The sequence below is a fragment of the Phacochoerus africanus genome, chromosome 14, assembly GCF_016906955.1.
Source record: "Phacochoerus africanus isolate WHEZ1 chromosome 14, ROS_Pafr_v1, whole genome shotgun sequence".
In the NCBI taxonomy this organism is placed as follows: domain Eukaryota; kingdom Metazoa; phylum Chordata; class Mammalia; order Artiodactyla; family Suidae; genus Phacochoerus; species Phacochoerus africanus.
The window spans coordinates 17766820-17824220 of NC_062557.1; the positions used below are offsets into that span (position 1 = coordinate 17766820).

The following is a 57401-nucleotide window of genomic DNA, read 5'->3' on the forward strand; positions in this document are numbered from 1 at the left end:
TTAACTGGGGCCAGGGATTTCAGAGTGGACGTGGAGGCGCCCCCATGCAGAATCTGACACTGACCTTCCGAGCCTTAGTCTGCAAACGCCACACATCGTACAACGTTTCCATTTGAAGTTTACCTTCTCTTTAATGACTTAACAGAAAAAAACTGCATGATGAAATATATTTTCTCCAAATATATATATATTTATATAATATATAATCTTAGTTAACTCAAAGGTATATACATTGTATAATAAATAATATTTATAAAAAGAGACTTTGAATATAAAATCAAAAAGATCAACAACTTCTACAACTTTTTACAAAACTTTGGATACAGCAGGTTGGTAGGAAATTTCCGTTGGATACTATTACCTGACTACTGCGAGAATAATTACAATGCACTCAATGTACTATTATTAAATAATTACTTGTCGTCTACTTGAATACGCCCCAGAAACATGACTTTATCACTTTTAATAGAGATAATACATAGATATGAAAAGACTGCTTTGAACATGTGTATCCATTCTGCAGAAGTCCTTCTCACATAAAGCAAGCATCACCTGGGCGACACGATTTAAAACGCTCCAGTCTCAGGTGAGATGGGGGGCACTTCAGACTCTCTAGAGGGGTGGGCAGTGTATCGTTAGCAGGGCTCCTTGCCAGCAGATTCAAGAGCGCAGGCCCGGCTTCTAGATGACCATCTTGGTGAACCTGCCTGAGCAGGTGGGAAGGTGGCCGGCCTGCCGTCTGGGGTCAGTGTCGGGCTGACCCAAGCGAGGAGGAGAGGGGAGGAAGACGGCGCCGTGCTCCCCCCGGGCCCGGCTGCCTCTCTCCTTTCTGATTCTCCTTAAGACAGAGCTGCCGTGTCGACTCAGTCTGTCAGATCTGTCTGCCTCCGCTCTGCTAGCTTCCTCTAGGCCACGGCAGAGGACCCGTGGGGATAAGGAGAACTCAGCGGTGGGATGCTTCACCCGAAAGAACGAGTGACTGCTTGCCCGCCTCTGAACACCTCATCCTGATCCTGGTGGCTGCACGAACTGAAGCTCTCAGTGGGCAGGTGAGGCCAGAGGTGTGTGGGAAAGATCTGCACTGGTTTCCTGGCACAGGCCAGACAGAAAGGGACGCAGGACGACGCGTCCCAACTGGGAAGGAAACGAACGACTCCTCTTTATCCTCCCCATCTACTGCTCACACAACTGGAATTTCAAGGACAGCCTGCTACTCTCTCTGACCCTTTGTCTAATTTATCCTAAGTGACCCAGAGTCCAACTGCTCAAGCTGGAGTTTGTTTTTATGCAGGATCTGCAGGTGAGCAGGGCTGGGAGGGACAGAATGGCCCCTTCTAAAGATGCTTCCTTCCTTGGGAAGCCATCTGAGCTGGCGAAAGGGTGCCCCCCACCACCCCACGTAACCTATTTACAATGTTCACTACAAAAAAAAAAAAAAAAGTACTGCATTCCTGGTGGAAACTGCAGAATGGCAGAGAAAGAGCTGGAGATCTGACTGCAGTTCACAAGAGCCTCTCGTGCAGAATGGGGTTACAGAGAAAATGGGACTGAGAAGAACATACGGCTGCTCTTCAAACAGCTTACCAGGTCGCCCGGAGCTCCGGCTCTTCAAAACTCAAACCGACTCTAACGATTGCCGTGGGCCTCCCTACCACTTTCTCCCAGCTCAACCTATGGCTTTTATCAGAATGTGAAAGTCTATCAGATTTGAATGGGAGTCGACAGAGAAGAGGAGACGGCAGGGCGCTGCCCCGCTTCCCGACTCCCCGCGCACAGGCATCTCGGGATGGCACCAGACGCAGCGGCTGGGAGACGATCTTGCCCACGCGGATGTCCTTCCCACCAGGCAGAGGCTCACGGCAGCCCAGCCTGTTCTGCTGGAGTAGAAGGTTGGCTGGTTGGGGTTTTTTGCCACTTTTATTTTCTTTAACATGTGCAAAGATAAGCCTCAGGTCTGTTCCTATCAGACCCCGGAGAACTAAAAAGAAAGCCCCTTCTTTGAAAACCACACACCATCCCGAGTAGGGTGAGAAACTGAAGATGAGAGAGGGAGGGAGGCCTCCCAGGCAGCAGGCGAGGTGGGTCCAGGTCATTACCACACGTGCATCTGGCAACAGTCCCGTTTCCGTGCCGTCTGATGCTGGGGCTGAGCCCGGCTCGGCCCTGCTCCCTGTAGGACTTCGGTGAATCTGCCCAGCCGCACATGTCACCTGTTCCCAGTGCCCTTGGGAAAGTAAAGAAGAATTAGGAATGTAACGGTTTGCCCAGAGAGACCTCCCACAGGGTGCAAAGGTCGGAGGCTGCTGGCGGACAGCTCAGCATCTCTCCTGAGCTCAGAGGTAACGGGGGTCTCAGGCGGAGCTTCTGTGCGCCCCCTCTACCACTGCGGAAGGACCTGGGAGCTACAGGACATCTACACACTGGGGTCCAGATCCTTCCTCCTCACCTTCTAGCTGGGGCTCCGGCAACCAGAAGCCCCGGAGCAGGTAGCCAGCCTGGTCTAGGAACCAACTTGCTCGGAGACGGGGAGAAACCCTGCAAATCTAGGGCCCAGTCCCCCACCACCTGACAGACTCCCAGACACTGCGTTTGTTTCGAGCTGTCCAAACGGAAGAAACTACGTTGAACTATGAATAATTCCTTCTCACGCGAAGCCCGAGGTCTCCGTGTTCATGTATTTCCATCTCTCAAGGGATCTGAAGCCCAAAGAGCTCCTTGGGGGGCTGACAGGGCCAGAAGACGACTCTTGCAGGGGGTGAACCAGACTCTGCAAGATCAAGGGGCCACGTCCAAAGTCTCACGGCAAGTTAGTGACACCTCCCGGGGTCCTCCAGGCCCCCTGCCCCCTCCAGCTGAGTGCGCTCACTGCATCTGAGTAACAAGGAATGAGTCTGGTTCACGTAAGGTGGGCAATCGGTGGGCAGCTGGAGACACTGGACGAAATCCACGAGCAGTGGAAGGAGGTTTTCCCCAGAGGAGAAGCCCGGGCCCCTGGCCCTGCTGTGGCCTAAAGCCGTCTTGACTGGGCTCTCCTGCCCTGAGGGTGTGGAGGGCACACGCCCGGCTCTCTCCCACCCGCACTGTCAAGACAGGCGGCCAAGAAAGGCCAGAGCCGGAGCTCTGTCCCACGCAGTCCCTGCCAGCCTCTCTCCACAGTTCCCAGCTTGCCTGCAGGGTGTCTATGCGGACGAAAGGACAGGAAAGGTAACCAGGTCTCGGCCTGGGGCTCCGGACCAGCAGCAAGCCTGGCGGAAGGCGGCTCCTGGAGGTCAGCCCCACGTGGCCTTGGAAAATGCGCTGGCTCCTTGGACCCTGTGTCAAGGCTCCTGTGTGCACGACCTCTAGTCCACACAGCAACCCTGCCAGGGTCACGGTTCCTACCCCCTGTGCACAGATGAGGAAACTGGGGCTCAGAGAGGAACAACAACTGGCCCCAATCAACAAATTTGAGTTTTTGTCAAAAGGGCAGCAGACCGAGAGACAATTTTCCACTCGCCCCAGGGCAAGGGCTCCAGGGTGTCCTCCCGGGCATGGCATCATCTCCCCTAAGACTGGGGGAAATGCCCTTCTGTCTCAGAAATGGGGAGCAGAAGGCGGACGGAGAACACGGATCTTACAGTCAGCGTCAGGTCACAGGCAGGGGTTTTCTGGACACTGAGGGTCAACCCAGCACTTCTTTCCCACTTGGCAGAAGGCTGCCCGAACCCGGGGGAGGGGAGGTGCCAAAGCCCAGCCGATACCCGGGAGCCCCCTAGAGTCGCTAACAGAGCCTGGGCTGCTACCACTGTGGACTCTGCAGGACCCACATTTGGGGGTTCTCTGGAGGCTGAGGCCTGGGCGCAGTGCCCCGTCTGTGCAGTGAGCAGGGCTAGACAAATGCCCTCTGTGCCCTCTCCAGTGTTCACGCTCTGAGACTCTGATTTCCCCACAACCTCCTCTTAGAATGGCCAGAGCTGTGTCCTGCCTGACAGGACACTGTTGCCTCTGGCCAGAGTGGGCACGAGAGGAGGGTGGCACTGTGGCTTGCAAACATTCCTTCCACCTGGCATGACAGTGAGCCTGGGAGTTCTCTCTTACTGACTTTTCCTCCATCGTTTTGAAAAGCAATAAATGAAATTGCCCAAGTGATGACACCATTGCCTTGCACTGTGCCTGCCCTCATGTCATAGCTCTGATGGCACTTTTCACACTTATTAGTACCATATTCAGACAAGCACTCACATCTGCCAACTCACTTGAACCTCGTAAAAATGCTGCTAGGCTCCCATCATCACCCCTACTTTCCAGCTGGTAAGTGATGGAGCTGGAACCATCTCTGTCCTCCTTCCACCACCCACACTACTATTCGGACACCAAGAAAAGCGGTGCCTCCTGCTGTCTTTCAGGACCCTGTAACCTGAGCTACACAGAGGGGCTTCCCAAACAGGCTGAATCTGCCCTCAGCCGAGCTCTCCCTGGCACGTGAGGTTCCTCCCTGCTGCAAAGAAGCCCACCCCACCCGAGTCCCACCCAGCCGGACGAGCATCACCAGCTCTGAGGCGCCCTGCATGGAACTGTGTCAGTGGGGTGCCCTCCCGGCTACAGCCCCAGGCGGGCAAGTGCCTCAGTGAACCAAGCACTGTCTCCAGTGTCCTTCCCTTTGCTCCTCAGAGGAGGATGACAGAGGAGGAGAAAATAAGTATTATTTGGGTCACATGGTTGGTAGGTGGTGGAAGCTGGACCAGAGCTTGAAATTCTATAGACCAGTCTCAGACAGAGAAAGGGGCGCAAGGGGACACAGGCCTTAGACACCCTCCGAGACCAGGACCACCACACGCCCATCTTGACCTGTCCTGGAGACCCATGGACCCAAGGGCCGGGCAACAGTGTCGCCCACACAGGACAACTCTTGGGAACATAATCCAGCAGCCTTTGATCCCTCGCTTACTCAGCACCGTCACTCTGAACCTGACTCCTTCCTCCTCCCCATCACTGTCCATAAACTCGGTGACAGCGCGCCCCGCTCCACCCAAGCTTCAGATCTGCCGGAATATGGGCTTAGACACCGCTTTCCCCACCCACCTCCTACACCTCGGAGGTGTGGGAGTTACGCCTGTGCAAAAACCTGCCCTCTGAGTTCAAGGTGCATGCAAAAGGACTCTGCCCCAGGGGTACAGGAGACTTTCTGGCCTGCTGGTTCAAATTATTTTACCCCCCTCACTTTACAGTAAGAAACTGGAGGCCCAGAGAAGTGAAAGGACAGGAAGTTAAGAGCAAAGTTGGACCAGAAGTCAGGCACCCCAGCTTCCACCTCCACAGTCCCTCCTCTGGCTTGGCAGATGCGCAACATGGACAGCGAGTGGCCGTGCGAAAAGCTGACCTGGCCTATGATTTACTAACTTACACATGAACTGAAACAACTGCTTGCAGCCTCGCGTGCACACACTTGGTTGCTATCATCTGTGCTTTGTGTAATCCACCAAGCCATAGCCCAAGGACCATTCGCACCGAAGCTTGGGAAATCCTGGCAACCAACCTCGGCTGTGGAAACGTGTGTGTCTTGGCTCACTCCGAAACAGACAGGGTCATCCGGAAAAGGAGGCAGCAACCCCAGTTCCCTGCACCGAGGCCCCCTAACCTCCCTGCCCAGCCGGCCTACCTGGCTCCCTACTTGCAGGTGTGCACATCGTAGATGCGGATACACTCCTGGCAGCTCACGTAGCAGCACCAGTGGAAGATGCAGTGGCATTTCTCCTTCCGCTTCTCCGTCCTTGTGTTGTGGCCACGGCCGCAGCAGAGCAGGTCACAGCCATCGATGCCGTGGGAGGTGACATTGCAAGTCCGGTCCCTGGTGCCAAAGGAGCCCGTCTCCGGGTTGGGCTCACAAAAGTTGGGGGAGTTCTCGTAGTAGACCAGGTCCCTCTCAGTGGGTGGCTTGAAGAGCGCGTACTTGGCGCGGAGGGTCTCCACCCAGCCGCGGGACTCCCGGTGCTTCTCCACCACCATCTCCGAGGCACTGTCATACTTGTCCTTAAGGAAGTCGCCGATGGCACGGAAATCGGGCTGGGCCCACCAGCAGGTCTTGACCTCGCAACTGCCCGACAGCCCATGGCACTTGCACTTGAGGTGCATGTGGTCCAGGATGGTCTGGGAAGAGGAGGCGCAGCTGGTTCCCCAGACTGACCCCCACCTGGGAGCATGCCCAGGCCCTCCCAATGCTGCCTGCACCCACCTCCATCCCTGAAGCCTTCTCTATTCCTACTCTACGCCTGGGTGAAAACCAAAGGGGTGCTGAGGCTCGGACCAGAAGAATGGTGCCCGCTGTCTCCCTCCCCTTCACCCCAAGAACTGGCAGTGGGGACTGACAGAAATTACATCCGTGTCTCCCATGCTTCCCATCTCAGGAAATAAGGATTGTTATTTCCAGCTAACAGGTGGGAAACTGAGGCTGGGAGCTTTAAGTGACTCGCCCAAGGTCTAACCCCCATAGGAAGGTACGGAGGCTGCACTCAAAGCCAGGCCCGTGAGTCTCAGAGCCCTACGGGCAGCTGAAGTGCACAGCATGGGCTGGCTGCCACCCGATCCGTGGGGCCGCCACACTCGTGGACGGATGCATCCCCAGGGCAGAGGTGCAGGTGGGGACCGGGAACAGTCCACCGAGGAAGGAAGGAAGGGGGAAGAGAGGGGGGACCGGGAAAGCACAAGGGCCATGGGCAGAGGCAGGGTGGAGCAGGGACAGAGTCTGGGAAGGAGTCTTGGGCAGGGTTGGGGTGAGGGCGGCCGCAGCTCACCGTGCGGCCAGCCTCGTTGTTGTGCTTGTTCATGGCCGAGCGCGCGTCTGGCCTATTCTCACGTGCGTCCGCGAACTCCCGGGACACAAGCACCCCGAAGTCGGCATCCTCGCTGCAGCCGCCCCACTTCCAGCCCTCGCCGGGCGGCCCCTTATGATGCGAATCACAGCCACAGATGGTGGAGGTGCCCTCCGCACAGGATCGCGTGACAGCAAAGGCCACACCAGCAGAGGCGATGGCGTGCACGAAGGCCGATTCGCGGGTGGCTGTGGGGAGGGCGTGGGGAGGCACTGCTCAGGCCAGGTCCCAGAGCGGGGCCACCCTGCCTTGACTTCTCCCCCAGCTGGGAAGAAGGGCTTGTCAGCCCCGAGGGAAATGAAAGGAACCGAGGTACCTTTCCCTCTTTGGCTGGCCCAGCCCCTAGTGGGTATCCCCACTTTACAGATGAGCAAACTGAGGCTCAGAGCCACTAACCAACTAACCCAGGGCTTTAACAGCTGGCAGAGCACAGCCAGTCAGAAACGGGGGTAGAAAGACAGCTCAGGCAGGTTGCTGCAGAGATGAGGTGGCCCCGATCTGTCGTCCTGGCCCCAGGCCCCTCCACCCTCTGCTTCCCCAAACTGGAGAATCCAGCACTCCTGATCTCTCGGGACCTCAGGATCTCGCAAAGACCTCCCTGGTCTTTGAGGAGGGAGGCCAGGAATCCCTCAGCCTACACCTACCCAAGCCCACCCATTCCCCACCTGGAAGCACTTGGACAGACTCTTTTTCTGAGTCTCAGTTACCCTCTTTGTAAACTGGTACAACTTCCCTCTGCCACCAGAGTTCCCCGAGCAGGAGAGCAGTGTAGGCGTCTCATCCTCCCTCTTATTCTGTCCTCCACCCAGACAAAGCCGAGGTTTTGGAGGGAGGATGGAGGGACAGGAGGCACCTCCCCACTGCTTCCGCCCCAGGGTCCAGCAAAGAAAAAGGTTCTCAGGGTGTCCCCCCAACCTCTTCATAATAACCACCTTGGAGTGCTGGGTCCACACCGGATTCTGCCCTTCGTGAGCTTTATCCCATTTAACCCTCTCACCCCTATGAGGAAGAAAGGCAGGCCCGTATTGCAGATATAGCCATTGATGACCTGGGAGACAAAGGCCTGAAAGACCTATAGACCAACCGTCTCTCTCCTGACAGGTGAGGAACCCAGAGCAGGAAGTGACCTGCCCAAGGCCGCGCAGGTAGCCAAACACCGAGCTGCCGGCCTGGCTGCCTCCTTGCCTGGACTCTGGCTCTGGTCCTGGGCGCTCAGGGAGATGGCAGCCCGGCAGCCTGGTCACCCCTCGTAGCCACCGCCGCCTCTTTAGAGGCCCCAGGGCCCTCATGGACCACCGGCAGAGAGGGTCCGACCCCCTTCCCGGGCAGGCTGGAGGCAAGTGGGAGCGGCCCCGCCAGGACTCTGGACCTGACTGCGATGGGGGCGACGGCCGAGGCCCGAGCCGCTGCGCCCCGGCTCCGACCCCGGCCTGGGCGGCCCCACCCGTGAGCGCCCGGGAGCAGGGGTCGCCCAGGGCGAGGGCCTCACTTCCGGCCGGCCGGCCGCCGGCCTCTCGCGGCGGCGGCGCCCGGGTCCCGGCCGCGCTCGGTTCCCAGCCCCGGGGACGCGGGGGCGGCGGGGGCGGGGCGGGGATTAGCCTGGGAGCGGCGCTGACAGCCCCGCTGTGCCGGTCCCCGTCCGGCGGGGCCCGCTGGGCCGCTCAATCCGCCTTTGTTCGCGCGGTGTCACACCGCATTACCCGCATAATGCGGCCGCCGGGCCCGGGCCGCCGGGCCGGCCGCCACCGCGTAGCAACGGGCGGCTCCCGCGGCCGGGCCGCGCCCCCGGCCCCGGCGCCGGCCCGCGAAATCCCCATTGAAGCGGCGCCCCCCGCCCCCGCGCCGCGCCGAATGGCCAGAGGGCGTGTGAATGGCACGGCGGCCGCAGCGGGCGCGGGCCGGGCTGCGCGGTGGGGGGCGGCGCTCGGGCCCCTTTCAAGCAGTCTAAGCCCCTCCGGGCCGCCCACCCCCACCCCGCCCGGGACCGCGATCCCCAGCGGCCCGCACCCCGCCGCCGTCTCGGCCTCGCGCCTTCCGGCCGCCGACCCCTGTGCCCCCCGCGCCCAGGCTCCGGGCGGCTAAGCCCTTGGGGAGTCGGTCCCCGGGGGCCGCTGAAGATACGCGCCCCGGGACAGACCACCTCCCTGCCACCCGGGGTCTCACAGCCGTGGGCAGAGGTCTACGCCGGTGGCCCGCACAGCGGGGGTGCGGGACTCGCCAAGGGGGGAGCCTAAAGCAGAGTTCACACCTGGCCCCTGGGGCAAGCGGGCAGGCCTTCCTCCCAGAGACCAATTAGCTTCCCTGAATTTCCCAGTGTCTCTGACATCTGACGCCCTCCTTCCCCAACACGAAACTGCCCTCTTGCAATTTCGAGATGAAGGCACGTCCTAGAACCTACAACGGTGATTTAAAACATTAAACACAGACGTGAAGGGATAATAAGCTCGGAGACCCGGTTTGAATTCACAGGCTAACGTCCGGCGGGTCAGAGCAATCAGGTGTCTTGCTTTGGGGAGCGCGTCTAGACGCCAGGCTGTTTGATTAAGCGCTACCTGGCCGGAGGTGGAGCACCGGAAGGCGGTGAGACTGACATGCTGGCAAGATCAGGTTTGAAATGCAAACCACCCCGCCGCTTGGCCCCAATTAGAGGCCAAACCTTTTATGTAAACAGGGAATAATTAGCTTTGGCAATAGAAGCGTAAACAGAATCATCATCCATTGATTTGCTAATTGCCCTACTGTCCCATGACAATAGCCTGTAGGTGCGGCTACCTGAGGCACAGATAAGGGGGACAGCACGCAAAAATGGGGCGTCGGCTTTCCCCAACTCTTTCCTCCACACTCCCTGCCAACCCTTCCCCAGGTCCAGCTGGCTCTCAGATCTTCTTTCCAGCTGTAAATGCAGCTCTTCTGAAAGGAGGGTGGACCAAGCTAATGCCTTTGGGTGCCAAAGCCCTGGCAGTGGCCAGGAGGGTTTGAGTTGCTGCAGAAAACGAATGGTAGCTCCTGGGAGGCCAGCTAAGATCATATTCCTAGACAGTGCAATTGCTCACAGAGTTGCGCTTCTTCAGCCTAGAACTCCCCAGCCCCAAAGTCCACTTCTTGGGAGTAGTCACACATACACCCAAATCCCTCTCTCCTTAGTGCCTTCATATTCAAAGTCAGGTTATGTGAATCCCATTCATTTGAGACAGCCAGTGAGACTCCCATGTTGCAAGATTATCTGGCCAGCACGCCCTCTAGCCCCACCACAATCCATGGGCATATCCAGCTTGCAGAGGCGTGGGAACCAGCAGGAACATCTCACCAAAGCACCTGGAGGTAATGCAATACTACCGGCACTAGACAGCCCCCTCGGCTCCAGAATTTTCTGTATGGGAAGGACCTAGGGGTAGCAAAGTTCTCACCCCACCCCAAAGCTAGATTTGTAGAGCACTTAACACTGGAAAAATATCACAAAAGTCCACATCAAAGCCTGGGGCCACCACTGTGCCAGCAGAAGGGAAGGCTGGTTGCAGCCTCCTAGCCTGCCCCAGGATTTCAGGATCCCAAGGCTCCCTATTCCCCAGCAGCACCTGGTAAGGTGTGGCAACCACGAGACGGCCTGTCAGGACATAGGCCCAGAGTGACATGGCCTACTTCCTGTGAAGGCCACAGGTCATGACCCACTTCATCATCCTCCCCCCTGGGGACCTGGGCTCAGGGCTGAGGCACCCTGATCTGGAAGAGTGACTACATATCCTGATGCTGTCCCCCAACTCAGCCCCTCTTCTACCTCCTGCCCAGTCCAGAGACAGTACCTTTGTCAAGAACGGGCCCGAAGATGGCGAGGCTGTCATCAATGGTGGTGCAGTTCCAGCGGCGGCCCCGGAACTGGTGTTGGCACTCCTGGATGCCCAGCTTCACACCTTCAGCCACACTGGGCATGATTTCAATGTAATTTCGGCAGAAGCGCAGTTGCTTGGGGACCAGGCCTGGGATGGAGCCGCAGAGCAGAGGCTGTGAGCCCAGGGATGTGTACTGCTGGCCCAGGGCCAGGGACCTGTGGGGAGACAGAAGGCAGTGGCACTGCAGGCACAAAGCATCATTTCTTCCCCATAAGCACTCGAGGTAGGTGGAGCCACAGAGCACCTGTGAGCCGTGAGAAACCTGGCACCTGAATGTGTTGCCCTTGACCTTGGGTATACACTGTCTCTTGAAGGGCAGAGCTCTGATGCAGGCAGTCAGCCCTCTGCCCCAGCTTGCAGGGGCATGGGGACCAGCAGAAACCTCTCATGGGAGCCCTTGGGGGTGACCCAACACTATGCAAAGAACCCTGGATGGAAAGAGAGTATTAGGGACCCAGTTCAAGTCCCTCCCAGGCTCTGGGCCCCTTTCCCTGATGGGGAGGGGTCAGCCTGGGAGTTCAGGTTTCTAGGGCCACATGGAGACTTCTGATGATCTACTGGAAGGAAACAAAGTCTACAGAGAGGAAGATGGAGGAAGCTGGCTTGACCCCCATCACATCTCAGAGAAAGCAGCAAGTAGAGAAGCCTCAGTCCCAGCAGGGGGTGTGCACATGCATGTGTGCATGCATTCACACCCACGTGCATACACACACTGTCACCTAGGCAATGCCCCTCAGCCTCTTTCCTGGGACGATACCTGCCCAGCCCAGTGCCTCCCAGGGTCTCTCCAGCTCCTCTCTCCTTTGTTCACCAGGGTCTCCTTGACCATCTCTGCAGAGCCCTAGACAATTCTGGGGCGCCATCTCTTTTCTCCCCTCTTTCTTGGCTTTAAGAAAGTTTAACTCAGGGTCAGGAGGAGTGTACTTCCCCTACACAACACTATGTGAGCTTGGTTGAATCTCATCACACTTCTGTCCCTAATTTTTCAATCAATATTCTATCAACCTCTCAGGTTTTACTAAGTTCCCTGGTGGTCTAGTGGTTAGGATCTGGTGCTTTCAATCACTGGCCTGGGAACTGATACCCCACATCAAACTGCTTCATGCTCCAGCAAAGGAAAAAAAAAAAAAAAAAGAGTCAACAGAGAAAAGATCTTATAGGAGCCAGAGGAGGAGGAGCAAGTGTTTAAAATACTAGAAAACCCGGAGTTCCTATGGTGGCTCAACCATAACAAACCTGACTACCATCCATGAGGATGCAGGTTTGATCCCAGGCCTCAGTGGGTTAAGGATCCGGCGTTGCCATGAGCTGTGGTGTAGGTCGCAGACGAGGCTCGGATCTGATGTTGCTGTGGCTGTGTCATAGGCCAGCAGCTGTAGCTCCAATTCGACCCCTAGTATGGGAACCTCTATATGCCGCAGGAGAGGACCTAAAAAGCAAAAAAAAAAAAAAAAATGAAATACTAGAGAACCATTCTCTCCCCCAGACATGAACAGCAGGACTGACATTTTTACAACAGAAGCTGAGAAAATGATCTGTGAGTCTCCGTAGACTTCAAGGCCAATTGCAATCAGCCCTGTGACCCGGGCCAGAGTGAACTGGAAGGAGGGAGGCATCAGGGCCCAGCTCCTCTCTCTTTATACTGCACTGACCAAGGCTCTGGGCCGACAGTGGTGTCCGCCATGCAAAGTGATGACAAAAGCCCTGGGGAAAAGGGTCCAGAAGACCTCAGGGGCCAACGGGAAAAAAAGCGCACAAAAGTCTTTTGAACGAAACACAGGGAGGATCCAACTATCTGCTATGTGTGGATGACGGGCACGGTGGAGGGCCGTGGTGCCCACCTGGGGCTGTCTCTGGGCCCTGTTGTCAGGGGGAGAGGCGGGCCCTCATCTTCCCACTAGGGAACCAGGTCTAGGAGTTGGGATGGTAACATTTATGAGGCATGTCCAGATCTTGAGCACTGAGCCCTTCTGAAGAGAAAGAAGGGCAACCTGCAGCCCTGCGTAGAGGCATAAAGTGGTCATCATCACGATGATAAATGATCAGCAAATACCTCTCTTTTGCGATGGGCTGGGCCACTTCTGAGACTTCATGTCTCTTCCCTTATGGAAACCTCAGAGCGAGACTGTCGAGTGGGAACTTCAGCATCGCTGTCATCATCCCATTTCATAGAAAAGGAAACTGAGGCCAGGGAGTAAAGGGAACTGCCCAGGTCTGCGGGTCTGCGCAGTGTCAGAGCTGAGCCTCCCCTCCCAGCCCAGGCGGCCGCTCCACATGCTCTTAGCCAGCACCTGCAGCCCTGCCCTGCCCTGCCGTGCGGAGGGCAGCCTGAGCCAGGGCTCCGTGCAGACGACTCAGCACCAGGCCGTCCTGAGGGGAGCGCTGGGGAGCGAGGCCCCTTGGAAGGGGGCCAGGCCTGTGTGAGACCCAAAGCCCCCTATGCAGACAGCTGGGGAGGAGAGCCGGGGCCCGATGGAGGCCGCTGCCACCCCAGGGCCCCACCTGGGTTTGGCCCTGAGTGTGGGGCCATGAGGCCCCCTCTAAAGGAATATGGTGAGTCTTTGCCTCCTTCTCAAACCCTGGCCTGTTCCCTGACTGTCCCAGAGCAGTAGGGGGAGACCCAGCCACCAGTGCCCAGCCGCAGTGTCCCTCCGGTCTCCCCCCTGCAGATGCCTCTGTCCACGTGGCCCCAGAGGTGCAGACTGCAGTGCCCACGCTCCCCTTCGGCCTGGCCTCCTGGCCCCACTGCAAACTCTAACCAGGCAGACCTGTCTCACCGTCACCTCTGGCACCAGGGGGCCCTGTCCCATGTTGTCCTCCATTGACTGGTCTGCTCACCAACCACGCCAGGGCCCCAAAGCTCCAGCCTCCCTCTGCCCAGAGGAATGGAAGTAAGGCCTGAGGGGCACTCAAGGACCCTTCCTTTACCCCCCTCTCCCACCCCCACTCCTCCCCTCCTTCTTCACCTTCTCCCAGCTTTTGCCTGACACCTGTCCACACCTCTGCAGGCCTGGGCACCCTCAAGCTAAGCTGGACCAAACGAGCCTACAAGAGGTGCCTTTAGAGGGCACAAAACCCATTATACAGATGAAAAAGCAGAGGCCCACAATGAGAAGTGGCTTGCCAGCTGGATCGAGAGAACCAGAGAGCCACTGCAGGGAAGGAAGACTGCAGTGTGGGGAAGCCCCACTGCCTCTTCATTTCCACTCAGTGAGGCCACAGCTTGTCCCAGGCCTCCCAGGGGCTCCCTGCTCACTGATTTTAGCAATCCCCCCACCCCAGGGGGTCCCAGGCGGGCCTGCCCAGCCCAGCAGAATGCCCAAGGCCTTGGCATTGGCTGGCAGGGCTCGGCTGCCTGCGAAGGCCAGAGCTGCTCCCAACAGGGAGATGCCATGCTCCCCTGCTCTCCCCTGACGAGCACCAAGCCCTTGATGGTTGAATCCTTCCTCCTGGACGGCTGCAACCTCTCCTCTGACCCAGCAGATTGCTTCTTTCCTCTCCAGTCACATCCAGCACTAGCAATGATGACAACCGTTTACTTAGCACTTAGATGCCAGGCACTCCACAGACATCGTGTCATTTAATCCTGAATGATGGCTCTGGGAGGTGAGTGCTGTTATGCCTCACAGATAAGGAAACTGAGGCAGAGGTACTGGGCAACTTACACAAGGAAGCAGCCAAGCCAGAGTCAAACCATGGGTTTTATCTGACTCCAGAAGCCCCAGCCTCAGAGATGATGAGTTATTTCTTTTTCCTCCTCCCACCAAGCCCTGCCTCCTTCCTGCTGTTCAGGTCCAACCCTGGACTTGGGGAGCACCCAGGAGCCAGGCTGCCTGCGTTCAAATCCAGCTCTGCTGTTTCCAAGCTGCTGATCTCGAGTAGTTTACTTCACCTCTCATGCCTGTTTCTTCATCTATAAAACACACATGAGGAGTTTCCATTGTGGTGCAGCGGAAGCCAATCTGACTAGGAACCATGAGGTTGCAGGTTTAATCGCTCAGTGCGTTAAGGATCCCACATCGCCATGAGCTGTGTTATAGGTGGCAGGCTTGGCTCTGATCTGGCGTTGCTGTAGCTCCGATTCAACCCCTAGCCTGGGAACCTCCACATGCCGCAGGTGTGGCCCTAAAAAGCAAAAAATAAAAATAAAAAACATGATGGGAGGGATGAAGGATACAAAGCTCCCAGAACATAGGAAGCCCGCAAGTCAAGGTGGTCGTGGTGGTTACGCGTATCTTGGGGCTGTCCCCAGACTTTCTGCCAGGTCATCAGCCTCTTTCCTCAGCCCTCCCATCCCTGACTTGACGAAACACATCAGAATTTCCTGAGCCCCTTCCCATCCATCACTGGAAAGGATGCCCTGGATCAGGGCAAAGCTGGCCCCTTCCCTGGCAGCTCCATCCACAGACATTTGTGACCTGGCCAAGTGTTAAAGGGAAGCCAAAGGCATAGGGACATTTCCAGGATGCTCCATTGGAGGGTTTGGGCTCAGATTCAGACATCCTGATGAGAATCAGCAAGGGCCTCTGGGGAGGCGGGTTTAGGTCTACGGGCTGGTATCAGGGCTAATGAGGCCGTGGCCACGGGTGGATTTCTCCAGGATGGCTGCCCTCCCTAAACATGCCCTGCCACCCTGACCCTGAGCCCCCAGCCACACATGCTCTTGTCAGAAATCCCACCACCACAGATGCGTTAACTTGACTCACAGCTCCTTGTCCCCATTACTGAAGTGCAAGTTCCCCTGGAGGAGGTCACACAGTAAGCCTCATTCTCCTTAATTCTTTGTACCAAAGTGTGAGTGGCCTTGAGTAGATTTGTTCAGCCTGCTGGATGACTAGCAGCCTGGCTGTTTCACATCTCCAGGCTTCTGCACAGGCCGGGCCCTCTCTCAGGGGGCCTTTCCACTGCCCAAGCCCCTGGTAAACATCTTACCCTCCTTCGACCTCTGATACCTGGTCGCCTGCATTCTGAAGACTTTTGTGGGCTCCCAGACTTCTCCCCGGGTTTTTCCTCTACCATATTCAAACCTTATCTCAAAGGGCTGAGCTGACTTGTTTTCTAATTCCATCTGGCCGTCCTAGTGTGAGTTCCCTACACACACACACGGCTTAACAAAGGGCAAGGCTATGACATGTCCTTGCTGATTCTCTAGCGAAGGAATGAGAGAACAACTCCTTCCCTGAAGGGCCAGGCTGATGCCCCCCATCTTACAGCCCCACTCCCCAGGCCTCCAGGCATCCGGAGGTTCCACCTACACACAGGACAAGACTCCTCAGTTCCGCTGAGGAAGTTCCTACGTTTAGGACCTGAGACAATAACTAGGCTCCCAAGGGAGGTAGGGACCCGCCTGGCACCAGCAGCTGGTGAGGGGGAGGGCAGGGGGCACTGCCAGGTCTTCCCAGCTGGGCAGGCACTATTTATAACCAGCTCCTGGCCCTGCCTGGCCCAAGGGCCCTGCCACCCTTCCCTGAGGACAGCTCATCCTCCACCCCAACCACCCACCACCCAGCTGAGCTGAGGACAGACACAGCCAGCCAGACTGATGGGCGGCAGGTGCCAATAAGCAGCAGGCTGCTCACGAGGTCTTGATGTTGACCTCTCAGGATGAAACGCCCTCTCCAAACAAGCAAGGCCTAAATGCTCTGCAGTCTCATCAGACTCCCACCTCCACCAAGCTATTCACTTCTACCTGTGGCACCTTCTGTCTCCAGAGGGCTGGAGGTGGGCCTGCATGACGAGCACAGAGCAGGGATGGAATGGGGTTTTTTTGGCCTCACCTGTGGCACATGGAAGTTCACTGGGCCAGGGATCAAACCCTCAGTACAGTTGCAACCTGTACCACAGCTGCAGCAACCCCAGATCCCTAATCTACTGTGCCACATGGGAACTTTTCTTTTTATGGCTGCAGCTCCTTGTCCCCATTATTGAATGTGGCATAGGGAAGCTCCTAGGCTAGGGGTTGAATCAGAGCTTCACCCGAGGTCCAGACCACAGCCACAGCAACACCGGACCCAAGCTGCATCTGTGACTTACCCTGTAGCTTACAGCAATGCCAGATCCTTAACCCACTGAGGGAGGCCAGGGATCCAACCCACATCCTCACAGAGACCATGCCAGGTTCTTAACTCACTGAGCCACAATGGGAACTCCCACACGGGAACTTCTGTTAGCTATTTTTTTTTTTCCCAAATATACACCCCCCATACATACAACAAATTAACAGAGGGACTGTTCCTCAAAAAGCTAATCAGACTCATCATCATGACCCAGCAACCCCACTGTAGATACAGACTCAAGAGAACAGAAAGCAGAGACTCAACCAGATACTTGTATACCAATGTTCACCGCAGCACCATCCCAAATAGCCAAAAGGTGGAAACGACCCGATGTCCATGAGCAGATGGATGGATAACAAAACGTGGTGAATCCATACAAGGGACTATTACTCAGCCACAAAAGGAATAATGCTCTGATACATGCTACAACATGGCTGCACCTTGACAACATTATGCTAAGTGAAATAAGCCAGACACAGAAAGACAGATCTAGTATAACTCTACTTACATGAGGTACCAAGAATAAGCAAATTCATAGTGACGGGAGTTCCCATTGTGGCTCAGTGGTTCACGAATCCGACTAGGAACCATGAGGTTGTGGGTTCGATCCCTGGCCTCGCTCAGTAGGTTAACGATCCGGCATTGCCGTGAGCTGTGGTGTAGGTCGCAGACGTGGCTCGGATCCTGTGTTGCTGTGGCTGTGGTGAGGCCGGCGGCTACAGCTCCGATTAGACCCCTAGCCTGGGAACTTCCATATGCCATGGGAGCGGCCCAAGAAAATGGCAAAAAGACCAAAAAATAAAATAAAATTCATAGTGATGGAAAGTAGATTAGAGGTAGTAAGGGGCCGGGAGGGGAAGTTATAGCTTAATGAGTATAGTTTCTGTTTGGGAGGATGAAAAGTTCTGGAAACAGTGGTGATGGCTGGACAACACTGCAAATCTACTTGATGCCACTGAACTATACACTTATTAAAAATGGAAAAGTTGGGGGGAAGAAAAGAGGCAAGGTCCTAGAGGCCCGCTTCTCAAGCCTCTTCCTGCCAACTGCACCTATGGCCTCTCTGCCGAAGGCACTATGAGAGCTCTATCTTTCCGTCTCTAATGGGGAGACTGAGGTCTGGAGAGGTTTGTTATTTTCCCAAGTCGCACAGGATGGGGCCGTGGAAGGTGGATCCAAGGGTGCAGCCCAAGGACAAAGCTCCAGGGTCCCACCACCTCCACCCTCCAGTCTCAGGGTGAGCTCTATGGCCAAAACTCCTCCAGGCATGCCTTTCTTTGAGTCACGGTCCCCTTGTCCTCCCCTGCTTCCCTGGTGAGGACTAACCAGCTCTGATAGCCCCAGACTGGGCATCTTAAGAGTCTGACCCAAAGGATCAATGTCTCTTAAACTGGGTTCTGGGAAGAAGGAAGGAGGGAGATGGAAAAGGGAGGAGTCCGAACCACCCTCTTGGCGGTCATGTGCCTCTCTCCTCCAGAGCAACCATCATGTTTTGGAAACCCTGCAATAGCCCAGTGCTGGCTCCTGGACAGGACTAGACAGATGTCCTTCCTGCTCCTGGGTCCAGAGGGAACCAGAAAACTTCCGGAAGATGGAAACTTCCAGAAGGGGAAAGAAAGTCTTAAAAATGGGCAGAAAGTAACGATCCAAGCATTGACCTTGAAACGCAAGGCCACTACCTATTTAGTTTAAGAGGCCACTCAGGCCTGGAGGACATCATGAAGGAAACCTGACAAGTTCAGGGGCACATGTGCCCAATGAGGCAGAGCAGAGGCAGGGGCTGGTGGGCCCTGAAGCACCCAACTCCTGGAACTTCCAAAGAGCTTAAACCCAAGTGGCAAGGGCACCTCACCCCAATGCTCTGGCAGGCAGTCTGTGAGAAAGTAAAAGGAGGAACCCAGGGCGAGCTTCACAAGCTACTGCTTTTCTTCATCTATCTACTCATCCTCCCCAGAGCATGTGTGGGCTCCACGGGTACTGAGCGCAGCTCTATACCCTCCCAACCCTGAACCCATCTCAGTGCAAGCCAAGGGGAGGGAGGTGCTCTGAGTCCGAAAGGCTCACGTGGTCCTGTGGGCCACAGAGTGGGCCTACATGCCCTTCCATCAAGATCTCCCTGGACCTTTCCCATCAGCAGCCACTTCATCCACTCAGTAGGCATGGATGGGTCATCTGGTTCTCGGATGTCTCCAGCAGGGCTAAGGGGCCACCCCTGTTTATCAGAGGAAGGGGAGGGTGAGGATGGAAGGGGTTCGCACTGTTTGAACCCAGAGTCCACAGAGGAATCAGTGAAGAAGCAACTGCAAGAGCTTGTGAGCCTGCAGAGGGGGGGGCTCCTGCAGGATTTCCCATCTTTATTCAGTCCCAGCCTGGGGTCCCATGAGGGCAATAAACATGTGGAGTATATGGAACTGTCTTCCCTTGGTAAACAAATTCATTCCCCACCTATTCACTCAACACACATTTAAATGATGACTGAACTGGGCAGAATGCCAAGCACTGGAAACATGGCGACGAACTGAGCCACACCTACAGGGCTCCTGGACCAGGAGGCATCTGTCATTTACAGACCAACAAGCATTTTTTCATCACCCACTAGGTCTGAGTGCTGTGCGTGCCATGAACAAGACCGAGGGTCCCCAGGCACCTGAGGCTTACCACCCACGTAACCACCATGCCAGGGAGCACGTGGTGAGAGAAAGGTGAACAAGTCCCAGACAGTGGTGACCCAGAAGGCACGATGGAGGAGAGGCCGAGCTATAAAGGATGGCTGGGGCTCCCTTGGGGGGCTGGGGTGGCGGGAATTAGCCCCAAGCAAGAGGTGGGAGAGGGAAGAGCAGCAGGTCCACCGCAGCTGGAACCTTATAAAGGAGCAGAGGAGGGGAAGGGGGCCCTGAGTGCCAAGCTTTACTCTGGCAACCTGTGCAGCCACTGAAGGTTCCTGAACTGGGCTTTGGAATATTAATCTGCAGAATGGGGTCGAAGGGTGGGCACTAGAGCTGGAAAGCTGGGAAAGGAGTCGGGAGGCTGGGGTGACAGTTTATGCTAAGGAAGAGCCTCAGACCTGTCTTCAGGCATTACAACCACCCCCACCTCTGAGACATGGTTAGCAGGTCTGAGGTCAGTCTATTTGCAGCAGGAGCCCAGGCACTTCCCAAGCAGGTTAGCAGGGCCTGTGGCTGTGAATCTCAGGATGGTGGACTTAGAAGCAGAGGGGAAGGAGTGGGTAAGGATGGGTCACATGGAACAACAGGAAGGAGGAAAGGATGACAGAGGTTTTAAGCTGGAATGATCAGAAAGATGGAGATCCTGTCAACCAAGAAAGGGAACATTAAGAGAAGCAGTTTGGGGAGTTCCTGTTGTGGCGCAGTGGTTAACAAATCCAACCGGGAACCATGAGGTTGTGGGTTTGATCCCTGGCCTCACTCAGTGGGTTGGGGACCTGGTGCTGCTGTGAGCTGTGGCGTAGGCCAGCTGCTACAGCTCTGATTTGACTCCTAGCCTGGGAACCTCTATATGCCGCGGGTGTGGCCCTGGAAAAGACAAAAAGCCAAAAAAAAAAAAAAAGGAAGCAGTTTTGGAAAAAAAGAGGAAATTTGTGGGGTGGTGAGACCTGCAGGCACCCAGGTCCAGACAATGCTGGAGGTGCAGAGCTGGATCCCAAGAAAAAGGATCCAACTTTTGGGGATCTGTCCCGACCTAAAAGATGAATGATACGTGAGCTCTTCCCCCAGGGGTCACTGGGGAAAAGCCTGAGACAAGTGAGGAGCCACGTGGTGTGGGCATTAGATGCCATGTGCGAAGGGAAGGGGGGGGGGCAGGAGGATGGGGGTGGGGACCTCACATAAGGGGGGCAAGACTTCAGGCCAAGAGGAGGGCTTTCCCGACACCCTGCAGGCGACACATTGGTTAGGCCTGGCTCAGCCAACACTGGCACGGCTCGCCCAGGTCTGTCTTGCTTTCCGATATTCCTGATCAGGTCCCAGTGGAGGTGCACAGCCAACAGAGTGAGCCACCACGCCCTTCCTTTCTCGGCTCTTTCCCTCTTCCACTTCCAGCCCCACCTCCTCCTGGGGCCAGCGCTCTGCGAGCATCCTAAACCTTCAGTCTGAGGAGGCATCCTCTGGTGGGCGTAAGGGGGCCCTCTCTGTGCTCACGGTGGGATCACTCTCGCCCTGGGATCCAAGGTCTGGGCCCCTCCCTCGGATTGTCTCAGCTAAAACCTGGGCTTTGGTCAGCTCTTTCTTCTCTGCCACCCTGTACTGTGTGACCAAGGTCCCCATGAGTGTGGCAGGAACAAGATGGGGCCCTGCTGTGAATGTTGGGAGGGAAAGTAGGTATTTCATGCCAGCGGTCCTCACTGCCATGGGTGACAAAACCCACACATCCCCCCAAAAATGGAACCCAAGTAAAAAGTATCCCTCTCATGGGCAGCAGCCCCTGAGGACTAACCATGGGAGCCCATTTGGGGGGAGGGGGGTGTCTCTCTATCCTCCTCTTCCTCCCTAAACCCTCCATCACAACTCAGGGCCCCACCAGCCGTGGCCACTTCTACATTCTGTGAGTGGCTCTGACAACTGCCCTCTGCTCCCCAGTTTCAGAAACCACCTTGCAAGACCAGGTGGGCACCTGAGAGCCGAGAGGGGGCACAGCTCTGGGCAGCTGCGGGAGGGAGAGGCGGCTGTGAGGGGCCACTCAAAGCAAGGGGCATGTGGAGTAGCCAGGGAGAGGGAGGGCCGAGGCGCGGGCCACGCTCACCTGGGAGCCCCGTGGGAGAAGCGGGAGGGGAGGGGGGAGCGGGAGGGGAGGGCGGAGGGCGGGGCGGCCTGGCTGGAATGTTACAGCCTCTGTTCTCCAAAGCAGCTCCCTGAGCGCCTGGCCTGAGGCTCCTGGCTGATCTGATAAGATGTGACAAGGCGGCCTGAAAAATGTTGAAACCTGTAAAATGTTTAAACCTGTTTTTTGTTGTGTTGTGAGCATGAGGGTTTTTTTTCCCCCCCTCAATTCATAGGAAAGTGATCAGAGTGGAGAAGGGGAGGGGGCGGGAGACAAGGATTGTCCCCTTCAGCCAAATTGGGAGTGAGTGGGGCCCAGAGCAGGATGGTCAGACCTGGGGAGGAGAAGAGAACTGGGAGGAAGCAAGCAGGGGAGACAAGAGGCTTTCAAGAAGTTGGGGTGGGAGGAGGGGGGGGAGGCAGGGGAAGGGAGGGAGAGAGGGGTTTCCTGCCTCTCTGGCCTGTCAGCAGCTCCAGCTTGGGTCCCCAGGGCTGTGTCCTCCCTTGGCACTGAGAGGACACAGGTGAGCCCTGGGCATCTTCCTTCAGGCAGGTATTAGGCCAGGAAGACCAGGCCTGAGCCCAGGTGGGTGTCCAGAGAGAAGTAAAAGGGAACCAGGCCTAAGTCCTCACACCTCAGGCCCCCAAACAAAGGGTCCCCTAAGGGGCAGCAAGACCCCAAGTGGACAGATGTTTCCAGGTGGTGGGGGTGGGGGTGGGGGGATGCTCCCAGGGACACTTGCTTTGCTGAGCAGTTCGGAGCTCACAGCTAAGACAGACCACGTCACACTCGTTCAGTCCTGACCCTTCAGGCCCAGCGGCTGCTTCCAGACACACAGAGGGCTGTTATGCTCTGTTTCACAGATGAGGCAACTGGGGCCTGGCTTCAGATTCACAAGGCTCCTGTCAATGTGTTCCCTCCAAGAATCTTATCAACTCGAGAGATGCTGAGCGTTCTAGGAATCACAGTGGGACCGTGTCTCTGGGATGTTCGCTGGGTACCAGGTAGATGCTTAAAATAAAAGCCTGGGGAATGAAAGTGTCAGCCTGAGAAGGTTCCCCTGCTGGTCTCTTGCTAGCTGGAGGAGGCAGGGTGGGGATGGGGTATGGAAGCCCTAGAAAGGCTTTAGAGGCATTCTGTGAACGGCACAGGCATTCGTTATTCCATCACAGCATCAGGTCCCTATGTCCTAGTCGGTGGGCCCCTGGGCATTATCTAGTCCAGCTCCCACTGAAGCCCAGGGAAGCAACAGGACTTGCCCAGGGCACCTCCATGGTTGGAGGCAGCACAGGGAGTACAGCCCAGGCCTTGTGACCCCCAGAGCCCCGTCTCCCTTTCACCACAGTTCCTTCTCCAAGGCTCCACTTCAAGGGCTAGGGCTTCGTTCAGTACACATGTTTCCCGCATGCCTGGTGTGTGTAAACACAGCCTCCACCCCCCTCGGAGGCGCCCACTCTAGTGATGGACAGACACTCCCACAGGTGAGCACAGTCAGTGGCAGAGTCTGAGAAATCCCGCGGGGGTGGCTGTCACAAGGAGTGGGAGGGCTGAGGGCAGGGACACTGAAAAAAGCAGGGATACATTTTCAAAGAGGTGACCTTCCAGCTCGGGCAGCTTTTACGCCTGGATCTCTGCCATTTCTCTTCACCTCCTACTCCACCAATCAGAATTCTAATGTCAATTTTTCCTAAGCCATGTTTGCATCTTTACTTCATTTTAGTTTTATAACACTTCTCCCCCTCCCAACCCCTCCAGCCCCTAAGTTATATAAGGTAGGGGTTAGTTTCCCATTTTATAGATGGAAAAACAAAGGCCCTTCAGGGTTAGGTTGCTTGTTCTGAGAAGCCGAGTCTGCTGATTCCCAGGCTAGGATTTTTCTGGGTTCCTAAAGTGCTTTACCTTTCAAGCCAGTTCTGATAAAAGTCAAGACACAGCCTGCCCAGTCCTCTTACTCGCTTTGGGCTCCTATTCATCCATCAAGGTCCCATTTTAAAACCCCCTCTTACTGTGTCCAGTTTAAACTGTTCTCTCTGGGTATTTCCCAGCTCTTACACACGCATACCTTAGGGGGAACTGGAAACACATCCATTGGCTTGTCCAGTGGCTACCTGTTTTTCCACTGAGACTGAGTTTGTTGAGAGGGGGAATCATTTCTCTCATCTTTGTGTGCTGGGCAGAGTGCCTGGTTCACCTTCAGGCCCAGCACACCTGCTCCCCATGCCACCCTGAGCAGCTCCCTCTGACTACCCCAACCTTCTCCTCACCTCCCCCAGAGCCCACAGGCTGCCAGCAGGACAAGCTGAGGGCAGGTGATGGCCCCACTGGTTTTCTGGGCCTTATCACACAGCTGCTGGTTCCACAGTCTGGAAATCCTTGATATGAATCTTAGGAAGAAGCCCAGGAGGGAACACGGAAAGCAGAGCTGGGCTGGGATTCACCCTTACTGTGGTTCCTAGGGCTCTTCTGAAAGCCCTGTGTGCCTTCAAGTCAACAAACATTTATGGTAGACCGAGCCCTGTGCTAAGCACTGGGAGCACAAAGAGGTGTGTGGGGCCCCCCTGGTGTCACACAAACTTCCAGCTGAGCCTGGGAATTGTCCCCAGGTAGCCCATGCTCTTCCCCGACTGGGGCTGGGATGCCCAGCCACCCCGCTCACCCCCAGAGAGCACTGATTCCCTGCCTGGGTGAGGGCTGGGCCCCAAGGGCTTCCCCAGCCTCGACCATCTCACCCACTCCCTTATACCATGGCTTTCGGAGGACCAAGAACATGCTTTTACCAGCTGGCCGCTATTCGGGGATGCAGGCCATGGTACTTCAGCATTCAGATCACTTGGCGTGGTTCTGAAAAATACAGACAGCTGGGCTCCAAAGCCAGCCCTGCTGAATCAGACTCTTTGGGGAGGAGTCCATGAAACTAGATCATTAAAAACCTCCCCCAGAGCGTGACAACAGCACAGTATGAGATGATGCAATAGGAAATACCCAGCAAACCCTAGAAAGTTCTCTGGCCAAAGATGATGTTTATCCTGAATCTCTGCAAGCCTTTAGAAGTAACTTCCAGCTGTCAGGAAGCATGAGGGATAGAGGAACAAACCAAATAACACTACAGAGAAGCAATTAGACAAGTTAACAAGGCTACAGGCCTGAACTCTCCAAAAGGCCAAGGACGCTTTAAAAGTGTGTGTGTGTGTGTGTGTGTTGGGGGAAGAAGGGCAGGGATTTTTAGATTAAAACAAACTTATGAGGAGTTCCCACTATGGCACAGTGGATTAAGATCTAGTGTTCTCTGTGGTGGTACAGGCTCAATCCCTGGCCCAGTGCAGTGGGTTAAGGACCTAGCATTGCTGCAGCTGTGGCTTGGATTCGATCCCTGGCCCAGGAACCTCCATATGCCACAGGTGCAGCCAATAAATAAACTTACAAGACATAATAATCAAATAATCGGAGCCTGGTTTGAAAATCCTAGCCATGGAGGCATTTGAAGATGACTGGGGAAATCTGAATGGTTAGGAATCATTAATAATTTTGTTAAGTGTGATAACGGTATGTGGTCACAGGGGTCATCATTACACTTGGAAATGCAAGGGTGAAGAGTCATGAAGACTGTGAATTACTTTAAAATGATTTGGCAAACCAAACACTGCTGGGGCAGGGAGGGAGCAAAGAGAGGGCAGGGGGGGCAATTATGGCAAAATGAAAAACAGTTGAACTAAGAGGTGTGCATATGCGTGTGCCTTGAATTTTTTTTTTGTTTTTGTTTTTGTTTTTGTTTTCCTGATTAACAACTTCCTGAACACAGCTCAGAAGGAACATAACACTCCAACCAACCCTGGGGACTTCTGGACACAACCCGTACAGGCCTGGCACCGGCAGAGGGAGGGAGCAAGAGCTGGGGTGGAGGGCAGCCAGGCAATCAGCATCAGCAAGGCAATGGCAGGGCAAGGCAACTGCAGGGCGCTGTCTGCTCCCGCCTTTCACAGCGGGTATTTCCACCGCACTCCCCGGAGCTCTTCCTTGCACCCGTCCCCCAAGGCGCTGAGCACGCGCAGGTGTAAACAGCCCTGCCAGGCACCTGGACTCCCCCCTCCCCTGCTCTGTTTAGGGAGGCTCCACACAAGTTCAAAGCAGTGGCTGCCCCTCCCTCCCAGGCCCAGCCCCATCCCCATCCGCAGGCGAGGCAGCCTGAGCGAGCCTCAACATCTTCCTTCGCGCCCCTCCAAACTCATCAGTCCCGGAGTCCTGCCACCAATTCCTCTGCAGGCTCACTGCATTCACTCCTTGTCCTTTCTTCTCAAGGGCCTTCTAGCCACAGGCGCCTGGGTTTTGCAAACCATCTACTCAGCACCTATTAGGAGCCCTATTCAGGTCCACCTGCAGACCCACACAGGCCCTCTAAACGTTCTGGTACTCAGAAGGGTGGGTCGCTGGTTCTCAACCCCGGCTGTCATATGGCCCCAGGGGAGTATAAAACTACTGATGCTGGGACCATATCCCCCCGCCCCATTTAATTGGTCTGGGTGCCCCCTCCTCTCTGTGGTAGCCTCCCCTCCTCCATTATAAGAGGTGGCAAGATGGAGAGACACTGTCCTCCGTCACAGACAAGGCTCAGAACCTGCCCATGGTCACGGGGGGCCGGGGGGGGGGGGTGCTGCGCACAGCTGGGCCTCCTCAGCCCTCTGCCGTCCATCCCCAGAGGCTTCCTCTGGCTCTGGGCACCAGCCCATCACTCACAACCATGGTTTTGTCCACTTCCTCTCATGAAGTTAATCCTCCCTAATGGTCTCTCCCGGGGCTTCTCAACAAATCTCCATCTTTAGGGCAACGGAAGCAAAATTTTTTGATCCAGCAACACATCAGTAAAAAGTGTTTGGGCATGCCCCTCCATTCACATACACTTAGGTGGCAATCACACGCCAGCCAGCCTGTGTGTCACATTGTAGGTGCATTACAAGACACAGGTTAACATGCACTGGAAAAAGACAAGATAGAAAGTGTATTTCAAAAGAAATCATTTCCTCCTACAGCCTAATCTGGTGATCCCCTGCCCAAGCCTTCAATCTCCTGTCCCCTGGTTCTTCCTGCCCCCATTTCCCCCTGTTCCTGATTTCCGACTTACTTTTCCTTTCGTCTTCTTTTTTTGTCTTTTTAGGGCTATGCCCAAGTCATATGGTTAAGGGTCGAATCGGAACTGTAGCTGCCAGCCTACGCCACGGCCACAGTAATGCGGGATCTGTGCCGCATCTGCGACCTACACCACAGCTCACGGCAACACCGGACCCTTGACCCACTGAGTGAGGCCAGGGGTTGAACCAGTGCCCTCATGGATGCTAGTCGGGTTTGTTAATGGCTGAGCCATGAAAGGAACTCTCAACTTACTTTTCTTAGCCTTGCAGTTGGGAGGGTGGGGGAGTGGTGGTGGTGATGGTTTATGTTTGTAAGTTAAGTGGAAATTCTCTCTGCAGAAATGCAGGCTGCCCCCAAATGCTCTTGGGGTTCAAGGTACCAAGGCCTTTCTCTTGCTTTCTTCCCCATCTTTCTCGGTTCTTGCCCACAGCTACTTTGCATTTGTCTAGGATTTCAAGTTCCCCACACATCTTCCACTGGAAATGCTTTTCTCTCCACATGTCCACAGTGGAGCCCACCTCCTGTGGGTCTGTCCTCACTTCCCACCCCCTCACATCCACTCACTGCATACACCACTGTCAAAACTAGACCAGGTGCCACAAAGAATTTCTATATTTTTCTTTTCTTTTTTCCCTCTTTTTAGGGCTGCCATGCAGCATACAGAAGTTCCAGGGCTAGGGGTCGAATCAGAGCTGTAGCTGCAGGCCTACACCACAACCACAGCAACGGAGGATCCAAGCCGCATCTGGGACTACACCACAGCTCACGGTAACACCTGGATCCTTAACCCACTGAGAGAGGCCAGGGATCGAACCTGCAACCTCGAGTTTCCTAGTCAGATTCGTTTCCCTTGTGCCATGACGGGAACTCCAAGAATTTCTATTTTTCAATCCTGTGTTCTAGTCCCATTTGTTAAAAAAAGTGGACAGGAATTTCTTCCAGGGGAAACATATTTTGGGCAGAAAAGATAAAATCACACACACACACAGCAAACATTTAAAGCAAAAACATATTACCAATTTCCCTACAAACAATGCATTCAATATGAGGTGCAAAAAATCAAAGCATATTAGCTCCAGTTAAGGTTCCCTCGGGAATGACCTGGCTTAAGAGAAGGCCTTCATGCTAGACAGGAAGAGGTGCCCACAAAACACAGGGAGAGATGAGGTAATGGGGACAGGCAGGGCTGTGAATGAAATAAAGGGCAAAGCTCTTACGGGTACAGACCCAATGGTGCACAAGATAATGTGAGTGTATCTACTTGGGTAGAGAGTGGTTAATGAGGCCATAAGGAAACAATTCACTGAACTGCCTAAGTAAGGTAGGGAGGGGGCCAGTTTACTGGGGCACTCAGAACAGCTGTTATTATTACTAATAACAGCTAACATTTATTGAGCCCTGACTGGTGTCCTTTACTTACAATGTATCTTTTGATTTGCCAAAGAACCTTATGAGATTATGATCCCCATTTGAGAGGTGATGATAGGGGTTCAGAGAGGCTAAGTAACTTGTCTGGGGTCACACAGCTAGCCAAATGTTGGCACTCAGCTGGCCGATAAAGCAAAGAGGTGAGACATTCATTAGGACAGGGTCTGTGTGGAGCGTGTTGAAGGAGGGCTAAAGGAACACTCAGGTCAATCCTGCTGCTCAGGCTGCTCTCTGGATTTACAGCCCTGTAAATTCAAATGCTGGCGCCCCTGCCCATTGACCTTTTTTCTTTTGAATGTTGTCTTGGATCTTCCACACTCAAGGTTTACTTCTCTGTATCTCAGAAAAGGCCAGTCCCACGCTCAAGGGCTCGCTGGGGAGGGGCAGGTAGAGGAGGAGATCTCCATCTGAGGGCTGGAGGGACTTGTGGGCTGACAGGACACATGAATTTAGGACCCCTCCCAAGAGAAGTCCGGGTAGATGACACAGGTTCTAGCACCTTCCAGTTGCAGAGTATCCTCTGAACAGCCCTGGGAGGTAAATACTGTCTCTTTACAAATGAGGAAACTGAGGCTCAGACAGGGGACCATAAGCCAGTAAGGGGCGGTGGGGTTTGACCCCAGTCTGAACCTAAATCCTGTACTCTTGCTATTTTGCTACCTGTCTAGATTTCACTTGCTGGTGATAACCAGCTCATTCAAGCAGAATGCATTTATTCAGCACCCACTCTGTGCTCTGCACAGAACTGGGCACAAGACAGAGTCACGTCCTTAGAGGAGGGTAAACTGAATGGGCAGGCCATGCACACAGGAACAGAGGCCCACCAGACCATCCTGGTGGAGGCGGGGAGACCAAGTGAAGAAGGACATAGGGCAGGATGGGCTCAGATAATCCGCAAGACCTCTAAGGGCTGTGCTCAGAGGTGGATCTTTATGGCCTGAGAGACAAAGAAGAAGAAGGGCACTTTTGGGACACTGACGTGACTCAAAACACTGAAACCCAAGGGGCAAAGAGAGAGGAGGGAAGGGCCTGAGGTCCCAGCTGATGGGTTTGGACCTCACAGGCAGTCCGACAGAGACCCAGGCCCTACACAGGGCTGCCCCCCGGGGGAAGGGAACCCCTCAGAGTTGGAAGGAATGCTGGGGGTCGGCTGGTACAAAAGGAAGGCCCACAGGAGGCTCCAGGCCCCAGTGGGGGAGTTCACTTGGGGTTCCCTGGGGCTGAGAGGTCAGAGAACTAGGCCAACCAAGAGAAGTAGTTCCTCCGAATCTTTTTTTTTTTTTCTTTTTAATTTTTTTAGGGCCGCGCCCAGGGCATATGGAGGTTCCCAGGTTAGGGGTCAAACAGGAGCTGCAGCCGTCAGCCTAAGCCACAGCCACGCCAGATCCAAGCCGTGCCTGTGACCTACACCACAGCTCATGGCAACGCCAGATCCTTAACCCACTGAGCAAGGCCAGGGATGAAACCCGCAGCCTCATGGATACTAGTTGGGTTCTTAAGCCACTGAGCCACAACAAACTCCTTCTCCAAATCTTTATAGAATTCACATTCTCTTTTATTCACAGAGCACATTGTACCATGTGAAGAGAATAAAAATCTTAAAACTGACACCTTACCAGATTCCCAAGCTTTTGCCAGATTCCCGGGAATTCCCTCCTCTTCGGGCGGAAAGAACTCAGCACCCCCTTTCTCTCGCTCCCTCTGCCAAGCTGGCTGGCTGCTTCCAGCCGCCGTGCCTTGGCCTGAGCACACCTGCTGCGGTGTCCTCCCCGCTCACGCCCCGCCAGTCCCCCGCAGCCACCTTGGCCGCCCTGGTGACCTGCTCTCTGGTGCCAAGAAAGCCGCGGCTCACCTGCCGGCACTGAAGCCCCCAACCTGTTCCGCGTCGAGATAAACAGCCTGCGGTGTGTGCCTCTTAAACTATGTTCACATCACCACATTCAACCCCTCGCCCAAGGCCCCCACATCTCACTTCTCTTGTAGAGCCAGAGCGGGGAAGGTGCTAGAATAAGCCCTGGCCGGTATGGAAAGAACAGGTCAACCCCGTGACTTCTGGAGTCAGCCTCCGGGGTCTGCGAAGGCCGACTGACAGACACATGGGGAAAGGATTCCACGTCGTTCATCTCAGAAGTCAGGGATGCGCCCTCCCGACCCCCAAATCCAGATGCTTCTTTCTAACCACCCCTAATCCGTGGCTGCTAACCTCAGGAATCTCTGTCTTGCCCCCTGGATAACCTACCTGGGTAAAAGCGACCACAGGTGAACGTCTGCAAACATTTCCCGGGCTCACACGCGGCCCCGAGTAAGGAGCCAGGGGCAGGAGGACACCAAGCTGAAGTCCAGGCTCTCTCTGCCTCTTCCAAAACACTGTGGACGGACGGGTGACTTCCCTTCTGCTGTGGATTCTCCAAGTCCTGCCTCAGTAGTTTGGTCTTTCTGGATCTACCACAAAGGTGCTGGCAACCGCCTCGCGGGGCCTCTCGGCCAGCTGGTTCTTACCTATGCGCTGCTCCGTTATGCGCATGCGTGCACGCACCCGCCGTTATGCGCCTGCGTCAAAGCGCCCTCTGGTATGCACCTGCGTACACTTAATACCCAACCTGGCCGTGGATTTGCATCTTATTGAAAACGGTAGAGCGTCAGTCAGTTTCTCATTGCGGTAATTATAGATGAAAAGAGATAGAGGAGTTGCCCAGTCCTCCAGCAGCACCGCTTACCATGGACCGAGCTGACTGACCTGAGTCCTGGTCCCATGGCTAACACCACTTTCCTATCCTCTTGGAAGGACTCAGCTTCCTAATTGGAAAAATGTAAACATCATCTACTTTAAAGAGTTCCCGTTGTGGCGCAGTGGGAATGAATCTGACTATTATCCATGAGGATGCGGGTTTGATCCCTGGCCTTGCTAAGAGGGTCAGGGATTCCAGCGTTGCCCTGAGTTGTGGTGTAGGTCGCAGATGTGCTTGGATCCCACGTGGCTCTGGTGTAGGCCGGCAGCTGTAGCTCCAATTCGACCCCTAGCCTGGGAACCTCCATAAGCCACAGGCATGGCCCTAAAAAGCAAAAAAGAAAAAGAAAACAAAAAAAATAGAGGCTGCAGGCAGGAGTCATTGAAAGATTGTATCACAATCCCTGGCACAAAAGATGGTAGTTGCCTTTGCTATAAATGCTAACACAGACCAATGCCATTCTCCATGCCAGGCACTGTTTCATGTGCTTTATACATATTAACTCATTTAATCTTCCCAAAGACCTTGTAAGAAAGGTACTGTTATCATCACCCCCACTGGGGTAGGGAAACTGAAGTGCAGAGATTAACTAAGTTAATTTGCCTGAGTTTATCCAGGTAGTTTGGGGCACAGCCAGTCTTCTTCAGAGCCTGCAGGCTTAACCACAGTCCCGAACCATCTCTCTAAAAGGAGTCAGGAGAGATTCAATATTCAGCAGGTAGGGACCGAGTGAGTGCCTGCTTGTGGGAATACAAAGACATGGTTCCTGCCCTGGAGAGTCTCCCAGACTTAATAGGGAGACCGGTGCCTAAAAAGAAAATTCTAGGAGGCCTACTGCAAGGGAGAGATGCATCCTACCAGGGATGATGGGGACAGGCTTTGTGGAAATGCCGTGGAGAAGGTCTGACACTGGCCAGAGAGACCCATGTCCTCCAGGTAAAAAGACCAGCTGGGCCTGGTTTCTGCAAGCCTCACAGGAGAGGGGATTCAGTTTAATGACCAATTGACTGATTCCTTCATTGCAAAACCCTCTGGGATGGGTCCTCTGGACTGAAGTAGATTACAAGGATGATTTTTGTTTATTTATTTTGCTTTTTATTTTTTGCTTTTTAAGGTAGGGCCAAAACCACAGCATACAGAGGTTCCTAGGCTAGGGGTACAATCGGAGCTACAGCTACCAGCCTACACCACAGGATCCGAGCCACGTCTGTGACCTACACCACAGCTCACGGCAACACCAGATCCTTAACCAATTGAGCTAGGCCAGAGATTGACCCCACAACCTCATGGTTCCTAGTCGGATTCATTTCCTCTGTGCCACAATGGGAACTCCCATAGGATGATTTTTAAAAGTCGGAGGAATCACAGCCTGATTGCTGAGAACAGTTAAGTCCACGAGAACAAATTGACATTTGAAAGGGGCAGGAGAATTTTCTAGATCACGTTTCCAAATAGGTAATTTCCAAATAGGTAATAGTTGTTACCTGAGAGAGTGAATATTCTGTCTTTTCTAGGGCTGCTCCCACAGCACATGGAGATTCCCAGGCTAAGGGTCTAATCAGAGCTGTGGCTGCCAGCCCACACCACAGCCACAGCAAAGTGGGATCCGAGCCACGTCTGCGACCTACACCACAGCTCACTGCAACGCCTGATCCTTAACCCACTGAGTAAGGCCAGGGATCGAAACTGCAACCTCATGGTTCCTAGTCAGATTCGTCGGCCACTAAGCCATGACGGGAACTCTGAGAGAGTAAATAGTTTTGGAAAACACTAAACAAATGAAAACAAGGATCATCCCTGCAGGCCTCTGTGTTGCTCTCACGCTAATAAGATGCTGATATGCTAATGAGCACCATAAACACTAAGAGGCTAGAAGTAGCAGGTGGCACTTCCCAAACGTATTTGACCCCAAAAGCCCTTCTCAGCAGGATTGTGTGGGACTGGTGGAAGAAGTATAGTTTGCGATGTCCTGCTCTGGCCCAAAAGGCATTCAGAAGAGGTGAGAGAGAGGGTAGAAGTTAGGCTGTGAAGATTCCCAGGAAGATGATAGGATTTTGAAATTTTTTGAAAAAAGGAAGGTCAGGTGGAGGACTGATGGAAAAGATTTTTTTTTCCTTTGGTCAGGAAAGGGGTCCAAAGACCCCTTTATCTTTATAGTGGAGGCTCAAGGAAGTAGAGGCTTGCTCCAGGACAGGACAGGACAGGACAGGACAGGAAGGGAGAATAAGTAAGGAGCAAGCAGCGAGGACAGAGATGCCAGCTGGTGATGGCAGCCCATCCCATGAGCCCCCAGAGCCAGGGCACATTTCCCTCCTGGCCCCTCCCTGGGAGGAGTGGCATTATCTCCGGATACCGGGCAGGACAGTCACAACCAGTGAGGGTATGAAGGGGAAGATGGCGAAGTGAAGAGGTGAGCCAGGGAAGAGGGGGCTGGCTGGGTCTCCGTTAGTTACTTTTGCCCCTGTCACCAAATGGTCAGTGGTGCCCTGTGCCCTTGGGCAGACAACACGAGGAGCTGGGTCATGGAGGGTGTCCCGCCGGACACACCAGACCTGGCCACAGGTTCTTCCGAATGCCCATTTGATGTGTCAACATGAACCCTGGGGTCCCAACCCTGCCGCTGCGTCTCCCAGCTCTGGGACCTGAAAGCAGTCCCGTCTCAGCACATGACGACCACAGGCAACATTCTACAGCTGCCAGACCGATAAGAGTGAGGTTACTCAAGTTCAAGGGTCAGTGAAAATGTAGAGCCAAGATGAGAGTGCCGGCGGACACAACCCCTTTGGAAAACAGTTTAGCATCGACTTGCGAAACACAACTTTCCCACATCCCACAGCCCCGACGTTCCACTCCTGAGTAGCTTCTCCCACAAACTACTGTCCCTCACATGCACGTCAAGACCTCGTCCACTGACAGGAGGTGGAACAGACAAAACGCGCTGTATTCCAATGATACGGCTGTGAAAATGAAGCATCTCCAGTCCTACCCCATAACAGCGTTTGAAACCTAGAAACATCATGCAGAGGGGGCGGATGAAATCACAGGAGAGAAGGCATTAGTAAAACACCACTTTTATAAAGTTTAAAAATAAAGTACATAGTTTTGAAAAACTATTTTTTGTTTGTTTTTTCTTTTTAAGGGCTGTTCTTGTAGCATATGGAAGTTTCCAGACTAGGGGTCGAATTGGAGCTGCAGCTACTGGCCACAGCCACAGCAATGCAGGATCTGAGCTGTGTCTGCAACCTATACCAGAGCTCATGGCAATGCGGAATCCTTAACCCACTGAGCAAGACCAGGGATTTGGACTCGCCTCCTCATGGGTACTCGTCGGATTCATTTCCACCGCACCACAACAGGAACTCCCTCTGATTTTTTTTTAAACAACCCAGTGTTCCAGGGCTATTAGGTAGCATTTCTGTGATTCACACCAAGACCAGGGAGCAGGAACCAGCTGAGCCCAGGGAGGAGCCTGGTACATTGGCCAACCAACCCACAGTACTGCCAGCTGTGCTCCTGCAAAATTCCGGATGACATGTGAGGCTTGTTTGAGATAATGAAGACAGATAAAGCAGAGTCCTGCCCTTAAGGGGGCAGACCCTCCAGTTGGGAAGACAAGATAGACACACATGAGGAAGTCACGAATGACAAGTGCCCCAGGGCTTCCAGGGAGGGCCTCACAGAGGCAATGGGAAACTCGCTGGGGCTGCAGGCAAAGCCTGCGACCAGCAGGTAACTCTCAATGGTGCCCATTCATCCTACAGTCCACGTTAAAGGATGCAGTGTGTTCTCTGCACCCTCCTTGTGATGTGGGGACAAAGATGACTGAGACCGGGGTCCCACCTGCTCAGGACTCACAGTCTAATGAATGAAACAGATATGCCCCGAAGGGGCTGGGCTGGGGCCGGGTGTGACAGAAAGTGGTATGGAAAAGGCAGTGCCTAAACTCTGCTTTGAAGAATGGATAGGAGTTCACACAAGTCATTCCAAATAAGGTGGGGCGAGCGCCAAGGTCTGGAGACATGAGGCAGTGTACGAATAACCCAAATGAAGGGCCCACTGGGTTAAGAATCTGACTGCAGCAGCTCAGGTCCCTGCAGAGGCACAGATTTGATCCTTGGCCTGGATCTGGCATTGCTGCAGCTGCCACATAGGTTGCAGCTGCCACTCAGATTCAATTGCTAGCCTGGGAACTTCCACAGCCATGGGTCTGGTCATAAAAAAAAAAAAAAAAAAAGAACCACTCAAATGACAAAGTGAGACTGATGGCTAAGTGTGGACACCAGACACTAAGCTATGTTACATCTTTTTTTTTTTTTTTTCCACTTTTGGCCAGAGTTCCTGAGTCAGAAATCAGATCCAAGCCATGCATCCTTAACCCACTGTGCCAGCTGGGGATCTAACCTGCATCCCAGCACTCCAGAGACGTTGTGCCACAGTGGGAACTCTTCATGCGTTTCAGCTTTAGTCCTCACAGAAAACCTCATTTTATATAAAGAAAGCTGAGGCTCAAAGAGGGGTTCAGGTAACGCAGGGGTTTTTGGGTTTGTTTTTTTCTTTTTTTCTTTTCAGGGTTACACCTGCAGCATACGGAGGTTCCCAGGCTAGGGGTCAAATCGGAGCTAAGGCTATACAGCTACCAGCCTACCTCATAGCCACAGAAACTCAGGATTCTAGCCTCTTCGACCTATGCCACAGCTCACGGCAACGCCAGATCCTTAACCCACTGAGCAAGGCCAGGGATCGAACACATGACCTCATGGTTACTAGCTGGATTGTTTCCACTGCACCACAATGGGAACTCCGTCACCCAGATATTAAAGGCAGAACCATCTAGAGCCCAGGACTGCCATCCCCCGAAGTCCACACTCTTACATGTGCAAGTGGAAGTAGGTCATAGGGTGAGAATGTGGGGGTGGGAGGTGAGTGAGGGTGGAGTCAGGTCCAGGGTTTCCTGGGCCATGCTAAAGAGGGTGGGACATCACAGCCAGAGCTGCCGGCTGAATGCTCTTCTGTTGGGCCATTTCAAAATGACAAAACCGGGAGTTCCCGTCGTGGCTCAGTGGTTAACGAACCCGACTAGGAACCATGAGGTTACGGGTTCGATCCCTGGCCTTGCTCAGTGGGTTAACGATCCGGCATTGCCGTGAGCTGTGGTGTAGGTTGCAGATGCGGCTCGGATCCCGCGTTGCTGTGGCTCTGGCGCAGGCCGGTGGCTGCGGCTCCGATTAGACCCCTAGCCTGGGAACCTCCATATGCCGAGGGAGTGGCCCAAGAAATAGCAAAAAGATTTTAAAAAAAAGAAAAAGAAAAAGTCAAAAAGACAAGAATAAAAGAAAAAGAAAAAAAAAGTCAAAAAGACAAGAGAAAAAAAAATGACAAAACCGACCAGCCAAATAGGTAGGAACATCCTTTGAGGCCAAGAATGGGTAAGAAAAGGTCCCAGTTTAACAAAAGAGCCTTGAAGCTAAGAAGTGACCACAGGAGTTCCCATCCTGGCGCAGCGGAAACGAACCCGACGAGGAACCATGAGGTTGCAGGGGGTTGATGCCTGGCCTCGCTCAGTGGGTTAAGGATCGGGCATTGCTGTGAGCTGTGGTGTGAGTCACAGATGCGGCTCAGATCCTGAGTTGCTGTGGCTGTGGTATAGGGTGGCAGCTACAACTCTGATTCGACCCCTAGCCTGGGAACCTCCATAGCCTGTGGGTGCAGGAAAAAAAAAAGTGACCACAGACTGCAAGGAAGCTCTAAGTGTTGCCAGTGTAGAAGGAAGCTACCGAGACCGGGAGGCAAGAGGAAGCAAAGATGGAGAAAGCAAGGCTTCTTCCAGATTGGATGCCAGTCAGGCCCCGGAGAAGCCCATTTTCCATCCACAGCCCAGGCCTGGCTGGTTCCCTTCTAGGGCCCGGGGTTAGTGTGAAATGAGGCTCCTCCACCATGTGCCCCAATATATAAAAGTTCATGTCAGGTCAACAAACTGGTAAATAAAATATATTCTCTCCAACTCAGTGAGCTGTACACTTAGAATTTATGTACCTTCCTGTAGGTATACTGCAATAATATGTTTAAAAACCATCCTGTCTGTAGGCCCCTGGTTGCTCAGGGGATTAAGGATCCAGCATTGTCACCGCCATGGCTCTGGTTACAGCTGTGGTGTGGGCTCCATCCCTGGCCCAGGCATGTTCGCATGCCATGGGCATGACCCCTTCCCCCCAAAAAAATCATTCTATCACCTTATCTTGGTAAAATAGCTCATTCACCACCTGGAAAGCCAGGTTCTCCAGGGCGTTCTGAGCCAGTAAAGCAACATGGAGAGAGCCAGCCCCCAGCCCAGAGGCTTGCAGCCCACTCGCCCCCACTCCACCCCACACTGAACACCCTGACCGGACCTCCTGGTGCCAGCCACAGGCCCTGCAACTGGCCTCCCTTTGACCACTCTCATCCCTAGGGGCACGCACACCAGCAGCATGGGCCTGTGCTGATGGGATGAACCCCAGGCAGAGGTCTGCCCAGCCCAGAAGCAGACACACAACCACAGGAGCCAGGCACTTCTGCCTGCCTTGGGTAGACTCCTGAGGACCCAGAGCACAGGAGGCTGGGGTGGGGGTGAGGTGTTATGGGCGTGACCCCTTGGACCCCAGATTCCTTGTGCTACCGGGAGGGTAGAGCCTTAAGACACCAGAGTAAGACCCTCTAAATTGAAGGGCCTGGCAGGAGCCCTCTGTCCTGGTCTTTGCCTGTGGGTCATAGCACATGCAAAAAGATGTGGAGAAGCCAGAGAGAGACCAGGAGAGGGAGGACAAGGTGGTTAAAGGTGTGCTGGGTCATCTGGGAGGGATTGTTCTGGAAAAGGGAAGATTCAGTGAGGAACATGCCCTGGTCCTTTCTTTCTTTCTTCCTTTCTTTTTTTTTTTTTTTTCTGTCTTCTGTCATTTTAGGGCTGCACTTGTAGCATATGGAGGTTCCCAGGCTAGGGGTCGAATCGGAGCTACAGCTGCCAGCCTACGCCACAGCCACAGCAACGGGGAATCTGAGCTGTGTCTACGATCTACACCACAGCTCACGGCAATGCCGGATCCTTAAGCATTGGGCGGGGACAGGGATTGAACCCGCATTCTCATGGATACTAGTTGGGTTCATTAACCACCGAGCCACGCCGGGAACTCCCACACCCTAGTCCTTGAATGCAAGCTGAAAATCTACTTGATGCTCCTGACTACAAGAGACCAAATGAGAGCGTCTGGGCTTGGACTAAGTTAGGAAAGACTGCAGTCAGACCCAAGGAGGAACTTCCTGGCTGTCGAGATGTGGTGTCACTGCAAAGGGCTGTGATGCCTGGCAGGCCTGGATTCAGGCAGTTGGTGGTGTGGTTCAAGCTCTGGGGTTTGGCAGCTGTGGAGCCTGGGGCAATGGAATGGCTTCCTCCTGGCCTCAGTTTCCTCATCTGGAGGATGGGGGCAACAAGAGTATCTGCGTCCTAAGGCCACTGGGAGGATGCGTTAATGTGTGTGCTGTTTTATCAGCACACACCATACATGACGAATTCTTAGCTGGCTGTTAAATCCTGCCTCCCCCTTTCGCTTCCCGGCTCCTTGCTTGGGCTCTGAGAGCCTCGATTTTCTCACAGATAAAACAGGGATGAAGATGTCAATCCCATGTGGCTATTTTAGGTCCAAGGACAGTGCCAAGGTCATGGACTCCATCTTAACCGATAGCTCCTAGCTGATATCCTGACCCATAGCTCCTAGCTGAGGAAAGCTCCAGAATCTCTCCTGCAAAAGCTTCAGTGAAGTTGGAGGACCACTGGACCTGGGGTAGGCGTTCCCACTTCTGAAATCTAAGGGCTGAAGAGGGCGGGGTCCCTCTAGGATTTTGGGAAGGACCTGGCTGGCAGCGAGGGACCCTCATGCTCATCGCATGTGACGTTCAGCCCGGCCTTCTTCTTCCATCCCACCTGTGTCCACAGTGACGGCCGTTCTCATGATGCCTGGGTGGGGGCTGGGAGCAGCCCGGCTGGAGAGACAGGGCAGAGGCTAGTAGGGCATTCTGCCACCTGCAGAATGGCCACAGCAGCCCTGGCTGGCTTCCAGGGGAAGGGGAGGTGGGAGGAACCAGGTATGAAGGGAGCCAGGGAAAGAGGAAAGCTCAATCACTGGCCGGAAACAAGAGTGTTCCAAGAGGAAAATTAGGTACCAACTTCAAGTTTAAAATGAGGCAGATCATAGAGACTTTGGTGGGTTCCCCAAAGTCAAGGTTTTATAGACCTGTGGGGAAAATCTGATGATAAAAGAACAGAAAGAGGGAGTTCCCATTGTGGCTCAGTGGGTTAAGAATCCAACTAGTATCCATGAGGATGTGGGTTCGATTCCTGGCCTTGATTAGTGGCTTAAGGATCCAGTGTTGCTGTGGCTGTGGTACAGGCCAGCAGCTGCAGCTCTGATTGGACCCCTAGCCTTGGAACCTCCATATGTGGCAGGTATGGCCTAAAAGGCAAAAAAAGAAAGAAAGAAAGAGAGAAAGAAGGAGAGAGAAAGAAAGAAAGAAAGAAGAAAAACAAAGTAATTAAAAGGAAAAAAAAATTTTTTGGCCGTGTCCCTGGTATGGGGAAGTTCCTGGGCCAGGGATCAAACCCTCCATAGCAGTGACCAGAGCCACAATGGTGACAATGCCAGATCCTTAACCCGCTGTGCCACTAAGGGAACTCCTGAACAGAATTCTTGCAACCCAAATCTATCTGGTCAGGACCAATGCCTCTATACAGCAAAAGGCTTTTTTTTTCTTTTAATTTTAATTTGTGTATGCCTTGTCTCTTTCCAGAAAGAATTTGAAATGGCTGATAGCAAATATTCATTCCAAAGACAACAAACATTTATTGAGCATCTACTGTGTATGTGCCAGGCAGAGAAGACAGTGGTGTGGGAGACAGTTGCCTGCCCTCAAGGAACTTATAACACAAAACACATGGGGTTAAGTAACAAAATGAAAATAGAAAGTTAGGATCAAGGTGAAGAAGACAACCATGCCAAGTCAAGGTCAATACAGGTGCAAGGCTCTGAGCTCATGTTTGACTGAGTTTTCTAACAGCCAGGACTTAAAGGAAACATACTTTAACAGCAAGGAGAAATCATGCTAGCTCCTCAGGGAGAAATCAAGGTGAAGATTTTATTGTAAAGGTCAGGCCAAAAACCATCTGTATCAGAGATACCAAAGCAAGAATTGGTTTGAGTGAGAAAGAAGATTCCAGGCGTTCCTGTCATGGCTCAGCAGTAACGAACCCAACTAGCAACCATGAGGACTCAGCTTCAATCCCTGGCCTCGCTCAGTGAGTTAAGGACCCAGCATTGCCGTGAGCTGTAGTGTAGGTTGCAGACGCAGCTTGGATCTGGTGTGGCTGTGGCTGAGGAATAGGCTGGCAGCTACAGCTCCAATTCAAGCCCTAGCCTGGGAACCTCCATATGCCATGGGGGTGGCCCTAAAAAGATAAGAAAGAGAAAGAAAGAAAAAAAGAAAGGAAGGGAGGAAGAGGATTCCAGGGAGTTCCCTGGTGGCTCAGTGGGTTAAGGATCTGGTGTTGTCACTGCTGTGGCACAACAGATTTGATCCCTGACTGCGGAACTTCTGCATGCTGTAGTTTGCCCCCCACCTCGCACCCCCCCCAAAAAAAAACAGAAAAAGAAAGAGGATTCTGTCCCATTGTTTTCTTGCATGTGTAGGGTGGGGCTGGATGCAAAGGAGCATAAAGGATTAAGTAGAACGAAAAACCTTAAAGCTGGAGGTAACATGAAAGGTCATGCGTCTACCTCTTCCTATTTCACAGGAGAGAAAATAAAGGCCCTGGAAACAGTGATTTGCCCGAGGCCACTCTCCCTCCACCCCCACCCAGGCAACGAAATGCTCACAGGGCCACTACTGCCAGCTTCATATATGTGGAAAGCTTGCACATATGAGACCTTCCAGAGGTTCAGAACTGGTATCATCATCCTCAACAACAAAAGAAATAGTATCAACAAACCCAAAGCAGAAGCTTTCAAGTTGAAATTCAAATACAACCTTGACACAAAGCCACACTATGTGAACCGAGGTAGAAAACGATTAAGTGAATTTTGTTCCATGTGGAAAGTCCACTTTTGAGTCTGAAGGGTGCTAGAAGGAAAAGGCTTTGGGCTCAACGGGACATGGGTTCAAAGCACAGCCTGAGCCTGACCTGAGTCCACATCTGTAAGATGGGCAGAGTTTTGTTCTAAATCATGGTATGTGTATAGGAACCGGCTCTACACACCATCAGCAAATGTAGTGACCTGTTGCTGAATGGGGAAACAAGTCCTGCCAACTGTGATTTTTATTTTATTTTATTTTGCTTTTTTATTTTTATTTTTATTTTGGGGGCTGCACCTGTGGCGTATGGGAGTTCCAGGTCGAATTGGAGCTGCAGCTGCCAGCCTATCCACAGCGACTGCAAAGCAGGTTATGAGCCGCGTCTGTGACCTACACTGCAGCTCATGGCAATGCCAGATCCTTAACCCACTGAGTAAGGCCAGGGATCGAATCCGAGTCCTCATGGATGCTAGTCGGACTCGTTTCCACCGCGCCACAATGGGAACTCCCCAAATGTGATTTTTAAACTAAAAAACTTGGACACCTAAGGATAGCGTGCACTATGGATATAGGGGGTGGGGGGTGGGGAGAAATAGGACACTGATAGGAAATATTTGCAAATGGAGTTGGGATGGAAAAAATAATTCCAGGGGAATTGAGATCATGGAAGCAAAGCACACCTCAGCTTCTGGGAAGGCAGCCTATTCACATCAGGGTCGCATCCTCTTGGGTGCCCTCTGAAGCTCAGGGCGGTTAGCCACGTGAGCTGAGAAACGGGAAGCAAGTTCAGCAGCCTTTCAAAGTCAGCAGAAGCAATGTGCTCTGAGCCCCGGGTCTCACCCAGGGATGAGATTTTAATTCATTCCGCTCCTTCAGTCTGTTCACGACACTGTCCACACTCTTAGGACCCTCTTTGGACCCTCTTTTGTCCATGTGCCTTTACAGCGTATATTACAAGCAGCACCAAGCTGTCTTTTTGTTTACTGACCCTCTACCATATGATGGGCAGTGGGAGATAGAAGCACGAGGTGACGAAAACGCATCTGCCGTCTAGTAGAGGAGCAGAAGTCACCCACAGCCTGGGGGAGAGGATGGTGGGAATAGATGGCATGGCTGGGGATGGAGAAGGAGGGATGACATATGCCCGACGTGGAGGGCAGTGGTTCGGGAATCTAGGAGGGCTTCCCGAAGGAAGAGGCTTTCAATCTGGATCTTGAAGGCAGAATGAAATTTCAGCAGTTGAGGGTGGGGAGGGGAGACAGGAGGTGGGGAAGTATGTCCATTTACAGGCACGGAGGTCAGCCTTCCAGTATTTTAATGAACAGGCATGGAGAGGTGTTGGGGGGGGTTATGAAAAGTATAACTGATGCCAACCCTAGGGCGGCCAACCCTGGGGAGCCTGGGTGCCAGACAAGAAGTGGAGAGCCATGGGAAGCTTGGGAGCAGGGAAGAGACACCCTCATGAAAGCCAGGTCAGGAGCATAAGCGGCGAGGAGTGGGGCAGGATGCAGGAGGCCGGCTTACTCCCACTCCCACAGCTCCTATTTGCATTCTTAATGGGCCCTGCGAGGAGAGATTGGTTTTCCTCGGTGGACCAGCTGGCTCTGGCAGATAAGTGGGACTCTGTGCCCAGGGGCAGGGCGCTTGGTCCTGTTGCTCCCATCCCCCTCACCACCCCTGACTCTCTCTCTCTCTCACACACACACACACACACACACACACACACACACACACACACACACACTCCTTCCTGTTTTTCCAGCCTAGCTTGAGTGAACGGTCTCTGAGCTCCTGGTCCCCTCCAGGTGACTAGGATTTCCTGAGGGCCACAGACTCCTGGCCCTTCACCCTCAACCTTCCTCACCTCTGCTCACATCTCCCACCATCGTGTCCTGCTTAGAAACCAGATGCTATGAGCCCAGGTCAGGCCTGTGACCTCTCACTTGCTGGGGTCACCCTAGGCAGGCCCTGCAGCCACCTGACCACCAACCTCTGCCCCCTCCCCTCCGTGCTCCCCAGGGAACCTCCAGACCCCCACAGGAAGGAGCTGAGACCCCTGTCCACGTCCCATTCCTTCCTCCTCTGCTGGGAATAACCAAACCCTCAAGCTCAGAGGCTCAGGGGGTCCTGCCGGGCCCATCCTTAGCACCTTTGACCAGGGCCTGATTCCTACCCCCCTTTCCGGTAGGACTAGCAGTGATAGTCCTCTCTGGAAAGAGCCTGATGCTTCTCAAGGGCTTTCATAAGGATCCTTCCTTCTGGAGTTCCTGGCATGTCTCAGTGTAATGAACCCAACTAGTATCCATGAGGATGTGGGTTCAATCCCTGGCCCCACTCAGTGGGTTAAGGATCCGGCATTTCTGTGAGCTGTAGTGTAGGTCATAGACGCGGCTCCGATCCTGCATTGCTGTGGCTGTGGTGTAGGCCGCTGCAGCTCCGATTCGACCTGTAGCCTGGGAACTTCCAGGTGCCGCAGGTGTGGCCCTAAAAAAAAAAAAGAAAAAATAGGAAAAAAAAAAGGATCCTTGCTTCTGAAGCTCCTAGCAGCCCTGCAGGTAGGAAGGGCAAGTGGCTTTGTTATCATTGGCCATTTTGCAGATGAGAAAACTGAGGCCTGACGAGGTAAGAGACTCACCCATGATCTCACAGTTATTTGAGTGTAGTTTTGTGCTCGCTCTCCCCACCCTGCCCTGAGGGCATCTCTAAGTGACCACCCACCTTTCACCAGATGCAGATAATCCAAATAGCTGGAAGTCCAAGGCCAGCAGCTTGTCCAACTCCCTATTTACTGAGGCTCAGAACAGCCAAGGGACTTGTCTAATGTCACACGGCAACTAGCGGCAGAGCCAGATCTCGGGTCCCCTAACTCCCTGCCCAGAAACCCCCACCACCCACACTGCCCCCTCTTGTCTCTGAACACACTTCCCCGAGATGTATGGGTGTGCCTGACATTTCTGGAATTCACTCCATGCACAGAATGAGGCCATTTTGAGAAGGCCCGCCTCAGGGGGAACCAGAGAGCTGTCTAGTGTCCCCATCCTGACCCCTGCCAACTCCTCCCGGCTGTACACGCCAAGCTGCAAACAGATAAACAGACTCCATCGGCCTGGGCTCCCCTACCCCTTGCCCCGACACACCTTTCAGGCCTCAAGAACCAGAGGCGGAGGTTTGGAGTTTCAAAGCCACGATGGAGACTGCGTGGGTCAGTGTTCACGGCGGGGATCCACCTGTCGCCACAGCAAGTGACAGACAGAATGGGGGCAGCTTGTCAACAGCGCAGAAGTGATTTTAGCTTTAGTACTTGAATTGTGGTGACTGAGACATTAGTTTAATGTGAGGAGAGGAAACCTTCTCTCCCGCCAATATAAGGCTGACCCTGCCTGGAGAACCTTCTAGATCTAAGGCAGCCACTGGGCCACATACCACGAGTCCCCTGATGCCAAAACACTGGGTTTCAACCTCTAAGCAGAGAGCCAGGTCCCCAGCCCCCAGCCCATGGCCCCCTGAGAACCGAGCAACAGAAGAGGGGGTAAACTTGAGGGAAGGGCCAGCAAGCAGCAGTAGGATAGGGCGCTGGAGGGAAAGAGTGGGGCTGTGCCCTCAGGAAGATTCTAGAAACCCTCTGCCTCAGTGGGTTAGCTACTCAATTGCCCGGGAGCAGGGAGGAGACCAAGCGACTTTCCCCAGGGGGTCCTGTTTCCCGGCCCCCTCTGCATCCCAGACGCCCCTGCAGGAGTCCCAGGAGATGGGACGCTGCCCTCTTCCCTTTTTCTCCACCTGCTCTATTCCCAGAAGCTCTGCCTGCTCCCCAGCCTAGTCTCCCTCTTCCCCACGAGACAGAGGACCCTGCTTGGAGTTGGGGCAGCTCCAGGGACAAGGCCTGGAGGGGGAGGGGGTAGAAGTCGCTCCCCTGCTGCCGCCCCACTCATACCTCCACCCCCCAAAGAATGTAATTAAGCAGCAGGCCTCTGCCAGGAGCCAAGCTTTCTGCCTTCCGTCTATAAATCACCTTCTGAATCATCTCTCAGCTCCTGGAGGAGTAACTTCTGCTCGGGCTGCTCCAGGCGGCCCCAGTGCCACTCCCCCCACCCCTTCCAGTCTGCCTCTCCCACCCCTCCCCGGCCCAGCTTGAGGTGGCTCCAGGTCCCAGATGGAAATGACAGTGGCTACAAGAGTCAAAACTGGGGGATGCGAGTAGGGTTAGGAGAGACTGTGGTGCCTTCTCTGCCCTCCCCACTCCCTTCCTGGGCAGGCGAAGGGCAGGAAGTTAGCCTGGTCTAGCTTCTCAGGTTAAACAGAAAGCTACAGGCTCACGGTCACCAGTACCTAGTAAACTGGGGCAAGGTAGCTCTGAGCATATAGAGAAAACAGAGCCAGGTGGGGCCAACCTGGGAGGACTTCTTAGAAGAGGCAAGTTTAGGTCCAAGACTTAAAAGAGTCAAAATAGCTTACAGACAGAAGGTGAAAATAATATGTTTTATGGTCCTTCTCGTGTACCAGGCATTATTCACGCTTCTAATTTTTTTTTTTTTTTTAGGGCCACACCTGCGACATATGGAAATTCCCAGGCTAGGGGTCGAATCAGAGATGCAGCTTCTAGCCTACACCACAGCCACAGCCACACAGGATCCGAGCCTCGTCTGCGACCTACACCGCAGCTCACCACAATGCTGGATCCTTAACCCACTGAGTGAGGCCAGGGATCAAACCCGCGTCCTCATGGATGCTAGTTGGGTTGGTTACCACTGTGCTATGACAGAACTCCTATTCGCTCATTTACTCTTCAGGCAGAAACAATCACTTTTCTCCTTTTACAGATGGAGAAACTGAGGCTTGGAGAGGTTAACTTGCCCTAGGTTGCCAAGGTAACACAAGAGTATGAGGGTAGACAGCCTGGCTCCAAAGGCACGTGAGTGTTTGCAGAAAATGAGGTTTGGAGGTGCAAGCAGGCGGGGTTGACAGTAGTAGAGCAGCCAGCTTTGGGGTTTAGTTCAGGTCGAGGCCACAGAATGGAAGGCCTGGGCTGCCTAAGGCAGACTCTGGCTGTCTGAGTGGGCCCACGAGGGGTGGGGGAGGAAGGCTCAAGGGGGTGGGGGGGAGGGTAGCCGGGGGTGGGGGGTGTTGGGGGGAGTGGCACTGGAGCCACCTGGAGCTCCTGGCTTTACAGCTGTGAATCAGTCCCTGCCATAGCCCTGCAGACTACAAGTCAGAAGGGATCCCTCAGGCGGGTCAAGAAAAATGAAGCTGAGGGAGACAGGGGCTTCAAGCACAGAAATGGAAAGGGGCTCATCCTAAGTCACACAGCCAAACTCAGACACAGGTCTCTCCACTCAGGCTCTACCACTTCCTGGCACACAGGTAACATGAGTGTGTAGCTCTAAGATCAGGCTGGCCCTCTGAGCAAGGGGTTAGGCTGACCTCCTCCCCTAAGCAGGGGCAGCGGGGAGAGAATGTTCTTTCCCTCCTCGGTGGCTTTAAAAGGATTCTGTGGCTCACGGCAGGGAGGGTGGAAAAGGCTAGAAGACCAGGTCTCCCTCAAGCCCCGGGCTGGCCGTGTTCTGAGCCAGAAAGGGCTTCCTTTTTCCCACTCTCCCTGGAAGGGTCTGTTAAGCTACATTCGTCCCTGAGAAGAGCCGCTTCTCCTGCCCAGACCCAGAAGAGACCCAGTCCCAAAGTCTAGAGAAAACCCCAAGGTCATAGTTCCCCTCCGCCACCTTGTGTCCATAATATCTTCTCAGTCCTGCATCTGCCCAAGTACCATTCAGGTTTACCAGCGTCAAGTTCTAGAGTAGGCAGGATGGGAGATGCTGGCTTGGCTGAGTCTATCCTTTGGGGATTTCTACCTAGAGCCCTCTCTGTCTGCCTCAGTTTCTCCCCCTGTACCAGTGATTGAGCAAAGCACCTGGATGCCAGAAGGTGTGGGTGCTGGCAGGGTCGGGCTGGGTTGGCCAGCGGGGAAAGCCGCAGAGGGGGTGGGGAGAGCGCTCGCTGAAGGACTTGGCACCGCAGTCCAGCTCCTACCTCTTTCGACCTCCTCCAAAAAGTCTTCCCACCAAGCAGCTGTCCAGAACCTTCCTGGACCATAGGTGCTCAGGATACCCGGGGTGAGGAGGATGCTCAGGGCTCAGATGCCACTGTCATCTCTTGGCCCCAGAGCTGTTGATAAAATGCTCTGAGATTCTGGGAGAACGTTCCCTGACCGCAACCCCTTCCCCCCACCTGGCACCACATAGTAAAGCAGGTTCTTTCAAGAACATAACTCAGCTCCAGGCTCTTGGCAGTATAATAACATTTGACCTGCATTTTTTGTTTGTTTGTTTGTTTGTTAAAGCAAAATGTGGCCCCCTCAGAAGAATATAAACAGATCGGCAACCGAATTTGCTCCCTTTGGCCAGCAAGCCCCGCCCACAATAGGGGGAGGGTGGGCAGGAGGGCTGTTAACTCCCTTCCAAGAGACCTGGATTAATTTCTCCACCAAATCCCCCAGGGTAAGGCCTGCCCTGGAAGGGAGACCCCCAGGTTAAAGCCTGGCCATCCGATCTGGTATCCCGATCTGGTATGCCCATCGGTCTGTCTGTCTATCTGTCTGCCTGTGGGATCCACAGCCTCCAGCCAGCTCAGCGCCTCGCCAGCCCCAGCCCCAGCCCCAGCCCCAGCCCCAGCCCCAGCTCCAGCCCCAGCCAGCTGTAATTCCGGCCTGTTACAAGTGTTAACACCTGGCCTGGGGCCTTCCTCCCCCGCAGTCCCAGGTGCCTCCCTGGGCCCAGCCCACTGACCCCCGCGGGGTTTGACTGAACATGTTCACAAGCCTGTGAAAGGCGGCGGGTGGAGGTGGGAGTGCAGCAGGGGAGACAGCGGAACCTCTGATGGATGGGGAAACTGAGGCAGGACTTAGGGCAAGGGCTTGAGAGGGGCGATGGCCCCCAGGATGGGGGGAGAGAGGATGCAGATGGTCTTATTTCACAGCTCACTGTCCTCGACTTCTGCTGAGCACTTTCACCCAAGCTGTGAAGCAGGGCGGGCGGGCTGGTGATTCCTGAGCGAAAGGTGAGGAAACAGAGGCCCAGAGGGGTGTGTCACACAGAGGCGACCCCCAACACAGGCCCCTTCCGTCAGGGCCTCCGCCTCTGGAATGCAGCAGGCACTAGGTTGGGCCCTAAGAAGATAGTTCACTTTTCCCACAAGAAGGAGAAGAAAGACAAGTTCCTCCACCAGGCGCTAACTGGGACTGACAAGAAGAATTATAGAAATCAGTGCCGCTGCCACGGCTTCCTGTCCCAGCTCCGCCACTATCTGGTTGCAAGGCCCTGGAGCTCGTCTCTTCCTTCCTTGAATCTCTGTCAGAGGCCCCTTGCAGTTCGGCCTTCTGGTCTACCTTCTCTGAGCGCTGGGGCCTTAGCCATGCAGGACACTGGGGGTGGGGGTGCCCTCCTCAAGGGGTAGCACAGACAGAAGGCCCAGCTAAATGACTTCCCCTTGAAGTTCCTCCTAGGGAACATGTAAGCTGGGGAAGTTTGGCGGGGGGGGGGCAAAGAGGGCAGGCCGTGATGGGCTAAAGGGCTGGAATCTGGCTACCCTAGGGACAGAGTAGGTACAGGAATCTGGGGCCTGTCTACTCCACTGTCCCTGTCCCAGCCCTGGCCTCCTGCCCTGGCCCCAAGAACAGGACTCACTCACCACCCTAACTCCAAGACCAAAGACAAACAGTGTACAATGGGAGGGCTGGTGGCCATAGTCCTTAGCCAGACAGGACGAGCATGTGCCACGCTCTGCCCCCTTACCCCCAACCCATGCTGCTCAGCCGGGGATCCCAGGTCATTGTGTCCCTTCCAGCTTCCTTGTTAGACCCTTGTCTCCTTCCGAACCGTCCCTCCAGGACCATGGATGCCCACCAAGCATCAAGCTTGAGATGTCATTCACACTTACAGGTCATATGTCTGCAAATATATCCATAGCCGTAGGCCCAGCCGCGGTCACTGGCACTGAGGACAGGGTCACAGGTAGACCCAGACACAGCCCTCACACTCATATTTACAAGCACAATCAGGTCATGGCCATGAGCACAGAGAGCCATGCACAAAGACATCTGTGGAGCTTTCCCCTTAGACTGTGATGAAGACATGTGCGCGCACACACACGCACGCACACACATACACACACCACTCACACGCCCAGTCATGAACACAGTCATGCAGTGTCACGAGCACACACAGGTGCTGACCTCTACCTGGGCAGAGATACTGCTAGACTTTGTCTTTCTGTCTCTCTGTCTCTCTCTCTCACACACACACACACACACACACACACACCCCGTAGAATCAGCGTTGCTGACACTTGTATGCAGAGACCCAGCACACCTGGTCACTGGCCATGGATACCCCAGGCACAGCTCACCCAAGTTCACATCCACAGTCCCCCAGTTGCAGGCAGACACTCCCTCATACGGAAGCACACTAGTGTGCAGATGACACTCCTTAGGGTCATAGACCTAAAACACACACACACACACACACACACACACACAAACCTCTTGGCTCAGACAAAGCAGCGTCCCTGTCCCCCTAACCCCCAAACAAGCCATTTGTCCAGCATTACGTTAAGATCAACGTCCAGGTTTTTCCAACATCTTCCTTTTGGGTGGTCCCTGTCTAATGCTCCCCAATGCACCATACACCCCCTCCCCCCCAGCTCTGCCCCAGGAAGCACCCTTGTCCAGTTCAAAGGGTAGGGGAACCCGGTCTTTCCTCTTGGTTCCTACAGCCCATGGGAAGCCTTCTCTTCCCACCCTCCCCGCCCACCCCAAGGTCCCTGTGAAAGCGACGAACAGCATGGCCTTGGCCAGGGGATGGGAAGAAGGTTGGGAAGGGCCAGTGAGGCAGAACTGGTTTCTGCAGCAGCCCTCCCCACAGCCAGCAAAGCCCCCAACCCAGGATCCCTGGCTTCCTCGGGCACCCCATGGACTTCTTTATGTATAGGAGGCCTCAGGCCAGCCCGCCCGCCACAGGAAGGATGGGCTGGGCAGAAGAAAGACTTCCCCTTGGGTGTCCATCCTGGGAGCAACTCTCAGTACCCTCTAAACGGAGACCCTTGGCCGTGCTCTGCTCTCATCTCCATGCCCCCCCCCCCCAACACCCAGACACAAATGCTGCCACCCCCAAACAGCTGGAGGCCGACCTGGGGTGTGGCCCCCAGATCTTCTGGCTCTGCTCCCCCATACCCAGCTGGGCAGGGGGTGAAAAGGCAGGGAAAAGGGACACACGCAGGTGGTACTCCTCCCTGACTTTTGTCGCAGGGCCCCAGACCCTCTGCTTACTAACAGATCCCAAATTCTCCCTCCTCACGCCCCCTCCCTCCCCAAGGACAAGGCTCTCCTACATCCAGGAGGGGAAGATTCTTTAATTAAAGTTTTCCGGAATGCAGGGGGCTGGAGACTAAGGAGAGGCGGGGTGTGATTTAGAGGACTGGTTTCAGTGTGTCTTTCCCCTCTGGCCTCTGGGACCTGCCGGGTGGCGATGAGGCCGCTTGGAAAACAAGGGGACTCCCTGGAACTAGGGCTCCCAAAGGGCTGTTTATTCCAGGCCGGTTCCCCCATAGACGCATCCCCCCCCCAAAAAAAAAACCCACCGCGCCTGGTTTCCCAGCCTTATTTACTAAAAATGTCTTTTGTATCCGCATTTCTCAGGGACGGAATCCTCCTCTCCCTCTCTCTCTTTCTCCTCGGCCCTCGGTTTTCCAAAAGGAACGAATTTGACATGGAGAATTGGGGTTTTGGTCAAAGAACAAACCCACCCCCTCCCAACCAACTACATTTTCAAGAAGCCCTGCTTTCGCCAGGATGGACAAGCAAGAAATGAATTAAATCCGAATTCAATGGCATCTCCGATCAGCAAATACCATATTCACTTCTGAGGCTCAAGATTAATCTAGAGCAGAGTGGGGAGAATCTGATGAAATCCCACCCCCCACTACCCTGCCCCAGGGATCCCTGAAGCCACTGGGGTCTAAAATATGAAGACACCGGGGGGTTATTGTGGAGAAATCTCTTGATGGAGGCGCCTGCAGAGGTGGGGGTGGAATGCCCATGAAGACCCCAAAATGGAGAAGAGGAGTGGCTGGGCCCCAGGGACATCGCTGGGTTTCCAGAAACCCAACTGCAAGCAAATGGAGGGTCTTCGGGGGGCCCCCCAGATTGGGACGGGTGGAGGCTTAGGATCTAAGAATAAGAGACCTTCTGAGACGGGAAAGTCCTCCAGCCTCCGCAGCGAGTAGCAGGGAAAATGGTGATTATCAGAGAAGCCAGGAGTTGGATTCTGAAGGCGACACCAGCAGAAAATCCAGGGGGGTAAGCGAGTAGGGGGCTGGAGGGAGGTAAGAAGAAAGGAGCCCCAGCCCTGCCGCAGCCCACCCCCAGCTGGCGCCCCCCACCTCCCTGGGCCTCCGCGGAGAAATCGGGCCGAGGTCAGATGAGAGGCGAGTCTTACCACCAAATTGGGTAGCCGGCGAGGACCCTGGTGCCACAGAGCAGGAGGCCGAGGAGCAGCCCGAGCAGGTGGGGCTCCATTAGAAGCAGCGCCGAGGAGGAAGTTTGCCCGCGACCATGAAGAGGGGGAGCGACGCCCCCAATAGTTGGAACAAAGTCCACTTGAGATTGGAAATGACTTTCGGGCTTGTCAGAAGCGCACCTCCACCCGCAGCGGCCCCCCTCCCGAGCCCAGCGCGGAGCAGCCGGGTTTGAGGATGTCAGCGAGCAGCCAATCAGCGCCCGCGGCCTAAGGTAAGAGATGAGTCTGTAGTTCAGCCTGTCAATCACGCGCCCCTCCCGCCCGGCCCACGAGTCGGGCTCCGGGAAGGGCATCGCCCAGCAAACTTGGGCAAAGCCTGCGCCCCTGATACAGCGGGAACTTGGGGGGACCGGGCACGTTGGACCCTTTGCTGGTCCGGCACCGCCGCGCCCCCGGCCAGCCAGGTTCAGAGAGCTGCGGCTTTGCCGGGGGCGTTCACGTGGTGCCGGGCTGGCGTGGGTATTGATGGGTGGCTCCTTTTCTCTCCGGGGGCCCCTGACCTCTTGGGACTCGGACCCGTGAGGGATGGAGAGTAGAAAGCACAGGGATGTTTCCAGAAGCTTCGCTCGGGCAGGACAGGATCGGAGGGTCTCGGAGGGGTTTGGGAAATGCAACCCCCTCCCAACCTCCCGAGCCCGCGAGCCGGCTGGCCCCTCGACCCGGCCGCGGGAGGTCTCTTCCCGGGTGTCTGAGAGGCGCGCAGAAGGGTCCGCGAAGGCTCAAAGGTCTGGCTGCGGGCGGCGCCGGGGGACAGAGCCGAGTGTCATTTGAGTCTTTTGTCAGGGATCAGATCGGTATCGGGACCTCCTGCTGCCTTTGCATTTCCTGCAACTGACACCAGCCGGCCAGTTGCATTTCCTGCGCGCGGAGCGGGGTCACTTTCTCCTCCTCGAGGGGTTCAGGCCCGGCCTCCTGCTCAGGTCAGAAGGACGACCCGCAGGATCTTGTGGATGAACGGTTTGGGGCTCGTGAAACGCGGCGGCTCCAACGGGGAGCAACTGGGGTCCTCTGCGGACTTCACTGCCATCAAGACCCCCTTCCCTGTTTAACTCTCCCTCCTGAGGCCCTAGGCGCCAACCTAGGGTTTGGTGATAAACCCCCTTCCCCTGTGTGGACACCAAATGTATGTCACCCTTTGCCATAGGAAAAAAAGTCCTTCCAAGGCCTCTGTGGGTTCTTTCCTCTCTCCCCAGAGTCAAGGAATGAGGTCTGCCTTGAGTGGTACAAGGTTGAAGCCAGATTTGGGGGGCACTGACCCCTGTCAACTGGGTGCCTGCCCCCCAACCCTGCTTCCAAGCCACTCAAGACCCCCAGAGGCCCTGGAGCATCCTTGGGCCTAGGGCAAAGAAAGCAAGGCCAGTGAGAGGGTTTGAGGGCTGTGGCTCCTGGAACTGCAGCAGAAGGGGCCGCGAATAAGCCCACCCCCAGTGCTTGGAGGCGGGGGAATGGCGGGCTCTCCACCAGGTGGGGGCATAGCTGGAGGAAGTCCGCGCCAGGGGGCCAGACATTCCTGGCCTTTGATCTGGGCCACCCATGCCCATAGCTCGAACCCACTGCTCCTGCCCATCCTGGGAGCTCTCTCTGCAAAAGGCTGCGATGGGCGCAGGGAGCTCGGAAAACTGGCCTGGGGGCATCAAGGGTCGGGAGAGCCGCCTGGGCTTGCCACAGCTTCTGCCGCGTTCCTAGCCCGGTGCTCGACTGGAGGGGGTGGGGGGGTGGAGATGAAAGAGAGGAGGGGAGGGAAGAGGAGAAACGAGAGAGAGAGAGAGAGAGAGAGAGAGAGAGAGAGAGAGAGAGAGAGAGAGAGAGAGAGAGAGAGAGCGCGCACCAGCAAGGGCGAGAGAAAGAGAGATGGAAAGAAAGAAAGAAAGAAAGAAAGAAAGAAAGAGAGAGAGAAAGAGAAAGAGGGAGGGGAGACTAGCTGAAGGAGCCAAGAAGAAAAAAGGGGAAGGAAGAGGAGGGAGAGGCAGAGATGGGAAGAGATGAACAAGGCAAAGAGAAAGCCCCAACCTGCGAGGGACAGTGGACGGGGTGGAGGCTGTGGAGATGGGGACTTTTAGAGATGGCCCTGTGCCGGACTGGTTCTGGGGGCATCTGGAAATGGGTCGATTCACCTGGAAAGAGGGTTGCAGAGGCTTTGCCATTGTCCCCAACCACAGAGCGCCAGGGCCCTGACTCTAGGGGAAGCGGGCCCTCCACTCACACCTTTCACAGCCTGCTAAGTCCTCCCTGGTGTTGTGTCCTTCCCGGGGGCTGCGGGGGTGGGGGGGCTCTCAGCTGGTTTTCTGATCAGATGTGCCTGCTGCCTGACAGTTTGGGGGACTCCGGAGCCCCACAATCATCTTTCTGAGCACACTGAGGAGGGCTACCCTTTCCCGACCACCCAGACACTACTGAGCGGCCAGGAGGCAGGGAATGGACTAGATGACCTCTTTGGGGGCCACTTCTTGGTTCCAAGATTCCATAGGTGCCAGCCCTGGAGGTGGGGGCAAAAGATCCCAGAGGTGGGGTGGGGATTGACTGAGACTCACCCAGACAGGGGCTCTGGGTGCGTAGGCAGGGCTGGCTGTTCCCTGAAGGCTTGTATTCCAATGCCTCCTCCAGGCAGCTCGGGTGCACTTGGAAACCCCAGGCTGGGTTGTGAGCATGGGGCAGGGACTGGAAGAGAGAGACACACAAGTGGGTGGAATCCCGGACTTTTGCTCGCTTCGCAGTCTGAGGTAGTACAGAAGGAGAGAACTAGAGGGGCGGTGTGGGAACCGCTGGTGGCCCTGGCAAGGTGCCCTGGAGAATGGAAGCTGTGCGGGGATTTCCCCCACTTGAAAGCTCCCCAGAGGAGGGGGTTCCTGAGCCCTTTTCTCTCCCCTGCCAGGTGTCCTTCCTTCAACACAGGCTTAATTTCCTTCCTCCTGCGGGCCCAACGATGTCGGCGGGAACAGGGGAATGGTCCCTGCCCGGGAGAGAGAGGCCACCCCCAGCCAATGTCACAAACGAAAGCACCCTCTCCCTACTAGGCACCCAAATCGCACGATGAGTTGCACTCGATGGGAAAAGCGTTAAATTCACTCCAAGGCCAGCCAAGGTGGGTAAGGTGGCTGCAACCCGACGTTGGACCCCAAGCCCTCCGCCTGTGCGGGAGGGTGATCTCTTGAAAGGGGTCTGGGGGCTGAGGGGTGGCACGTGGGAAGCACTCTGTGTAGGGTCTGTGGATGTGGGGGACCTCGGACCTGCCGAGTGACTGCCCTTCCCCAGCCCACCCCAGCCCTCGAGCGGCCCCAGGTTCCTTTTGACATGCGCTTCCCCGGGGCACGCAGTCGGCCGCTGTGTATTCAGCGCGGCTTGACCCGGCCCCCTGCCAAGGCTCCGCGGAGACAAAGGGCCGGGCGGCCGGACCTCCGCCCGCCCGCAGGGGGCTGCCCGTCTGTTGCGGGGAGGGAGGAGGACATTGTCCATCCAGCGCTGGGCATTTCACTTTTGCTTGGAACATGCCCTAAGGCTGCTGGAGCCCAGGAGCCAGGATCCCCAGACCGGCCTGGGGAGGATGAAGGGAGAGGTAAAAGCGGCTGCGGGCGGCTGCAGCAACGAGTGCGGAAGGCCTGCAACCTCGCGACGCCGGCAGGGAACCGCATCAAGGGGGAGCGTGGGGGCGACCGCCACCGTCTCAGAGCCAGAGAGAGGGGCTTTTCACGTTACCCCAAGAGCTACAGGAGTCACAGAACAGGTTGAAGTGAGTTCCTTGGAAGCCACTAGAAAGCTAGACAACCGGAGAGGGCATCCTGGAGGAAGATGGGCCCTAGTATGGGTGGTTGGCGCAGGAATTAAAATTAAAGAAAATTAACCCATCAAGGTTTCTTTAAACTAACCAGTGTAGAGGCAGCGTTCTTGAAGTGCCGGAAGCCTGCACCAGGCAAACACAGAGGTGAGCCGAGCCGCAAATGCCAGCCGAACGCAGAAAGGCGCCCTGGAGCCCGCCGGCCTCTGAGTCGCCCGGCCCCGGCGCGCCCTCTAGCGGTGGTGCTGATAATAAGGCAGGAAGTCTGTAGGCGCTGAAGCGGGCCCCGCCCCGCGCCCACGCCCGCTGGCTGGGAACCGGAGCCTTTGTTGGTGAGCAGCCTGGATCTTTAGGGATCCTGGTTAAGTAGGCATCCTCCAGAGTGAGTGCCTTTAATCTACATCTCAATCCCCGAGCTAAGCTGAGGATAAGGTGTGCGTGGCTTCAGGCTCCCCTCACCTCCCTACCCAGGTGGCTCCCTTGGGAAGGTGGGCAGGGCCCCAGATACGGGACCCTGGTGCCTTTTGTAAGGCGCGGGCTCGCACTCTGGGCATCCGCAGGCAGGGACCCCGCGACTGCCTCAACCTTGTGTCAAGATTTGGGAGGCTGCAAGTGATAGGGTGATGTCACCGTCCTTCGTGGCCCGGCCCACCTGCACCCCAAGATCACAGGCCGTAAGAGGTTTTCCCTGTCACTGTAGTTCCTCCTGTCCTGGTCATCACTAGTTCTCCAAGGGCATTTTGGAAAGTGATTTGGGGCCAAAGTTCTTGAGAAGGGAGAGAGCAACAGAAAAACGAGGTGGAGGCACCACTCACTGGCCAGCTCCCTGTTATCTCTGAGCCTCCCCTATTCCATCCGGGGTGGAGATAATACTTTACATCTCATAGGGAGTTGTCAGCGTTAAATGAGAACCGTGCTGACAGAATGCCAGACCGCGGTTGGTGAATAATAAATATTGGATTTCCTTCTTCTCTTAGGGGCTGAGGAATAAGTAGCTGTCTTGGGTTGCTCCTTCTGCCCCTGACAGCCTCGGCTAAGCTGCTCCTCATGCGCCCAGGAACCTCCTCCAGAAGGATTTATCCAGGAAAATCTTGTCTGACATCCCAACTTGAGACCTACAGCAAAATCTCTCCTTTTTTTTTTTTTTTTTTTTTGACCATGCACGTGGCATGTGGCAGTTCCCAGGACAGAGATCCAGAGATCGAACTGGAGCCACAGCAGCAACCCAAGCCTCTGTAGTGACAACACCAGATCCTTAACCTGCTGTACCACAAGAGAACTCCTGAAAAATCTCCCCTTTAGAGACAGTGCCCCCCCCCATACCACTAGCTGCTCTTGTCTGTCTGGGCCTCTTATTCCACTTTATTTTTCTGCATAGACCTGAACACTGCCCTTCTATTCCATATATTCCATATCAAAAGTGTCTGTTAAGTTGCCCACTTCATGTCTCTTTCCTACTCTAAAATCTAAGTTCTGCTGAAGCTCCAGCACCCAGAGCAGGGTCTGGCACGGAGCAGGCCCATTATAAACACTGCCGAGGGAGGAGGCTGAGGCTGAGGCCTCCGATGGGGAGTGGGGACCACGGTCTGAGTTCCTGATGATCTTTTGGGGCCCCCCTCTTGAGTAGACTTTGGCACCTAGAATTCCCCACCCACCCCAGCCACCCCACTCTGGTTCTGGGCTCCTTCTTCCCTCTCAGACGACCCCTGCGCTGCCTAAGCACGCGCTGATATCAGGGGCTGCAGCCCGCTGAGAAGTTGCTGCTGCACAGGACACTTGGGGCTTGGTGAGCCCAGGGCTGCCAGCCCCCCTCTCTGCTGCTCTTTCCCAACCTCACTTTCCCTTTCTTTCTTCTCTCAGTCTCTTCCCATCCTTCTTTATTCTACCTCTGCCTTGGAGCCCGGATCCCCCACCCACGCATGTCCGAGGCCTTGGTGCTCTAACCCGAGATCACTTCCTGCCCAGGGAAGCGCTCCTTCCCTGGGGAAGGAGAGCCAGCCCTCTATGTGGCCATCTGTGTGTGGCCACCTGTGAGTGGCTGATGGGGTTGCTCTTGGTCAGGACTGTCTCTCCCAGTTTTCCCTCCACTACCTGATGAATGGGACATAGCCAAGTGGGGGACAGAAG

At 54.8% G+C, this 57401-nt stretch overlaps 1 protein-coding gene across 1 annotated transcript; it reads right to left on the reverse strand.

Moving 5' to 3' along the window:
• Positions 1–305: 305 nt before the first annotated feature.
• On the reverse strand, positions 306–51623 carry WNT3 (Wnt family member 3). Its single transcript, XM_047758789.1, has 5 exons — positions 51422–51623; positions 10649–10890; positions 6771–7036; positions 5639–6126; positions 306–2224 (listed from the first exon to the last, which is right to left on the reverse strand). Exons 1-4 carry the CDS (start codon positions 51499–51501, stop codon positions 5647–5649), a joined length of 1068 nt encoding a protein of 355 aa, XP_047614745.1. The 5' UTR covers positions 51502–51623; the 3' UTR covers positions 306–2224; positions 5639–5646.
• Between the last annotated feature and the right edge of the window lie 5778 nt (positions 51624–57401).

Coding starts and splice junctions, on each gene's coding strand:
- WNT3 (XM_047758789.1), bottom strand. CDS start 51,501: ATGGAGCCCCACCTGCTCGGGCTGCTCCTCGGCCTCCTGCTCTGTGGC. Junction 10,891..51,421: donor GCCGGCTACCCAATTTGGTG/GTAAGACTCGCC, acceptor GTCTCCCCACAG/GTCCCTGGCCCTGGGCCAGC. Junction 7,037..10,648: donor CGGGCCCGTTCTTGACAAAG/GTACTGTCTCTG, acceptor CCCTCCCCACAG/CCACCCGCGAATCGGCCTTC.